Source organism: Medicago truncatula, chromosome 1, assembly GCF_003473485.1.
Source record: "Medicago truncatula cultivar Jemalong A17 chromosome 1, MtrunA17r5.0-ANR, whole genome shotgun sequence".
Taxonomy (NCBI): domain Eukaryota; kingdom Viridiplantae; phylum Streptophyta; class Magnoliopsida; order Fabales; family Fabaceae; genus Medicago; species Medicago truncatula.
In genome coordinates this window covers 51148053-51201632 of record NC_053042.1, presented here as the reverse complement: position 1 = coordinate 51201632, position 53580 = coordinate 51148053, and the positions used below count along the sequence as shown (strand labels likewise).

Here is a 53580-nt window from a genome sequence, read left to right as displayed (position 1 = left end):
ACCACCCTTTGAACATGCTGTTGAAGACACTGTTTCCATGCATGGAGAATACCATTCTTGTGCTTGCGCTATTGCCGAAAATACAATCTTGAGTATCAAAGCTGTTTTATAGCCAAATACAAAAGGTTGGTGACTGATAAAGAAAGTGGAGGAGCAGAGGGAAATTCTTTTACTTTCTCAAGATTTTACTTTGATGCAGAAAGCGAAACAAATGGATACAAAGACGAATTTCAAATTAGTTGAAGTTGGCGATATCATCTTCATTGTAGATTAGCTGTTTTCGATTTGTATCAAAAACTCAGTTCTTTGTTAATTTTTCTTTTTAGGGAAAAAGAATTTTTTACTTATTTTCTATGATTTGTTGATTTGTTTTTTTAATAAAGATTGTGAATTGTGTGTTATTTGTGTTTTTTTATTATTGTTCTCTTGATTTGGTTATTTATTTCCTCATGAAATCAACCTAAACAACACCGTTTTGCAACTCAAACACAAGATTCATGAAGTCTACACTCATATACCATTAAACGAAATGTCAGTGCAGTCTTCATCTTTCAAAGGTGATCATGTTTTTAATAATCAATCACTACAAGAACTTGGAGTTTCAAACAACTCAATTGTTTATGTTTTTACTATAAAGAACTTCCTAGAGCCAAAGAAAGCACCGGTGGCAACATTGCCGCCAGTGCCCGATCTTTGACAAACACGTCGATGTCGGTGAGACCTAATTTCTATTTTGGAAAATGAGTCGACACTTCTCATAAAAGACGTGTCCGGTGTCGATGTGTTAGTGTCAACGTGTGTTTGGTGTCGGGGTTTGTCTTCATTGCTTCACAGGTCGTTGTTCAGTGTCGAAGTGTTAGTGTTGTCGGGTGTCTGGGTCTATGTCATTGCTTCAATGATGGTTTCAGTGGCATGAGATTGACATGCTCGTGTGTGTAATGTTCTTGAATATAAGATCAATTAGTCACTGATAAACAAACTGTTAGTTTAATTAGTTACTTAGTTAGGTCTGGTTAGTTTATTTTGTTAGTTGGTTAAAATTGTATTTGGTTATGCTTTTGATTTGGCAATGAAATGAATAATTGGAGAGTGGCCTAGTTGTAGAAGATGTGCATGAACAAATGAAGCACATACATGAAACTTTGCTCTCCATGAAAGTTTGTGTCACATTAGTGGATTGTTTTCTAATTATTAGTTTGAATACATTACATTTGTTACATGGGAGGAACCTGGATACAACCATTATTTAGGTCTAAATAAGTTGTAATATTGTTCACTTCTAACTTTTAACTTATAACTCACTTTTGTTCCAAAATAAGTTACAGCTCGCTTCTTGATTTATAGATATTGTTGACAGTCCACAGGGGATAATGATATGGTCTAAACAGTAGCAATAAGAGGGGGGAAAAGCTCAGTTCACGAGCTAGTATTTGGGATTGAGTTAGGCTTAAGCTTAAATACTAAGAAATACATTTGTACTTGATTCTCTCTATGTATATTGTTTTGTAAAACATTATGCGGAAAGGTTGTATAATGTTTCTGCATTATGTGAAACTCTCAAGTCCAGGTTCACCCGCATGATGTGCTTGTCAAAGTCTTATGTTAACATACCCAAATAATGGTCTGTGTCCAGGTTCCTCACACATAACAAATGTAATAAAAAGCATTATGTGAAAAAGAAGGTTGACGCAAAAGTTGTCAACAAATATCACCAAAGTTTTCAAATCATACCAAACTATCGTAGTTAGTTGGTTAATTAGTTAATTCAGTCTGTATACTTGGTTGGAAATGTGGGATTTCTATTTTTCACTTGCAATATTGGCTTCGATTTAATATGGTCTGAGAGAAAAATATATTGATTCTGTGTAATGTGAATATTTCATTAGATTATTTTTGGTGTCCTCTCTCTCTCTATAATTGTTTCTGCACATATCAATTTTTAATTTTGATGGAGTATCATGGTTAGATAACCTATTGTTTTTATAAGAAATATTATTAATATGGTCTGAGATAAACTGTTAACATACCCGAATAAAATGAAATCCAGTGTGATTGGGGTATTGGATAAGCATTTCTTTTTTCTTTTTTTGTCGATATGCAACAAATTTTATTAAAGGGGAGTATAAGATATATATATATATATATATATATATATATACACACACACACACATATACTCAACCCAATAGGAGCAAATAGAGTACTAAGTTGTATCAATTAAAAACAGTCCATGGGACTTACACGCCAATCAAGTAAGGGATCCCCTCCTTGTTCCCCCTACAACCTAATAACCAATTCCATGACGTAATTCTAATCGGAGACACCATGCAGTTTACATCGATTAATTTTCCGTTAAAGAGAATGTAGTTCTGACGCAGCCGTATACACTAGACTGTAGCCGCCCGCGGTAGAAACTCGAACCTCCTGCTACTTTTTCGTCTCTTTAGTGCTCCGTGTTGTAAGAAGTGTGAAACTGTTTCATGATATTGAACAAAGGAAACTCCAATCCAACAATATATTTGGTCCCAAACTCTAACGCTAAATGGGCATCGAAGGAATAGGTGTTGCGTGTTTTCTGGTTCTGCGAAGCAGCACACACAAAACCTTTGATGTGGTGAGGTTAAGATGCCCCTTTTGAACAAATTATCTCTTGTCGCCAATCTATCTTGCATCAATCCCCAACTAAAATTAGCACCTTGCTTGGTAATGAACTTTCTCATAACTTTGAGCATATTTGCGTCCATATTTTCTGCTGAAAAACTAACCTTAGACAGCAATGAGTAATATGATTTTACCGTAAAACTGCACGGTGGATCCAGAGCCGAAACCCATGAATCTGCTATATTTTCTGCCATCAATACTTCTGTTAATACATACAGCAATGCTTGAACAGCTTCACCTTCGTTATTGTTCAGTTCACGCCTCCAGCACAGCCTCCAACTCCATCGTGAATCAGTCCAATATCTGCAAGACAAAACAATCCAGAAAAAACGTCTTTTAACATTGAAGAGCCAAACCATTTATCCTGCCAGAACATGGTGTTATCACCTGATCCCATTCTCTTAAAAACAGACTGCAATTGATCCCATGCTACATTTGTGCCACCTCCAATGTTGACAATATTGCGCCACCACAAAGAGCGTTTATTATGCGCTATGTTTCCCTCAACATAACAGAACCACTTTTCTAGTCTACCATATCTATACACCGGTATTCTATACCATAATCCATCAATTGAATTCAATGCCCTCCACCTCCATTTCATGATTAATAAATTATTGATAAATTAAAGAGCTCAAAAAATTTCCCACCAAGCCCTACATTCTTTTTTTCTTTGCAAACTTTGCTCCATTGCTCCAATAGTGATATAACCTTCTTTGGAGCTTTATAAAATGAGAAAAGGCAAAGCGGCAATGACGAAAGAATTGAATTGATAAGTGTCAATCTGACCTACGGATAAAAACTGCCCTTTCCAAGTGGACAACCGTGACAGAAATGATTTCACAACTGGTTCCCAAGTTGAAGTTCGTCTAGGATTTGCTCCAACTGGAATCCCTAGAAATATAATTGGAATGGTTCCAGTCGAGCAACATAAGAATGTGGAAGCTGAAGCGGGAGTCTCTTCCTCCAAGTGTTGAAAAAGGCCAATCAAGAGAACATTAATAAGCATTTTTCTTTTCACCTTTTGGCCATATCAATTATCTCGTTCACCTTCACCACACTATCTAGGATATGTCTTCCTTGTAAGAAAGCATTTTGACTCTTCGATATGACCTTTCATAGAACCTGTTTCAATTGACTAGTCAGCAACTTAGATACTATTTTTTTTATTGTAACAAGTGATTATTAAAACAAATTGATGTGAATTTACATTTTGGAAACAATAAAAGTATAAAACTGTGTGTGTAACCTTGAATTAAAAGATACTCCTATGTGCCAATGCAAGGATTGACAATGTTCTGCCTCTTGGAAGACCTTTGCATGGCACAGCTTGTATTGGAAATGCAATACATAGAACCGAATAACTAATTCAGCATTGCTATTGCTCGCGAGGGTCCTGAGGGGATCACAACACATTTATAGCATAGCTAGATAATTTTGTTGCTGCCACAAAACAAGGGAGGGCATTGTTACAATTAAGAAAATATATTTAGTGCAAAATAGCCTTTCGTGAAAATTTTGCTACATTATCTCTAGTGATAACTAGCAATATTCTAATTCATTACCCCTTAATCAATGAGATATGGAAACAGAATGTAAAGTACATAGTACCACAATAAGATTTGTAACTACCTTCCACAATTAAGATCGGACGGTTAATATTTCAACCTTGAAATTTAATATAAAACAAAAAATTAAGAACTGTCTTAAAATTTGAACTGTCAGATCGGACGGTTCTGAGGTGCTGAATGCACCTCACTGCACACACACCTCTGTATCTAATCTGAATTCCAAGGATCGGTGACAGTGTTCTATCTCTTGAAAGACCTTTCCTTTGCATGGCACGTGTTATATTGCAATTGTTTATATATAAGATTTGTAACTACCTCTATATGAAGTCAAGTGATTGTTAAATTCAGTTACAATATCTTTCATTTGTTACACTTGCTTATTGAAATGGACGTGACTTTCATGAGGGAGAGTGGAGAATCTTTCACAATGGAAATTGGTCACTCTGAAACGTTCTTGGAAGTGAAAAAGAAAATAGAAAAGCACCATAACATTCCCGTTTCAAAGCAAGTGTTCTTCTTCAATGATCAACTTCTCCAAGATGATCAAATAATCTGGCTAAGTGGCTTAACTAACGCTTCAGCCATTCACCTCCATCTCACCTCCGATCCACCAATCAGAATCCTAGTCCAACTCTACGAATCCGACTCAAATTTTCCTCTTGAAATCAACCGAAGCAACACTGTTCTGCAACTCAAACACAAGATTCATGAAGTCTACACTCATATACCAGTAAACGAAATGTCGGTGCAGTTTTCATCTTTCAAAGGTGATCATGTTTTTAATAATCAATCACTGCAAGAACTTGGAGTTTCAAACAATTCAATTGTTCTTGTGTTTACTATAAAGAACTTCCTAGAGCCAAAGAAAGCACCCGTGGCAACATTGCCGCCAGTGCCCGAATTTTCAACGCCGTCAAGGAAATTGAGTTTGAATGTGGTTCCAATGGCTATCAGGGGGAAAGATGATTTTATCGTTGATGATATAGAATCTTGTGCTGAAGTCAGTGAATTAAGGAAGTTTCTTGAATGTTACAACAGCAGTGTTCTTCCAGAAGATCGTCGTTATTTTTTCATTCACAATCAGAGTGTTATGCATGAAGATAAGTCGTTTCAGTGGCACGGGGTACAGGATGGCGACACCATTGAACTCTTTGATGGACACGTCAGTGGCACCTAATTTCTATTTTGGAAAATGAGTCGACACTTCTCATAAAAGGCGTGTCCGGTGTCGATGTGTTAGTGTCAAGGTGTGTTTGGTGTCGGGGTTTGTCTTCATTGCTTCATAGGTCGTTGTTCAATGTCGAAGTGTTAGTGTCAATGTTGGGTGTCCGGGTCTATGGCATTGAAGTGGCACGAGATTGACATGTTCGTGTGTGTATTGTTCTTGAAAATATAAGTCACTGATAAACAAACTGTTAGTTTAATTAGTTACTTAGTTAGTTTATGTTGTTAGTTAGTTAGTTAGTTAAAATTGTACTTAGTTATGCTTTTGATTTGGCAATGAAATGAATAATTGGAGAGTGGCCTAGTTGTAGAAGAAGATGTGCATAAACAAATAAAGCATGTACATGAAATTTTGCTCTCCGTTAATTTTTTTAATTTAGAAAGCACCTCTTACCGATTTAATGTATGCAATAGTTGTTGTTAAGTTGAATTTGCATCTTTTATAATTGCTCCGTGTGCTGCTTTTGAGATTAACACTAGTTAATTTACTTATGAAATTCAGTTAAATTGAAATGATACTTCAAGTCATACAGTGCCATTAGCCGCTGCATTTTGATGGATGAAATGAAAGTCTAATGGCTATCGTTATGGTCTAACTGATGGCTGACGAATTGTTCTTTTAAGCTTTTGTAGGATTCTCCAACAATGCTGCAACACTATCTCTCACTACCTCCAATACATATTGGAAACATAAAATAAACTGAGCTATGTAATACCAATTGTTAAAATACTGAAAGCAACTAACCAGTGTAGGATTTTATCTTAATTTTTGTGACTAACGTTGTATCAATGAGACATCATACACATGCCCACAAATTAAGATCACATCATGCTAACTAATTAGGCTTACTAACTTGTGTGATCAATATTGTATCTAATATTCCATCTCACGAATGTGATTGCTACACTTGGAGAACACACAAAAGAAAAAAAAAACGAAAATAAATAGTTTTTTTTTTTGAAGGAACCGAAAATAAATAGGTTACAACTTACAAAGTTACTCCATGAGCACTTTTTGGTAGAAAAAAAAAAAAAAGATTTTTATTTTAATTTACGTAATATTAATAATCATTTTACAATTGTCTATGACGAGATTTAAACTATATAACATGAGTTTACAAAGCTAAGCTTTAATCAATGAGTACTCTCTATGAGAATTTGAATGAGATGATATAGGTTTGAAATTTAAACAGGGAAAAATTGCTGAGGAATTTAGAAGGGAGATGTTTGGTTTCTTATTTAAATTTATATTATTTTATAAATTTGATCTTAATATAATAATGGTGTAAAATACAATTTTATACTTTCTATTCATTCAAATATACTTCTCTCTATTCGTCAAACCAAACAAAAACGATCTTAGATCCCCTAAAAAAAGATGGGGGTGATATTTTTTGGAGGGGTATAGTATAATTTACAAAAACGATGGGGGCGATTTTTTTTTTTTTGGAGGGGTATAATTTACCTTTATTAAAAAACACACTTTGTATAATACCATTGCAGCCGGCCTTATAAAGATGGAATAAAGTTCTTCTATATACTAACTCATCAAATAATGAATTACGATCGTATATAATAATGTTTTTTTTTTTGTCTCTCTTTTCCTCGCCATCAAATAGACATTAAAATATTCAAATAAAATATCATTTTAATTAATTTGATCTTCAATATAATAATAGTGTAAAATATGCATTCATTTTTTTTTTTGAGAGATAAAATATACATTCATTAAAATGTATTATCTTCAAACAATATAGTGTGACATAAATTATAAATATTTAAGTCTTTAAAACATTTTATTTAGGTTCTGATCCATGAGGATGCATGTGAAAAAATATACATTTGTTGGATGAGATTGATTTCGTAAATGGATCCGATTTATCTTGATACATTAATATTTGTAGTTATGTGTTTATCGAAATTTATTTGACTTTCTAGTGTGTTCTTTTTCAAGTATATCCGTCGAAATTTTTTATATAAGTTAAAAAAAGAGGAATCAGATCCTCTCCTTCAGAATTCTCTCCATCTCTCTCCTTCATCTATTCCTAGCCATTGGATCAATAAAATGGTGGAAATATTAAAAAACAAATAACATAAATAAATAAAGGCTTAATACATGTTTTGGTCTCTTAACTTATTTTTGAATTTCATTTTGGTCCCTTAACTTTAAACTGTCTCAATTTGGTCTCATAACTTTACCTCTGTTTACCTAAGTGGTCCCTTCTGTTAAAAAAACTAACCGAATGGACCACTTAGGTAAACGGAGGTAAAGTTATGAGACCAAATTGAGACGGTTTAAAGTTAAGGGATCAAAATAAAATTCAAAAATAAGTTGAGGGACCAAAGCATGTATTAAGCCTAATAAAAATAATTTTAATATCTATACCTATAATTTTAATCTAAATCAAAATAATTTCAATTCAAAACAAAATTTAACATTAATAATAATAATAATAATAATAATAATAATAATAATAATAATAATAATAATAATAATAATAATAACAATAATAATTAAATTAACATATACAAAAGAAATATATTCTGAAATCTATATAACAAGAATCTAAATTAAATTATTGAGTAGAATAATTATTGATCAGACTTTCTTACTTATTAATCAAACTTCAAATTACCACTACTTCTTTCTCCCAAAATCGGATGGTATATTATATATATTATAACACTTTTTTTCTAATGAGTCAAATGTAAAAAAAAATAAAATTGGAAGGTATATTAACTTATTTTTGAATTTCATTTTGGTCCCTTAACTTTAAACCGTCTCAATTTGGTCCTATAGCTTTACCTCCGTTTACCTAAGTGGTCCCTTCTGTTAGTGTTTTTAACAGAAGGGACCACTTAGGTAAACGGAGGTAAAGTTATGGGACCAAATTGAGACAGTTTAAAATTAAGGGATCAAAATGAAATTCAAAAATAAGTTAAGGGACCAAAGCATATATTAAGCCATAAATAAATAACCTAAAACTTCTACGCTCTGAAACAATTTGGGCGGGATTTTGATACTCCAACACACGATTCTTCAACTTCCCTTCTTTAGGTCTCCGGTCTCCACTCTCAACCTAAGAAAATGGTGGTCACAATATCTCAATTTCTATGATTGCTCACCTCTGTGCTCTCCTCATCGCTGCAAAAATTCTCACGTAAGTTTCTAAATAGCTTGAACTTTGAATGAATTTTATTGTGTATTTTATAATTTGTCTCTTATTACTACGATCAAATATATTGATTTTATGAACATGGTATGATTAAATGGCTTTAGGAATAATTGATTTTCAATCTGTGATGTCATGGTTCCTTACTAAAAACCAACGTGTTCCTCTGTTTTCAGTTTATTGTATATTTTTTCTAGCAAATGGAATGACTTTATTTGTTTGTTTGTTTGTTTGTTTTGTCTTAAGAGGATTTATTTGTTTCATATAAACAACCACCGTAAGTCAGAAAGAGGATGGGGTAAGGAAAAACACATGTCTGTTCAGCATCATCAACATCCCGTACTCGAAGGTCGTGTGTCGCCGTTGTGGGCGGAGGATGGTGGAGGAGTTCCGTTTAATCTTTTCCAACCTGTACTCCGTCACCGTCGGCGCATTACCGCATCGCCGGTGTCAGTACTGTCAACAGTTGTTACTGTTGTGGTTGAGTTCGGATTTGGGGATTTTGAGTTGTTTCAATCTTTCTTTCAGAAGTAGGGATTTGGAACTGCAGACAAATGTAATTTGAAGTTATTTTGTATTTTAAATTTCCACCATTTGATTGATCCAATGGCTAGGAATGGATGAAGCAGAGAGATGGAGAGAATTCTGAAGGAGAGGATCCGATTCCAAAAAAAGAACGTTATATAATTTCGTAGCAGCCGGGATAAAAATCACAAGACGAGGGCTAAATAAAAAATGAGGGATCGAATGAAGTAACGTCATGATAGCGATAATGAAAAGTAGACCACGTACATTTCACTCCGTCAAATTTTAAATCCAACTAACCCTTCCAAATTGCAATATTCTAGTACCGCCTCGAACATATTGGATACGTCCAAAACTTGCCGTATCACAGTAAACAAGCTCAACCCAACAACTTGCACCGAATCATACGTCATAATGACACGCGTAACAATTTTACTAGTTAAACTATCGACCCATTTTCCTATATAACGACCTCATCTCACCCTTATCAATTCACAATTCTCATTCTCAATTCTCTTCGAACAAATCTCAATTCTTCTCTCCTCTGTGACCTAACTTCTCTTCAAGGTAATTTCCATTCCTCTCTGAATTTTCTCCAATCGATATTGTGTTCGTTCTTAAGATTGTAGATCTGTTTGAATTCGATGTTGTAGGTTTTGCATAGCTTGTTTAAACTCATGATTCCTGAACACAATCGTTGTATGAACGAATCTAATAGTTTCTTTTGAAATATTCTGATATATTTGTTAAACGTTGTTTTTAATATGTTGTATTTGATTCAATTCAATCAAACTTTTGGCTTTACATGAACTTGTTCATCTCAAAATTCATCAGATCCATAGGCAAAACGTTGATTTAATTTAATTTCTGGTCTTAGATTCCGGTTTATCTGTTCATATTGTACCGATCTGTTGAATTAGGTTCTGATTCAAGTTTGATGTATCGATCTAATTCATGTTATGATTTATGATTTACAGATGCAAATCTTCGTTAAAACCCTCACTGGAAAGATCCAGGACTTTATTGATGTTATGTAAAGTAAAGGGTTAAATTTTCGGTCGGAAAACACTGAATCACATTCCGGTAATTATCCTGGATCTTGCGACCGCAGTGAATCACATTCCGGTAACAGCTACAAGAGGGTTTAATGTTCCTAACAAGAAAGAGGTTTAAGCCAACAATTCCCCAAGCTGAGCGCCACCACCCACCAGCATTCAGCCCACCACCGACGACGACGGCGTCCACCAACTACAGTCGGCAGCTTAGCACCACCACACCAGTCACCAACATCTCTATTTTAGGTCATCTCACTTTTTCCTTCTTTTTTATAAACTCCCAATTTTGGCTCTATTTTGATTACTATATTAAAATTGAAATTATTTTAGATTTTAGGTTTTCGCTATAATATCATTAGGGTTTGGAATTTTGTTCTAATCTGGATGATTATTGTATAATTTTTAGCTTCTGATTTTGAAACTCTAATTGGAGTAAAATTGAAATTGATCTCTATTTTGCAAAGGTGATTGAAATTGTATAATCTTGCTTAAGCTTCTCAAATCAATTTTTATTGTGTAATTGAATCAGGATGGTTATTTAGATAATTCGATCTTCGTGTCTGTACTCCAAAATTGATTTTACCTTTCAAATGTCTTATTTCTTGTTTTTTCAACAAATGGAAAATAGAGCATTTTCTTAGTAATTTTGGTTGCTACGAATATTTTTAGTGTAACTTCTTATTGAATTTAATATTTAATTATTTGAGAAAAAATTGTGCCCCAATGAATCAATGATATTGTTAGTCCAGGTCCGCCCTTGATTGTTAAGTATGTTCATAAACTACAAATTTATATTCGATTATTACAAATATCTATTAGGAAAGCTTGAAATGAAAAATTTGGAGGTTATCAACATTGGATTTAGTAAAATTACTTTGCATTCAAGCAGTTCGGAAATTGCCCCAGTTGATTTTTGAATATTTGGGAGGATTCTTATCGTTTGTCAATTCTGATTTTCTTTCTTTTAACTTATAAACTACCTACATCATCTTGAGCAAGCACAGTCAAGACATCAGTGTCCTTGTCATGTCCAAGACCAAGAGCCAGATGAGTGTAGGGACAAGGTGGATAATGGTTGAGTCTTATGTTGCTGGTGTTATGTATAAAGAAGTCACGGACCCTATTTGATACTAAACTAATAAGTTCCATAAATTTATATGCAATTTATATGCTAGTTTCTCCACTTCTGCATATTCTTGGCATGCTTCCCTGTTAGTATTAGAAAAAGTGGGGATGGCATGGTTGTAAAATTCATTTTAACCCAAGGGTATTTTGGTAATTTCCACAAATTGATGGGGTGGCCATGGCCATCCCCTGTCCTCACGTGGCTCCGCCACTGGGTGGGTGGTGGCGCTCAGCTTGGGGAATTGTTGGCTTAAACCCTCTTTTTTGTTAGGAACATTAAACCTTCTTGTAGCTGTTACCGGAATGTGATTCACTACGGTCGCAAGATCCAGGACAATTAGTTGTTACCGGAATGTGATTCACTGCTTTCCAACCGAAAAGCAGTGCAAATCTTTGTCAGAAGATTAAACCCTCTTGTAGCTTAAATTTCCTGACTTTACATTTGCCAATTGCCACCACATGTTATGATGTATGATTTTACCCGTTGATGGTTTTTGTGAATAATGAATTTAGTTCTTCGTAATTCATGTTTTATATTGCATTTATGTTATGATGTCTTTTGATTGCGTTAGTATCTTTTGTGATTGTGTTGGTCTGAGGAATTTAAGCACGATGGTCGTAATAATGTTTTACTTATAATAGGTTAGGATTGACATCTTCTAGATTTTCTTATCCTTGACAAATTAGCAAATAATCATAACAGTGCAGTTTTCCATAGTACTCTTTAACACTAATAACTACTCCCTCCGTCTTAAATGTAAGCAATTTTTCACTTTTTAGATTCATTCAATAAATTATGTATGTGATCTATAATAATATGGACCATATACATAATTTATTAAATGAATCTAAAAAGTGAAAAATTGCTTACATTTGAGATCGGATGGAGTAAAAATTAATGAAAATCTGCAAACTGGACTTTGTTTTTGTCCTTGACAATGATTTAAGCTATAATATAGACAACCACTAGTTGGATAATACCACTAGCATAAGAATTTTCCTCATTGTCAATATTAGAGTTCGGATTAAGACACTAAGGCTTTGTTTGGATGCATAAAGGAAAGAATGTTTAAGGAATGAAAGTGAGTGGAAAGAGAGTAGAAAGTAAGATGATTTTTTGGTTGTTTGGTATTAGCGATGGTAAAAAGAAAGTGTAAGGAAAGAAAGATGAGAATATTTGTAAAAAGACAAAAATAGCCACAAAAAAAAATTATAATAAAAGTGGGACCAAAATGATGGAGTTGGAAATAAAAATTATAGGTGTTTACGTCTTTTCATTGTAAAACACCCTTTCATCCCACTTTCTTCCCAAAATAGAGTGGATTGTTTTTGCACGTCGGGCCCACCGAAAAGTAACTTTCTTTCCCTTCTCACATTTTAATCCAAACTATGAAAAGAAGCCATATCAGTTATCTTTCTCTCCTCATACAATCTTCCCTTAATGTTTCTTTGATACCAAACAGACCCTAAATTTTCCTTCTTTCAATCGGATAAACACTCCAATACTCTTGATTCGATTCCGACAACTTCAACGAACATATGTATATGGTTCTATACACATGTGCATAAAAATCATCATCATAAATAAAGAAAACAACCTCTAAATCATAACATTAAACTAAGACTTGTCAAAAAAAAAACATTAAACTAAGTTCAATAAGCATAAATTCATAAATAACTCAAGTAAATTCAAAATGAATTCAATCTTTAAGAATCTTCTGACCAAATAACCTTAAGCTGGACCTTGAGATTAAACAACCATGATATTACTAACCGGTATATTATATTAGTACAGAGTAAATTCTGACATCTTTATCACTTAGCCCTTATTTCCAATCCTTAAAAGTTAAAACGAACACAACCATCTCATCTTGAAAGTATAGCTCTACCACCTCTATGTATATATAAGATTAAGTCGTTTGCAAAGGTATGAGGAGGATAAGCTCGTTATATTGTGAGAGAATAATGAGGAGGATAAGTCGTTTGCAAGTATAGAAGGTTGCACTTACAAGTACTACTATTTTAGCATTCCAAGAGAGAATAACGAATATGATGTTTGAGAATAATGCATAGCACGTACAAGACTTTGCATAGCAGCCGACATGGAAGTTTGAGAATGAGAGGCCAATTTGCAAAGGTATGAGGACGATAAGCACGTTATGCTGCGAGAAAATCCCTTAGAAAATTTAGAAGGTTGCACTTGCAAATACTTCTTTTTTTTTTTGGGTCAAGCCTTACAAATACTCTATTTTACATTCTAAGAGAGAATAATGATGAGTATCAAGTTTAGAATAAGGCATAACCTACAAGATTTTGCATAGCAGCCGAAATGAAAGTTTGACAATGAGAGGCCAATTTGAAAGAGGATTAAGGCTACCAAATATGAGCATCAGCTCTTCTTGCACGCTCACGAAAAACTCAACCTTGAGATTTGCTGTTGACACATTTGGTTTGGCTGAGACACAAGAGTAATTTATCTAAATGCCTCTCGGCAGTTAATTGCCGAAGTTTTAGAAAATCGGCTGCAGTTAACTATCGAGGATTTCCTCGGCAGTAAACTGCCGAAGCGTCCTGAAGCCAAGACAGAGGCAGTAGCTTCATTTCCTGAACCTGTAATGTGTTTCAAACAAAACACAACATATGTACCTGTTTTTTTTATGCATAATGAATCTTGGCACAAATGCACAACTTAATTAGGCCAACATTTTTATATACCATTAAACAAAGTAAAATATCCCATGAAATTAAAAGTAATGTCATCAAAATACAAATATACAAATCAATATCATAAAAATACCAAAACTAAAAAACAAGTCCTAAAAAACAAACTACTACTTATTGGTCCTGGTCCTGCTGATGCTGTTGGTGCCTCCTCCTCGGCCTCTGGCCTCGCCTCATGGTCAAGATAGGCGTGATCTGCTCTCTAATATGGCTCATGGCCTGAAACCACTGTTGAGGGGTCATGCTCATGACCTCCTCCTGGCCTAACTGCGCATCAGCGTAGGCAACAGCGCCACTAACCATGTCATAGGTGTCAGGCGAGCTTCTCGCCTCATACCGCTCCCACTGTTGTGCAATGATCTGCTCTTCATTTACTGTCCTCGAAAGATCTCCTGGAAGAGGTGGCAAGATCTGAGGGTGAGACACCCTAGTGTACCATAGCACATAGCCATCTGCCATCCGCCATGTCTGCTCTCCTGCCTGCTCACCCCAATCGGCCGCCTTAAGCGTGTGAGCGCGGAAGTCGACGAATGCCTGCACAATCTGAGGCGGTGATCGCTCTACAACATCCGTCGGATGTCTGGGGACAGTCTGGACGTATTTGTACTGCCTCAAAACCCTCTCGGGCAAGTGACGGTACACCCACGAACACCGCACATAATCCAGCCTGATTACCAGAAAACCTCCTCAAAATCCTGGATCTCCCTGTGCTCTTCGTACGGCCTCCATCATACGTAATCAAACTTTATACGATCAAGCAGTGACCGATACGTGACCCCCTCTCCGTGACCCTTCTGAAGCTTCCACCTCGCCGCAACCGGATAGTTTTCCATGTAGTCAGTGTTGGGATCAACACTGTAAAACCCAGGAAAATGCGCCAGAAACCATGCCTGCACAAACCAAACAAATCACATTTATAAATTATTACGCACCAAAAAATATAACAAAAAAATAAAAGTTAAGGTTCACATTTATAAGTTTCTTACCGTCAGCAGTGTCACGCTTCCCCCAAGAGCTCTGTCTCCAGGCCTACACGCCTCAGCTAACTCGCCGTATAGGTATGCGAGTGTCATCCCTCCCTATGAATAATTACGCATCCCCGCGTAGCCCTCCTCCATGGTCGTCAGATAGACCAACTTGATGCGTTTGTTGCTTTTATCACCAAACAACAAGCATCCTACAAGATATAAGAGATAAGACTTCACACAAAATGTCCTAACCCTCTGCAACTCCTCCATATCCTCTGCATCCTCCGTATCCACCAATACGTTAGCCCTACCAAGGTACCTTGTATATAGCTCCCTCAGCTTCGGGTAACTAATGTACCCATCGTACTCCATACCACAAATTTTCTCCGCCTCCTGCTGCGACACACCCAAGTGTCTCATCAGTAGTGTCGCTCCCTCATGTTTCGGCATCTTCTTCCCATGGCTCAACATCCGCCCCTCAATCTGAAGATGCGTCAGACATGCGACATCATCCAAGGTCACAGTCATCTCCCCCAAGGGCATGTGAAAAGTGCTGGTCTCGGGATGCCACCTCTCTCATAGAGTCATCAGCAGGGCATGAGGCACGGTGGCGTAGCCCAGGCAAACCAAATCATGTAACCCGCTCTCCCTAAGCGGATCCGAAAACCAATCCTGATTCCCGATTGGGCGTCCGAGACTCAAGATTTTAGCCCCATGATTAATCGGTTTTACCACACGCAGCTTACGAACCTGAAATAATAGAAAAATATACATAGTTTAAACAATTTATACATTAAACAATGTAAACATTTAACTAAACAAAATTAAACTTAACAAATGCAAAAATAAAACATAACAAATGTAAACCTTAAAACTTAAATAAAACACATAACAAAATAAATTTAAATCATAATTAAACATAAAGAAAACAATAAAAGTTGAAATAAAGAAAATATAAAGAAAAGAATTAAAAAAAACACATATAAAAATGGATATAATAATTAAACAAACACACATATAAAGAAAATAATTAAACATAAAGAAAATAATAAAAGTTGAAATAAAGAAAATAATTAAACATAAAGAAAAGAATTAAAAAAAAAACACATGTAAAAGTGGATATAATAATTAAACAAACACACATATAAAGAAAATAATTAAACATAAAGAAAAAGCATTTAAAAAAATTACACTTACGTTATCTGAATTATACCAAAGTGGCAACGCCACATGATTGGCAAAAGAGTGCAGCAAAGATAGGTATGCCGGTCCTCCAGGAAAGGGAGGGTCCACAGGTAACACCTCTGGGGCAGCAGCTGCTGCAATGTCATCATCATCTGCTATATGATGCTGTTGATGTGGTATATGATCCTGGTCATACCCACCATCTGTAACATCGTGGTGTACCTGATCCTGATAATTCAGGTACTCCACCTGCTGGCTCGGGTCAACCACCTGCGACTCTTCATGCTGTTGAGCCTGAGAAGCCTCCTGCGAACTCCCTGAACCATCCACCCTCCGACCTCTACCCCTCTTTGAGATGTGGCCGCTTTGTCTCTCCCTCCGGTGGCTCTGAGTCATCGCACGCCTACCACCAATCATCTTAGATCGATCAATGGAATCCTGATCGGCCATATCTACACAAAAAATAATAAAATTAACATCATTTCCATAACCTAATCAAACATATTAAACCTAAATTAAACATAAACATAATCAAACTCATTAAAAGTACAACAATGAATATCATTTCCATAACATAAAATCATTCAATATAATCATCATTACAATAAAATTTATGTCCATCATTTCCATAATAACTTAAACATCATTCAATAATTAACATACACTTAATCATTTGTCTCCATCATAATTCTTGTAACCTAAACTAACTAAAAAATCAATATACACTTAACCAAACTATAATTAACATCATTTCTATAACCTCTAACTAAATAATCAATAAAATTGTCATTGAGGCATTTTACCAAACACTTTGTGTGCAAAGTATAAAACATATTCAAATTGTGTTCATTTGCCACCATTCAAAGCCACATTATGATTTAAACAACATAGGCAACAACTACATTCATTTATCAATTCCTAAATTACACATGCAATCATCAAATTGTCAATTTTAAAATCAACTCTAACCACATGCAAACTACTCTAATTTTTTTTAAAAAATAAACCTAAACAAACTAACATTATCATTAAAATGATTGATACAACTTACTTGTGATAATGTGCAGTTGATTTGTTTGCAATTCGTAAAAATGATTTTGGTGAAGATTGGAGAGAAATTGTGAATTTTGGAGAAGTTTTGGAAATGGTAATGTTTCTGCGTATGATTAAATTCAGATTTCTTCGGTAGTTAACTACCGGGGTTTTCCTTGGCAGTTATTCTTCGACAGTAACTGCCGAGGGGGGCAAAATCGTATTTTACTCGTGTTTCTCAGCCTTATCAACCTTATCAAATGTAGGAACAGCAATGCTCCTCAACCTTTGGTATCACAGTAGAGGGTTTGATGTAGATATCTTTAGTTAATTCAGGCTCATTTCAACAGCACCTAGTTTCCATTTGGGATGCTTGAACAAGATTATGCATCCCTTCCACGTGAGTCAAACTCTCCCCCACGATCCTGGATATTTAATATTTTTGCCAACCTTAATCGTGGGTTTAGGAATTGCAGGAAGTAGAACAGGAAAAAAAAATTCGTCATAACAAGCAATTCGTCATAAAATGTGTAGATAAATAATCACTTTCGTTGATACTTGATAGGATAGGAAGTCCACACTTCTTCGTTGGATTCATAAACCAAAATTGAAAATCCCCTACACGCATCTATCAAAGTAAGTCAATTTTGACCAAACTTACCTCATGCATTCTGGCCAAAATTAAGTTGATTTAGCAAGATAATCAACTTCAAAGCATCATATAAACCCAAGAGAACATGAATTTCACGTGAAAAGGTACAATGTTTTTAGATCACAAATGAACATTCAACAAGTACATTACATATGGCAAAGAAAATAGAATCCCCCTCACTCTCACTGTATTTTTTACAGCTTCAGTTACATTGTTAGCAACACCACCAATTAGACTATACTGAGTAAAAAGGAAATGCTACAATGCACCTAAAAGATGCAAAATGAAGCACAAATCCACTACACATTGCTTTGTTTATAAAACTTGGTGTCCAGAACTTGCTTGCCACACATCGCACAAACTCCTGCAAATGCAAAACACATCAGGAATGGAGCTATGTCCTTTCACGATACAATATAGCAGCAAACGGAAAACATTTGAACATGAAATATCACCTTTCGAGTAAGCACAGGTGTGACAGTACTTGCCATCCTGGTGCACTTGCTGCTTGCAAATGATGCATTTAGTAGTTCCATAAGGGGTCCATCTGCAAGGAATTAATTTAAAATAAGAACATTTTTCACATGATAAAAAAATGCAGATGAAAGATGCAAGGCCTGCAAGAGATAAAAAGTTACAATTTACAAAAGGACAAAACTTGCAGGTCAAGGTACAGTATATAATTGGACACAAAACTTGCCAATAAGATTGAGAGTCGTATACATGTGCAAGAGTAAATGCATAAAATTTAGAAAAAGCAATGGCACAGTCCTTCAAGAGTACTTGCTCATGTAGTGAACAGAATTTGATATACTATACCTTCAAGAGTGCATTCCGAACCCAAAACCTTGGCAGTTTGGGCCGATATTTATTAAGCCATGTAATAAGCAAGAACTATACTTTTAGTCATTATTACATGATATATAATATAAGTGTACAGCTAGTAAACAATGCTTATAATATTGAGTACTACCTCTGTCTCTATATACAAGACCCTTTTGATAAAAGCACAAGAATTAAGAAAATTGTTTTTGCATTAAATTTGTCAACAATGTAAATTCTCTTCTCAAAATTATCCTTCAATTATTAAGAGAGAGAGATATGGTTGATGTTTTAAATCTCTTCATTTAATTAGGGGTATTTTTGTGAAAAAAAATGTTAATGCACCTTGTTTTGAAGAGGGTCTTATAAAAAGGGACAACAAAATTTGGCAAAAGGGTCTTATAAATAGGGACGAAGGTAGTATCATTTGAGTCTAAGACTATGCGCGCACGTGTTAGGAAAAGATATGAAATATAAAAAGATAAAATGTATCCTAGCAATTCTGAAGTTTGAGCCACGTAGATGTCAAAAATATTTTCCAAGAGCCACATTAATCAAAATACAGATTTTACATGGCATTATTATTAATGACAAAACAAACATAACATTTGGGGGGGGGGGAAAGAAATTTAAATTGTAGAGGGTAACATGAAGAGGGAAGTGACCATGGCAAAGTTATGAGAGAAATACCAATCCCCACCAAGAAAAAAAAAACATTAAATAAAATGCAAAAAAAACATTAAATAAAATGCATGGAATATCTAATAGATATGGCAACTTCTATTGTGCACAAGTTAGGTATATGGTGCACCATGCACAACATTTTTTAACCATTTGATTATAAAGACCAACGAGATATATCATAGACCCACCACGCTAGATTTTTCCTTACCTACCCACTCCCATCAGGTCCCCTTTTCACTCATACCGTTCATCTTCACAAACACACAACTCCATTGATTGTATAGTTCTTTACCTTCCCACAAAAAGTCAACATGAGTTCCTTCTGTTTTATCAATCATTAATTAACCCCAAAAACTGAAAAAGTAACATAATTCTGAAAGTAGAATAAGAACATGAAACAAAAACCAAAACTACAAAAGAAACTGGGTGTCTTATTTTCTGTTTTACTGTAAACATGGTTGGGTACATCTAATCTTGTACCCACTCTTGTTTTGGTTCATAATAAAAGTTAGTCTGTTTTTTAAAAAAAGAAAGAATAGAAAGTCATTGTTTCAATGGCCACTAGCAACCACTTTAGCAAGCTTTATATCTCTCAAGACTGTGAAAAAGAGTTTAGATGCAATGGCACAAGCTTTTAGCTGGTTGCAGAGATCTGAGGTGAAAAATCTAGTGTATACAGGTTTTATCGATGATAAATCTAGTGAGATTGCAGTATCCCGTGGTAAAGATTAAAAAAAATAAAAAAAATACTATCGCACTGTGCACCACATACATAGTTTATGCACAACAGAAGCCATATCAGCATACCGAAAATTAACTTACGGATCAAGTCCCAGTGATAACTACTGATTCAATTGTTGTTCAAAATAGCTAACTAGTTGACCGTAGTTAACGACTACTTGAAAACATCAGGTTTCTTTCACACCATCTACCATCCATTTTTTTCTCTTTCACAGCATCTACCATACAACCAACTATATCAAACCTACTTATGAAAAAGCGTTGCTCGGAAAAATAAATCAAAGAAGATTATGTTTAAAGCACCAAACCAAAACACGAGACCAAACATACATAGCACATCCTTTAAACATTAAAGCCTATTGGTTCATGGGAGAATCTCACCCTATCAAGTTGAACTTTGCCATTTTCTAAGATTGCTCCCCCCTCAGCCAAGTATCGTTTCTACATAGTATATATTTGGTTTCCCTTTTGGAGGAGGCAAGATTGATTCAAGACTCTTAGAATTGATTTTGACATGTTTTGATGTTTAAGTGGCTTTAGGATTTAAAAAAGGGGAACAAAAAGAGTAGCACAAATATGATTTTGCACCATGCAACGTGACTTTCAGGCACTGTTTGGATAAACAACTTATTTGCAGCTTATAGCACAAGTGCTTATCATGATAAGCGCTTGTGTATAAGCTATTTTAATTTTTAACAACAAAAGATAAAATAAAGTTAAATTATTTTCGTATAAGCTGCCTGTTTTCGTAAGCTATCTCAATCAACTTATGAAAATAAGCTAAAAACAACTTATGAACAATATCATAAGCTATTTTCATAAGTTCTCCCAAACAATCACAAAAAACTTAGCCACTACATAAGCTCGAATAAGTCAATCCAAACAGGCTCATAGTCCAAAACACCCCACCTCAAAATTTGAAGTTATACTAAGCAGGTAAAAGAAAATTGCATCCCAAAGTTTCCAATATTAAAACTAAAAATGATTACTTTAGCATATTATCAGCTAATAAAATTAAAATATAAGAGTACTAAGACCAAATTACTATGCTTTTCATACCCTAATTAAAAAAAAAAAAAGTAAAAAAAAAAAAAAAGCTTAATTGCACTTTTCCCCCTATAGTTTGTCAATTGTGCGGTTTTGCACCCCATGGTTGGGTACATCTAATCTTGTACCCACGTGGCACACGGCACACATTAATTGATTAAAAATCAGCACTAAATGTCATGGAGACCATAAAATCAAAAAGGGAGAAAACTATAGAGGGCAAAATCGCTTGTTTAAAACTATGGGATGCAAAATTGCACAATTGGCAAACTATAGGGGGAAAGTGCAATTAAGCCAAAAAAAAATAAAAAATTGAAGGGTTTAGGTTGAAGGGAACCTGTTCTTCTTGGAAAGGAGCTTGTTCTCGTTGATTTTGCGGCCACCGCCTTCAGTAGTATTGCTTGCACCTTCTTTCCATTTGTCTGGTACTATCACCTTCGATAATTTTTTCTGACCTAAAACCACGAATTCAAATCACCAAAAAGATCAATTGAATTTTCGAAAGCTAGAAATATGGATGGATTATTGAAGAAAAAGGATGAGAAACTCACACTTTTCGCAGACCATTGCAGTCGATAATGATTCTGATTAGTGATTTGATTGTGAAATTTTCAAGTTGAATATCAAGATTTGGATCAAAACCCTATACCCCTTTCCAGCTAATTCGTGTCGTTTTGACCTTTTGTTTACGGGTAACCTCTCTTCTCTTAAACGACAGACTTCGAGTATATATGAGATCTATTTTTATTTTTTCTTTTTCTAGAGATATTTTTTTTGTTACAAATCATTTATTTTTCTTATTGATAAAACATATGAAATCTAATTTATTTATGGTTTACAATTTTAAATACACCTTCATTTTTAATTACACTTTTATTTTTTCAAACACTTTTGATTCCTCTAATTTTACGCATTTAAATAATTGGTCCTCTCTTTTAAAATAACTCAATGTTTGTCCTTTCATCATATTTTTGTATTTTTTTTTTTTGAAGAACCTTTCCTCTAATTCTATTTTTAAATGATGAAATTGAAGTTTTAAATTGATTATCTTCAAAAAAAAAAAATTGATTATCTTGTAATTTTATGATGGTTGATCACTCTACATCGTAAAATCGTATGTCATGTCATTAAGATATGAAAAATAACTTCTTTTAAATATAAAAATCTTATAAAAAAATCAAAACAAAGTGATTTTTTTTAAGGACAAAACAAAGTGATTTTATAATGGAAACAGATTTCGTAAATAAATGAAAATAGCGTGACTAAAACCATAATCAAGCTTAAATCAAATTGATTCACCATTTGGTAGAATGGAAAAATCATATGACACATGCAATTTTGAAGATTAAAATATAATATGCTTAAGTATATTTTTATACTTGTTTTAAAAAATAATCATTTTTTAAAAGTTATTTGTAAGTTACATTTGAAGAATTGTAAATAATTTATATAACGATCAATAAAAATTAATCATGTGAGAAAATTTGTAAGTTGCGTAAAAATTAGTTGTGTGTCACTTATAAATTTGCTTTTATGATTAATTTTCATTTGATGTTGGTAACTTGTCCATAAATTTTCAAAGACAACTTAAACTTCACATATGATATTTAAAGTAATATATTTAAAGGTTTTGCTAATTAGTGTCTCAAAGACATTAGACGTATTGGTTAAGGAATTTATAAATAGAAATTTTATCTTAAAAATATAAGTTGTTATTTTGATGAAGTAATAAATAATTACACCCTTGTTTAGCTTAGATTTCTATCATCACAAAGTGAAGAAATTTGGCTTTTCAATCCAAGTTTGATGGAAGAATAAATTTGTTGTTACATCTAATAAATTTTGTCCCATAATCAAAATTTTCTGTTTGTTTCGCCAAAATCTAAAGCACACATGCACCTCATATTTTTGTTCATTAATGATGTGTGTGTTTTGTCTGAATATGCACCGCCCTACCAATTACATTTGCATATACTTTTTTTTAAGAAACATTTACACATACTTTGTGCCAAAAAAAATATTACATATAATATTTCTTTTTTTTACGCAATACATATACTTTCTATGAACACCTATTTTGTTGGATTACCTGTTACCATCTCTAGTAAAAAAAGCTCATTTAGGGGTAAAATTTGTTACCGTTCAACATGTTCATGTATAGAGATTTACGCACTCTTCTCAAACCATGTAAACTTCATTTTGTTTTATGGGATGGGATATGCTTTTACATAATTAATAAAAAGAATAGCAAATCAATAAAAATAAAAAAATAAAAACTCTGCTAACTAAATAAATTTGATACAAAAATAGATATTTAAAGGAAAAATGATATTTCATATATTTTCCCTTGATACATTACTCCCATGGACTCAATGAGCACTCCTCAGGCAAAGTTGGAAAGCGTTCAGAATCATTACAATAGTCATAGATGACAAGGTTTCGTTGAACCCAAGCATAATCCATTTTCTGATCACCTGAAAGATGCCAAGCATCATATTGATCCCACCAATTTTTTGTTGTGGTTGAAACACATTTAGGAAATGGATCTTCCCATTGACAAGCATCAACACTAAAGTCTTTGTAGGATGACACAAATGGTGCTAATTTCCAATTTGTTTTTTCAAGTCCACCTCTTGTAGCCCAATCATCTGCATTCCATACACTTGAAAACAAGTACATTGGTTTCTCATTTGGGAAGAAATTGTTTGGTTTGTCATTGTTCTTGAACACCCTTATTGGAACTCTATCCACAAAAAACCTGTTTAACAAAAACAAAAAAAAACAAAAAAATCATAAATATCTTGAATTGAGGTATTTTAAATAATCTGAACCCTTGAAATTTAAGGTCTTTTTAAAAGAAACACTATTTCCTTTTTACTGTCCATATGACATACTATCATATTCATATGAGCAGCTAGCAATGATAATTAAACTAGGTCCACCATATTGTACATTTTACTGAACTAGATTCGTTTCTTTAAACCTCACAATCTTGTCCTACACTACTATTTTCCACCAAAAACAAAAAGTCCTAAACTACTTTTTGACAATTGAGAAAAGCATAATAAAGAAGTGACCAACTTAGCTCAATTACCATATTTGATGTCATTTTTTGACTTGGGTTATAAGATTAAGAACACCAATAAGAGTAATATATGATTGAACTTACACTATTTGGTGATTATTCCAGAGAATAGAATAGGTGTGATAGTCCTCAGTGGGATCAAACCAAAGCATATGTCTCATCTCACGATTACCGGTCCCATTCTTGTACACATTTGTTTGAATCAAGTATGGTTGTCCTGTTCTGTTTCCCAAAAACTCAAAATCAAGCTCATCTCTTTCTGGCCCTGCACCATTTTCTGTACACATCTGCAACAATCCCCTATTCTTGTTAACACTCCATCAATTGGATTCATAAAAACACAAAAAGGAATTCAACAAAGAATGCACATTTAGTACTAAATTCAATATTAATGTAATTGTTTACTTACATAATAAGCTGTCACAACACCAGCAGAATCACCTCCAACTAGTTTCAACTTCATACTGAACCATCCAAATCTATATCTTTGTTTTGTTTGAAACCCACATCCTGTCAAACATTCAATACTTAAAAAAATGGCCTCAAATCTCAACATTAATTAATGCTAACAATTAAAACATTCCAGAATAATGTTTAACTTACTCAAACATGATTTAACCATAAATTATACTTTCAACTTTAGAATAATTGATCCTAGTCCCAAAATCAATTCTATCTAAAAGCTAATATATACATACACACACAAGCAACTTTGATCCAAACTATCCAAAAGTAAGTTTATGTAAATCATATTTTAATGAATGTATAAAAACATAAATCATTGTACATTCAACTTGATTTCAATCAAAAACAATTTTTATGACAGCAGAACCGAACAAACTCTTAGAGTATTTTGTACTATTTTAAATATACTTAAGATTACATAAAATAATCAAATGAAAACATAACATAATAATACAGTGTATGTGCAACAAAATGCTCATGCATTTGATTTGATACCTGTGTCATTGTCTAAGGAGAGATACCAGATCTGTCCATCTGTAGAGGTAGTAAAATGGTTTTCAGACCACATTATGCTGAAGTTGTCTTCAAATGATCCCTTAGACATAGCTGCTTCTGCTGAATGATGATAAACAGCTACTATGGCTGCAAGGAAAAGAAGAATGGAAAATGAAGAAAAGGACCCTCCATCCATTTTGGGTAGGAGGAGAATTTTGGTTCAAGAGAATGGAGAGATTCTCTGCTTCTGGATCTCTGAACCCGAGGTTTGGAAGTTCAATAAATAATGTTAACTTTGAAAATGATTTCTGCACATACAGTTGTAACATCATATGCTATTGTTCCACTTTGTTTAGTTGTTTAATAAATTTGCATGTGACGAATGTACAAATTTGTCCATTCACTTATAACAGCATCACCCCAAAGTCTTACATGTATACATACAATAATGAAAATTGCTAGAGACACTCACTCTAGATCTCAAATAGATTTTACTAGTATTTATCTACAAATAGATATTTTTTTCTTTTGTTGAAATTGATGTAGATTTTATTAAACTTACGTGGAAGTATTGCTATTTGCATTTACTAATATAGACAATATATTATCTAACAACTTGCCGACAAATTAACTTGTTGGGTCATGAGGTTGATTCATATCGGATAAAGAGCAATTATATAAGTGAGTTGGACGTAATATCTTAACTCAAAATTTTAAGATATTGAGTTTATAATGAATTATCTTACTTGTATATTGTTAAACGGACATTTTTACATCCAATGTAAGATTTATGACTCACATTTGACACAACGATCTCTCCCTCAAGTGTGAGTTCATCCATTCTCATGGATATACGCTTTTTCATCCACTTTCACCATAGTTTAGGAATCGTCAATAGGATACGACATCTGACCACCATTGTTGACTTCCGCTACAAGGAGTCGGTCAAAAAATCAACTTTGATATATTTCTTAGATCATGAGATAACCTAAAAGATTGTCCGCAAAAGACCAAGAGCAACCACATTTTAATCTAAAATATTAAAATATTAGATTTACGAGTTTTTTTACTCATGTATTGTTCAACGCTCATTTTTCTATCTAACGTAGGACTTCTAACTCACATTTACCGCAACATGATAGAAATTTTAAAAAAAAAATTACATAGTGTAATTTTTAGTAAGAATAAATAAATGAGGGTCGTGAAATTGATCATAGCAAGTATAGGAGGTGACGCATATACAAGACAAGGGTATATTGGTGAATGAAGAACGACAATAATGCAAATGGTAATGTAAAAAACAAATGTGGGAGTGGGACCTTAGCCAGGCTGCATTTTGCAAATTGCAATGGTTGACAAGACTAGAATCTAGAAAATGCACAAGAATTTTTATTAAGAAAAATAATTGCACAAGAATGAAAATAGAGACGGTGTAGCGTTAAGGTTCAGTGATTAATGCATGTAAGAACGTGATCCATCGGTCTGAGCTGGTCTACCAATAATGCAAACTCATGAACCTCTCGCTTTCATGCTCGACAGATGCAAAACTAGGATAATTAATATCATTTTTTATGTGAAGTGAGAAGGTGACTTGGTGGTTTTTAGAAGGAACAGATTGGAGGGTAAAAAAGTCAAGAGTTCAGCTACCTCACTAGCAAAATAACAAAAAAAAAAAACTAACATTTACTATTTAAACCAATTATCTATTATTATTATCAAATAATTAAATGTTGTCTATAAGTCCTAGTACAATCGGCAAAAATACCAAAATTGTTAGGTTGAATGTCTCTGATATGGGTTCAAATGTCGTGATCGGAATTCGAACATCGACCACTCCATCGTGATAGGTCTCCCGTTATTGAGCAATTGATAAGGAGATATATAGGCATATGGAACAACATACCTTATTTGAGAGCACATCATATTTTAGGATGTCTCCTCCATCCAAATTCGGTCCAACCCTATTTAAAAAAAAGTAGTGCTTGATGACATTTATAAAATTGAAAAGGCTTGGACAGTAGAGGGATCCACACCTCGCAGACGATATTTCTTTTACTACTTAACGAATAAAGAAGTCAAAGAAAATGCAAGTTAAATTAAAAGAAGCAGTTGAGACACACAATACTCGGTTAACGGGTCTTCTTTCAACAAGTTCTCCATGAAGTTCCTTTATTGGAACTTTCAAGGGAAAATCAACCTATGAACCTTTGGGGTAAGTGAATTCAAACTTTATTACTTATGATAAAGATCAAGGTGATTAGAATTGCCATAGTTTAAAAAAGTTTCGATATTATTTTTCTAAATTGGGGATGGAGAATTTTTTTTTTAAGGGGAAATGAAAAACATTTTAATTAATTAAAGTTGCACTAATTACTAATTTACAATTGTCTTTGAGAGAATTTAAACTTTGTATTTTGTGGTTACAAGTTTAACCTCTTATAATCTTACCACATTTATTAGGAGTTGATACAAAACTAGTCAACTAGTGAGCTTTGCCTGTTGTGCAAGCAATGTCTTTTAGGATTTTTCAGTTTTTCAATTATATGGAAGTTAGAGTGGTTATGATTCACAGTGTGTATGTGAACAATTGTGTATATATAAGGCAATACAAATTAATAAACAAAGTAGTGAAAATGTGATTTCCATTCATAAACAATCATCTCTAATCTTCTTCTTCAACCCAAATACAGAAGTGATTAAGTGTAAACAAGAAAACTATAGTGAGTTTCATCTTGTTTCAACAAAAGTCAACAACTTCAAGTGTTAGTATCAATATGTTAATCACAACATAATTTTAAGCCATTGTCAAATAATGTTATATATAGTTTTTGACGTTAAAGGAAACACGCATTCAAAGCATAATTCCAAGAGGATTATAAGCATTATTGTCTATCCACTTCAAATTAAAGAAAATTTCTAACATTAAAATCTGATCATCAGCTTGAAAAACCATCGAAGCATTGAGTAGTTGCAAAAGACAGTTCCAGCATCATCATGTGGACCTATCAAACACCTTGTTATTCATTATAAGGCATCTCTAGTATGTCTTTTTAACTTTGAAAACTTTGAAGCTAACTAACACAGAGTAAATCTCTTAATACTAAACAAAAATTTGAAAGTTTCTTCACATGTGTTACATCATTCAGTAAGTGAAAAAAATTCTTGGATGAGCAATAATTTTTTCCTTGAATGATAGTAGCATCTAATCTCCATTTTATTCCAGCACTAAAAAGCCTTGCAAATTTATAGTCATGCCTACTCCGGGCCGGGAGATGATGTTAGTGCAATTTCTTCAATAATAAATAAGGGTTATTTTTATATTAGAAAAAACTTTAAAGTGAATTATTCAAAAAGAACTCCATATATTATCCACAATCTCAAATGTCCCCTCATGTAATGTAATATAATGGTAATTGTATGTGAAATGTCAAATTATAAAAAAAAACATGGATAAAAAAAACTAGCAGTTGATATATTATTCGTTATAAAATTCATACACAGCACAAGCTCTAACTTAACTAACAAAATTGTTAGGTCAGTCATCATGATCGGGACTTGAAATTCGACCTCCACTTGTGAGTTTAAATTTTAATGATTATTTGCCATTTTATTTATCTACAAAAAAATGCATACACAAATTGATTTATTTAAAGTAAATTGAAGTCAAACTAACCAACCAAAATTGACACTAAAAAAACCGAATGTGAGACTTTGAGAAGGGCACGTTTCAAGGCCTCAAACCAACATCATTTTAAAAAAGTCATTCAATAACCTACTTTTAGAATTGTTTTAGTAATACTAACAATGGATTGGTCTAAGTGGTAAGGTACTTGTGTTTTTTAAGTATGTAGTTATAGGTTCAATTCATATCTCATGTGTATGGAAAATATTCCGTTGGTAGAGATGTGTCACACATGTTTTCTGAAGGAGATTAATAATTGTTAAATGGCGGTGAAAATTTCGTACCAATATCGTTATAAAAAATAAATAAATTATTTCAGAAATAATTGGTCCACTAAAAATAAATGTTCTCATGTCTTTTGATTAAACCTTTACATTGGGACAATTTTAATCTGAAGGGAAAGCATGGAATGAATGACGATGACTTTATGGCGTTGTTTAGTTTTCTGTATTACACTTATCAATATTGTTATCTTATAAATAACTCATTGTCGAAATCATATTAACAACAAGACAGTTTGGCCGAGTGGTCTAAGGCGCCAGATTTAGGCTCTGGTCCGAAAGGGCGTGGGTTCAAATCCCACAGCTGTCAAATTTTTGCTTTTGATTATTTCTTTTGTAGCCTCATTCCTTTTCTTTCGTTTAGTATAATATTCTTTTTTTTGTTTTTAAGGAATATTCTCTTTGATTGTTGTTTATTTATATAAACAATAACTACCTGTTTCACCAATATAGTTTTAATTTTGTATTATCGAAATGAATATTACTCCATCTATCCTCTAAATATAAGTCTTTATACAAGTTACTGAGTATATTATTATTATCTTTTATTAAACACGTCAATAATTAATACTAATATTTGCCTTTAAATGTGAAAATTTAAATTAAATACAAATACAAATCAATGACAATTTAATAAGATTCACAAATAAACTAGACACATTAAATATACTTACAACTTTTCTTAATACGTGTGAAATTAATCAAAGAGGTTTAAATTTTCTTAATAGGTGTGAAATTAATCAATGAGACTTATAATAAAAGACAAAAGGAGTATATTCATCTCAATCACAACCGTATTGAACAATTCGTCTTTGGTGGAAGTTATTAACCATTTGAACTCAATTGTTTTGGTTTAGATCAATATATTTATCTCTTGTTTTATTCTAATTTTTTTTTTTAGTTCGATTAATATTAGTTTAGATATGAACATGGACGGACTCATAAATTTTCGACAGTGTAGGCCACATATAAACCAGTAATTTGGCCATTCATCTCATGCAATTTCACATTCCATTTTTACAATATACTAACAAAGAATGGTCTTTTCGTTATTGCATTTCGCAAAAGTAATACCAGAGATAACTCTATGAATAAATATTCTAGCGAAACACCGTATATTTTTTTGTCTCAATGAGCTTTATAAAAAGATCGTCAACCCCCCTGATTCTAAAAATTAACGGTTAGAGCATACATCTAAAAAATAGTTTTCAGGCTCTAAAAAATAGACTTGTTTTCCTCTTCTTATAAAAAAAAGATGGGGTTATTTCTTGCTTTCTATTTCCACTCGCATGTTCTTTGGCTATGTATGAGTTATGATAGTATTGGCTATGTTTTTGTTTTTTCTTAAAGCTCACTTCCTGGAGCTATTTGCCAACATATTCTTTAATCCAATTGTCTTACGTCATATTAGTAATTGGATAATACAATTGTTTTATATTGAAGGCTTTGTAATGTACTAACTACTAGGTAGTATTTTAAAACGAATTCTCTTCATTATCCAAACAGTATCGCTCATTTTTAAAATAAATGTCTAAAATGCTCTTGCACATGTTAACATGCGTAACGTGACTTAAGTTGCGCTAGTTATAAGAGGAATACAACTTAAGTCACACAGCGTGGCTTAAGTTGCTCTACGTGACTTAAGTCACGCTACGTGCTGTTATTATAGCCCAGTCAGAACCTCATTCTGCATCATTTTCAAACACAACACACACACACACAAATCTCAATTTTCTCTCAAATTACCCAACTCCAAAATTCCTTCAAATCAAATAATACTCCAACAATAAGAACAAGTAAGCTTTCACTTAAATTATGTTGGTATGATAGATTTTTTCACTTAATCTATAATTTTTTAGGTTTATTGTTTTGTTAAAATTTTAATTTTTTTTTTGCAAGAAATGATAGAATATTACATGCAAATGACTTATAGTGCTTAATTGTTATGATGTTTAGATACTATGTTAGATTTTTTACACTTAGATTAGATTTTTTTAGATTTAGCGTTTGTTTAAATTTTTTATTTTTTTTTTGCAAGATATGACCCAATGTTACATGCAAATGAGTAATATTGCTTAATTATTTAGATGTTTGCATGTTTATGTTGTAGGGTTTATGTATAATTTACCAAGTGTTTGATAAAAATGTTGGAATGAGTTTTTCATTGATTGTGTTTAATTTCTTATTGTGTAGATTTGAAACAATGGTCGGGTGGATCGACGTTCATGCAAAATTCAACGGCGGAGAACCTCAGAGGTTGAAGGTTCGGTGCCTTGATGTAACGTTAAGAGGTCTCAAGGATCAACTGAATGAATTCAATCAAGGAGTCAACCCCAGAGATGCAAGGAGGGTGGAATACGTTCGGTATAAACGTCCAACGCTCGACGAGGGGAGAATATCATTCACTTGGGTGGAGTTAAAGAACGACGAAAACGTGACGAGCATGTTTTGGGAGCACAACATGTTCTAGTAGATCGATATGCGGGTAACGTTGCTGAGATCAACTGAAGATGTCATCAACAGCTTGATTTCGCCAGAAGATCGTCATTAGTTATGGTAAGGTGCATTCCAACTACAACAATTGTCTTACCTCTGAAATGGGGTAATTCAAACTTGCCAAACGGCCATGACTCAAGCATTTCGCCCAGCGTTCATGTTTTTCCTTTGAAAAGATTAAATTCTTGTTATGCTGGTTTAGATGAGGGTATTAAGTGTCAAGGAATGAACCTCATTTCATTGGCACTTGAATACCATCATCTAAAGCAAGCTTAACAAAAATTTATTCTTTTCAAAGGAAAAACATGAATGCGGGGCGAAATGCTTGAGTCCTGTTGTTTGGCAAGTTTGAATTTACCCCATTCAAAGGTAAGACAATTGTTGTAGTTGGAATGCACATTTCAACTACAACAATTGTCTTACTCTGGATGGGGCAATTCAAACTTGTTAATCGGCATGACTCCAATATTCGATAAGCCTCTTGAATGCTGGTATTCAAGTGTCAAGGAATGCACCTCATTCTTTTGACACTTGAATACCGTCATTCAAGATGCTGATGGAATATTGGAGTCCTGCTTCTTAACAAGTTTAAATTTGCCCCATTCACGGGTAAGACAATTGTTGTAGTTGAAAGGTGCATGTAATGTAACGAAACCTTAATTAGACTTTTTATTCAAATTCACGCCGTCGCAATTTTTATTCGAATTCACGCTGTCCCAATTTTTATTCGAATTCACGCTAAATTTATTCTAATTTAATTATTGACTTTACTCGAATTTTTAATTCAGTACGCACGCAATCAATCATAAAATAAATGCAACAATTAACAAAAATAAAAAAACAAAAATAATAGATATAAAATATCATTTTATTAATATAGTTCTTATTGCATTTACAATGGGGTAAAACTAAATCTGCGAAAAAATAAAAATCACCAGAAAACCTATCTCCAGGGCGTAAAACTAAAAGAAAACCGACCTCCCTGTGGTAAAACTAAAAGAAAACCACCAGAAAACCTAGCTTTCTGGGGTAAAACTAAATCTGCACATTTAGTTTTAGGAAATCTGATTCTTTTTTCATGAAAGCTGCTCATTACTTATCTTTTCCCCAACATTCCCACTATTTATCATTCTTTCTCTTTTTACACCAAAATAAAGAAGGGAAAAAAGAAGGAAAGGAGGAAGATTCATGGGGGGAGAGAGTGAGGAGGAGAGAGTCAGGAGGAGAGTGAGAATGTGAGTTGGAGTGAGAAAATGGAGAAGTTTAGAGGTGTATTTATAGGGGGAGATTGTAACATAGGTTATATCTAACAAAAACGTGTAAAAACAATTAAAATGCATTGAACAAAGTCAAAAGAACGTGAGTTCTTGAGGCCAGGATTAACACTAGCGAGTTAACTCACACCCAGGTTAACACTAGTGTGAGTTAACTCACGCCAGTTTGGCCGGTGATCAACAACACGTTTTATGAACTTTAGTCGATTATTCAACACTTTTATTGAGTTTTACACGTTTTTTTTACTATTTTTTGACTGATCATTTAGTGCATATGAAACATATGCACTAAATAATTTTCAATTAGGTCTTTATTCTTATTTTTTGGTTACATTTAGTCCTTTATTCTAAATTATTTTATTTACTTTATTCTATATTATTTTGTTTACATTAATCTAAATTATTTTGTTTACATTAATCTAAATTATTTTATTTACTATATTCAAATTAATTTATTTACTTTATTCTAATTTATTTATGCACTTAAAATAAATATTGATTCGATATTATTCATTAAATAAATACAAATATAAATAAAAGTAAATGAACTAAATTAATATTTATTCATTAAATACAAAATTGGAATATAAAAACAAATATAAAATAAAAAGGAATGAACTAAATTGAGGCATATAACAATTTCTCATTCTATTAATAATTCATACAATACAATAATTCTTACAATAATTTATTCAAATTCACTACTTATTTTCTCCTTCTTTGGGGTAAAAAGTAAACAATCATCACGGGGTAAAATAGTGAGCAGCCTTCATGGGAAAAATACATCATCAACCCTTGGGCAAAATTTAAATTTGATTTTTTATACCCCAAGAAGAATCTTTTTACCCACGGTAAAAAGTTTATGGAGTAAAAAAAAAAAAATTAATTATCCCAAGGGTCGATCACTTCCCCATGTCGGCTTCTCACTATTTTATCCCGACGAAGATTGAGCACTTTTGCCCCCAAAGAGAATATTGAAAAAGAAAGAAAGAAGAGAAATAGAGGGAGAGAGTGAGGAGGGGGAGAAAGTGATATGGTGTGAGGAATTAGGGAAGTATGGAGGGGTATTTATAGGTGGGAATGGTAGTATAGGTTGTAAACACCATTAATGTGGTCAAAAAAAGTGTAAAATAGTGTTAAAAACGTGTGGATTGAATGTTGAAAAACTGACCACATACCAAAAAACGGTTGTTCTTCAGTTCTGCACCGGCCAACTGGTGCGAGTTAACTCACGCTCAGAATACACTAGCGCAAGTTAAGTCACGCTACGTGACTTAACTTAGGTAAAAAAAATACACTAGCGCATGTTAAGTCGCGTAGTGTGACTTACATAGGTAAAAAAAAATACACGAGCGCATGTTAACATGCGTGTAACACCCTAGTCGATATATCTATTTATTTTAATTTATTTAGAGTCTATTATATGATTTTAATTAATATTGGTGATTTATGTGGTGTGATATATTTTATTATATGGTTGGTTTTAATATTAATTTGATTAGGTGAGAAACAATTATTATTTTGGTGTTTGGGGAGTTAATAGAATTTATTAAAATTAATGGGGAGTTAAGTGAAATAATGGGAAGTTGAGAAGGAAGTTAAGAAAGTAAGAAAAGAGTCAGAAAGCAGTTTACGTGAAAACTGTCAGTTTTGGGAGAAAGGGAGAGAAGAGCAAGCAGAGCCAAGATTTGATTTTGCTGTGCATTTCTTATGCAATTTTAAGGTAAGGGTGAGGTTTGCTTCAGTAGTATAGATGTTAATTTCTGATTTTGAGTTCAACAGATTTTTGGTGAGTATTGGGGATTACGAATTTTGTGATGAAAGGATAATTTTGGGGTAGAGATTTTTGTTCTGATGTTAGAAATAGGTTCTGAGTGCATACAACAAGTTCATGCACATCTGTAAACTAATTTGGGGAGTGAATTGAAGAAAAATGGGATTTTGGAGGAAAAACCTGTTTTCTGCCCGTACAGAAGTTCATCGCTCGCCTCGCGAGTAGCTTGTGCTCGCCACGCGAGTGAGCAACTTCATGGGTCGCCCCGCGAGCAGACCAAATCGCCGTGGCGAGTAACCCAGATTAAAACATGATTTTCAAATTGTTGTTATAAGATGTATATTGGTTAGTTTAATGTACCTAAATGATTTTAGAGAGGACTGGAACAAGTTTTAGATTAAAAAGATGAATAGGGAGCTTAGAATTGAAGTTTGAGTGAGAAAAATGTCAAAACTCTCGAGAGCACTTTATTTTCACTCGCCTCGAGTTCGCCTTGAACTCGCCATGGCGAGCAACCTATTTTGTGAGTTCGCCATAGCGAGCAGATGTGCTCGCGAGGCGAGTTGCCCAGTTTTTGTATGATGCTTGTATTATATGAATGGTGATGATTGATGTTGATGTTTGAGCATAATTGTGATTAATTGTGCATCTTCCTGGATTACTTGGATTACTGTTTGATGATGTTGTTGATGGCTGTAATGTATGTTATATTTATTAAATCATACATGTTGTATAAATTCGGAGTCATATGAAAATGTATGCATGGTCAAGTTGTATGTAGATATACACTAGTGGGTCTATAGCATATGCATAAACAGCGGGAGGACTCATGTCCTGGAGCACTAGTTGTTCACAGCGGTGAGGGCTTATGTCCTGATGAATGCTTTAACCATTCAAAAGCGGTGAGAGCTTCGGTCCTGTTTGGTACCACATGCATAATTGCATTATTGAGGGGTCTTAGTGGTGTCGTCATGTCATGCATGAGTCTTGTTGTTGGTTGCATTTGCCTTATTGAAGATGATGTTGTTGCTTTGTGAAATATATATTTATAATTACAAGATGATGTATTGATGTTTATAGGGTGTTAGATTCATTTGATGATTTTAATATCTATATTTTATTGTTGTGAATCTCACCCCTTCTGCTTGAAAATGTTGCCCTTCCTATGGGTAACTTGCAGGTGATCCTGAGTAGTTGGTGGTGGCTCAAGTGTCGTGTCTAGGGCTCTGATACATTCGGGATGGGTTTTCTTATTTGCATTTCATTCCTTATGTATCTTATTTTGGAACTTGATGTTATGGCCCTATGTTGGTTGATTTATGTTGTTCAGGCTTTATGCCAAGATATTATTTTGGAGGTTTAAACACTTGTTGATGTTTGCTGATAATATTCCGCTGCTGATTAAATGTTGATTTCTATGGATGTTTAATAAATAGATTTTTATATTCTATTTAAGAAATTTTGATATAGTAGTGTGACATGCCCGTTTGGGTTGAACTCTGATGTTGTGTATTTAATTATTATTAATTACTTTTGGGTAACGGGGTGTTACAATGCGCAAGGGTATTTTGGACATTTACTTCGGGAATAAGTGATATTGTTTGGGTAATGAGCATAATTCTTTTAAAACCACTGCTACAACAGTCACAAACACTACCACACCCCAAACATGTAGTATTTTAAAATAAAAAATTCTAAACTAAGTGAGGGCCACGGCCCACATAGTGGAACACTGGGTCCGTCCCTGGATATGAACATCACAACAAAATAAAAAATCAAACAAAGCCGAACAAATCGACGAACAATACAGCGCCACACTCAGACGGCAAAATTACGAAGAAAAAAACCTAAATTTATAAAATCACTAATTTAGATTTAAACAGAGATGAAAAGATGCAAATGAATGACTTTGAATAAAAAATTGACTGAAATCCGGAAACTCAACAAAAAAATGAAAAAGAGAACGTATAGAGAAAAAACTAGGGTCACTTGTTCAGGTAAGAAAGTTGATTTTTGTAGTTTTTTTTTGTAGAATGACAAAAAAAAAAAAAGATCCTAAAAACAAGGCTTAACTTCGGACATCAAATCTCAACAGTGACTTTAACTCCAATAGGAGAGTCTGTCAAAAAATCACACCTAAGCTTAAAGAGCGTCCGAGCTTGGCCAAAAAATTTGCGCAATAGTTGCTCACTTGAAGTACATATTGGAAAACAATGTTAGGAATATGCTCCTTTAATCAAAGAATCTTCACAACAAAGAAACGTATACCATGAGAGTGATCCGAATCTTGAAGAAGACGAAAACTTATAAAATATCTGCTTCACAAATAACTCTTTGGTTAGACTTGTTGATTACCAACATCCGACTCTATGTTGCATGCAATCAAGTTACAAGCAATTATGCCATCAACATTCGATAAAGATTAGGATCTTTAAATCGGATTCATCTGATATTCTGATCTCAATCGGACAAATGAAAATGTGTTAAGTGCAGGACTACATGCATTTTAAGCATACAATCTAGAATCCTAAATTCCATATATGACATTAATAAGAAACAGAAAGAGTATAAAATGTAATAAATAATTGATTGATGTCACTATTTGTGATGTGTATGTGGCGCACATATGGATTACTACATTGGTTGAGAAAAAGGTAAATAAAAAATATCCCAGATATCAAATGACAAATGTCTACGAACCGTTGAAATTCTATCTTCATTTCTCAAAAAGCATACACTTCACATTCATAGATTTTTTAGTCACACAATATTTCACATATCTCACACCTCATCATCTCCTTTATAAAACCCATTCCACCCCACTCTCACAAAATATATCAACTCTCACTAAACCTCTTCTCTTCCCAAAATACCCCTAATGGCATCCATGGCCACTGCATCTCTCGCCACTTCCCTATCTTCAACTCCCAAATCCTCATTCTTCAATGGAAGACCAATTGCTACCCGCACCTCCACCATCATCAAATCCACCCCCCAAAAAATCACCATGTCACTAACCACACCCCCTTACGATATAAACACCTTCAAATTCGCACCCATCAAAGAATCCATCGTCTCTCGTGAAATGACCCGTCGTTACATGACAGACATGATCACCTACGCCGACACCGACGTCGTCATAGTCGGTGCCGGTTCCGCCGGTCTTTCCTGCGCTTACGAATTATCCAAAAACCCAAACATCAGTATTGCCATCATCGAACAATCCGTCAGCCCTGGTGGTGGTGCATGGCTCGGTGGCCAGCTCTTCTCCGCCATGGTTGTACGCAAACCAGCCCACCTCTTCCTCGACGAAATCGGTGTTGAATATGACGAACAAGAAGACTACGTTGTCATCAAACACGCTGCTCTATTCACTTCAACCATCATGAGCAAGCTTCTTGCAAAACCTAATGTAAAACTTTTCAATGCTGTTGCTGCTGAGGATTTGATTGTGAAGGAAAACAGAGTTGCTGGTGTTGTTACAAACTGGGCTTTGGTTTCGATGAACCATGATACACAATCTTGCATGGATCCTAATGTTATGGAAGCTAAGGTTGTTGTGAGTTCTTGTGGACATGATGGTCCTTTTGGTGCTACTGGTGTTAAGAGGTTGAAGAGTATTGGCATGATTGATCATGTTCCTGGAATGAAAGCACTTGATATGAATACTGCTGAAGATGCTATTGTTCGTCTTACAAGGGAAGTTGTTCCTGGTATGATTGTTACTGGTATGGAAGTTGCTGAAATTGATGGTGCCCCAAGAATGGTAAGCTTTTTTATTTCAATTATTTAGCCACAAGCTTAATTTTTTTATTTTTTTTTTGCGTTTGTGATATTGAGTTAGGCCTCTTAGGATTGAATTATTTGAACTTGTATAGTGACATATAAGTATTTGTGAATAATAACTTTTGAAAATAGTTTATAGTTTATACTATATCGTTTGATTTATCTTTTGTTAGAGAAATAGTTGATACTTAGACCTATTTGGATCGACTTATTTGAGCTTATGCGGTGTAATAAGTTTCATGGAACTATTTGGGATGACTTATGAAAACAATTTATAGGTTATAAGAAAACAATTTTATTTTATCTTTTGCGATAGAAATAGCTTAGCTTACAGAGCCAAACACTTGCGTATATAATAATTGTTTATGCGATCGGCAGTTAATTAAACTGTTTATCTAAAGAGGTCTTATGAGGTGTACATTTTTGGTTTATAGCCTTGTTTGTGCAATTATGATTTAGAAAGTGATTTAAAGTAATCTGGAAATCGATATTGGGGGGTGGGGGTTAGATATTTTTTTCAACTGCATATTGGTTGGTTTTGATGCTATTTGGAGATGATAAGGAACATTTGATTGAGATGTGCTAACGATTTTGTTGGTTTGTAGGGTCCAACATTTGGGGCAATGATGATATCAGGACAGAAAGCTGCACATTTGGCATTGAAGGCATTGGGGAGGAACAATGCAATTGATGGAACATGTGAATCTGCAAGTGAACCAGAGCTTATTTTGGCTTCTGCTGAATCACAGGACACTGTTGATGCTTAAGTTTACAATTAAGTGGATTTAGTTTTTAGTTGTTTGGATCTACAGTTTAATTTTAGATCCTGCATGTGGTTTGGATTCAATAATGAATAAAGAAAATGTGAATGAGGTGACTGTATTTTCATCTATGTTTAGTCAAACAAATTGGAAGGACAATTAGTAGATGAAATTGAATGTATGAATTATTTAGGACAAGAGAAGAAGAGAGATGATGGAGTTAATCAATCAACATAGTAATGTCCGAAAAAGAAAAAGGCATTGATAACAACTACGCAGTCCAAAAAAAGAGCAATGTTTTGGAAATAAACTAGTATGAAATTATTGGTATAAAGTACTCTATCCGTCGTATAATAATAATAACTGAGTTATTTGTAAAAAAATATTGTCTTAAAACAATTTATTTATCTTACTTTTCAATGCAATATTAATTATTTTTTTTAATTATAACTATAATTAATATTACTTTCATACTTTGCATTTATGATAATGGTAAATACATTAATACTTGACAAAAGTATTTAAAACCATTTTTCTCTCTCGTTTATTGATATATTTTTCTTAATAAATATGAAATGAACAAAAGGTTACGGAGTCCTAGTTTTGTCACTTAACCCGTTAAATAAATATCTCCATATTTTTGGACAAATATTGCCTGCTTACTAAAAAACATGTCATGTAGAAGACAAACCATATAGTATTTTACAATTGCACGGTGAGGTACACTACACTTACTAATAAACTAGGCTATCGTCTTCGATGAGCAAGCGTGATAATGAAAGATTGATCATATTGCTAAGAGTGAGAATCTAGTAGATGAATAATTTGAAAGTACTCCGCATCATGTTTTTGAAGGTAATGAAGATTGATTCTATTGCTAAGAACAGGAATATATTAGAAGTGTATGAGGTGACTATAACTGTATTTTCATCTGTGTTGAGACAAACAATTTGGAAGAACCCTTAATAGATGAAAATGAATTTATAAGGTGCGTTTGTTTAAGAGTTTTTTAGAAAAAAATCTATTTTTTTTTTGTAAAAAAAATCACCCTTCTCATTTTTAAGTGTTTGCTTAGGATTTTTAGAAAAATCATTTTATCAAAAAAATATATTTTGACTCTAAAATAAAAAATTATTAGGATTAGTTTTCCTCAAAATCCATTTTTTAAAAAACAAATGAACTAGTTAAAAATCATTTTTTTTAACAAAATCACATTTTTTGGGTAGTTGACAAACGCAAATAGCTTTGGACTTTTTTTAAAAATCTCTAAAATAAAATCTCTAGATTTTTCTAAGAGAAAATTTATTTTTTTTAAAGCTAAAATAATTGCACCCATAAAATTATTTAGGAGAAGAGAGACGGTGACCTATCAACATAACATATATCCAAGTAAAATCATGCCATAGATAACAACAAAGCAGTCCATAATGGAGCAAATATTCTGGAAATAAAGTAATAAACTATGACATTAATGATATAGTACTTGTTTGTCACTTACCTCCTTGAATAATTATCTCCATATTTTTGGACATTTCTTGCATGCTTAATAAAATACGTCATATAGAAGAGAAGTCATCCTCGTGAGCTTAACTCAGTTGGTAGGGATATTGCATATTATATGTAGGGATCGGGGTTCAAACCCTAGTGAGCTTTAGCCACTAGACTACTTAAAAAAAAAAAAAAAAGCCTCATATTTTACAATTATTGGTGGGGTACAATTAATTAATAATAAACTAGGAGATCTTATTGAGTAAGCTGGCCTTCAGCTAATGGAGGAAAATAAAAAATTTTGTGCCCTACTTTATGCCAAAAAACACAAAAATATCCCGCTTTTTCGAAAAATTGCAGAAATGTCCTACTTTTTTAGGGGTCTCTGGTACCACTCCATTTGGAGTTGCGGGGTACCCTAAAAAGTGATGAAAATTTTGTCTTTATTATACCCCTCCACTTGGAGTTGCGGGGTATTTTTCCTATTTTTTTTTTCCGATTTGTTTAAATACCCCTCTATCTTGACTTGCGGGGTATTTTATGGTTTTTTTTTTTTAATTTTTAAATACCTCTCTACTTGAAGTAGAGTGGTATAATAAGGACAAAAAAAAATTGAATCATCATTTACTTAATTGCATGCATAAAAAATAATAATAATAACTTAATTTAAAAAAACTAATTAAAATTATACAATAAATAAAACACCATAAAATCTACAATTATTATGAAACATGTATTATTTCATCTACTATAAATACTTCATTTCATTTTTCAATTTATCACACCATTTCAACTTATATTAACAATATTAATTTAGGCATTAATAAAAAAGTTATTATAATAATAATCATAATATTTATAAAAGTATGGTTACAAATAAATCTCTGAGAAATGCATATGAGCCCCATTATCAGTCTGCTTACCAACAAAATTCAATGCCAAACTATGGTTACAATGACCCAAACCAAGCTAGCACATCCAACATCAACTACTTCTCCTATAATGACCCAAACCAAGCTGGACCGTCCAACACCAATTATCCCCCTAAAACAACCCACAATACCCAATGTACACCAACCAAAACTACAACCACCCACCAACACCAACAAACCTACTATCTCACTTCTCTCCGGCTTCGTTGGACTCCAATGAACAATTTCTGGATATGGGATGGCCAACAAGGGAACACGATGTGTCGTTGTCGTTGGGTTATGATAGTCAAATACAATCAACTACAGATAACAATGACGAAGACCAACATGACCCTCAAGTAAATCGCGGAAGACATCGTCAAAGACGAAGGTGCGGAACAGCAGGGTATTTATAATAATTGTAGATTTTATGGTGTTTTTTAAATTAAGTTATTATTATTATTATTTTTTATGCATGCAATTAACGTAAATGATACTTCAATTTTTTTTTGTCCTTATTATACCATTCTACTTCAAGTAGAGGGGTATTTAATTTTTTTTTTTTAAAAAAACCACAAAATACCCCGCAAGTCAAGATAGAGGGGTATTTAAAAAAATCGAAAAAAAAATATGAAAAATACCCCGCAACTCCAAGTGGAGGGGTACAATAAAGATAAAATTTTCATCACTTTTTAGGGTACCCCGCAACTCCAAGTGGAGTGGTACCAGAGACCCCTGAAAAAGTAGGGCATTTCAGCAATTTTTCGAAAAAGTGGGGTATTTTTGTGTTTTTTGGCATAAAGTAGGGCGAAAAAAAAATAAAATTCGCTAATGGAGATTGATCCTATTGCTAATGATCTTAATGAGACCCTCATCATTCCTATCTTTAACATTGATGAACCTCAAGAGCCTCGATGATTTCATACTCATCAGTCTATGTAATGTTCACCTTGACCTTGTTTATAAGGTCTTGGTTGGTTCAATGTATTATTAGACTACATTTGGAAACCCTCATTGACCATCTTCAAAGGAACTTAATTCCCAATAGAGGTACTGCATATAATATAATTGTGCTTCCCTCAATTAAATATAAGTTGTGCTTTCCTCACGACACTAATTTAGGGATTTTTTGGAAGCTGAATGCCACACATCCCAAAGGATTATGTGTTCACAACAATTTGAGCATGTCATTCCTCCATCGAGTATAGTGTTCTTCAGGGATCCGCCAAAACCACTAGATTTACTCTTACAATGGTGAAAGAACGCACTTGAGCTGTTTGTGAAAATTTCCATGATATTAACACGTTGGCAAATCACACGTGTGTTTCAGTTTTTGTGTTGATTTAACATTTCTAAAGCTCAATGCCCACTCTATCGTTTTTAGTGTAGTTGGTTTAGTTGGGTTACCTTTTAATTTCACGTCCTTCTTAGAAATGGGGAGAGGCGGCGGAGTCGGGCGTGCATGGGTTGCAATGCCTCCCCGTCAGTGGCGGATCTTGAGTTTTTTTGTTGGGGGTGTCAAATATTTGTGGAATATATATAAAAAACAATCAAAAAGTTATACGATATTGTAAATTGGTGTCGTGGTACAATTGCTTGATTGTATCATGTGGGATGCTAGTTCAAGCTAGGATCCAATTATGCCAGCCACTGCTCCCCGTAATTGAAAAATATATTTTTAATAGGTATATATACACATTTTTAACTAAATATTATGTTGTATATATCAACGTTTGCATTAAAATCATGTCTTTAGAGTCTAACAAAGCGGGTAAGTGCCTCGTATTCATATTCCAACATTAGGTGATGTGTGGCATTCAACTTGACTATAGATTTAGTTATAATTATTTTGTCACAATAAATGTTTATTTCTTAAGAATATGTCTTCAAACAAATCATAATAAACTTAATTGAATTAACAAAACCAGTAAAATGATTAAGAATGAAATTCAAATAGAGAGAAATGCGTAAATGTGATTATTTATATTTTTATTGTAATCTATCTATGTGGTCCTGTCCCACAACAATAGATATATTAAATCCCTTTTGGAGTGCTCTTAAACTTCTATCCTTACAACAAAAGACGGCGAACAAAATGATTAGGAATGAACTTGAAATAGAGAATGCATGGTGTCAAATTTTGCATTAAGATAGAGTTTGCATTAAGATAGAGTATATGCTTAATTAATCCTTAACTACCTTTAAGTTGAAAAAATTTAAGGATTACTTTGATATACCATAATTTTATGGACCATTTGGGGTTAATTGGATTTCTAAAATCCACATATGAACTTTCGATGGAACAAAACAAAAAATCAATCACCTCACTCATTCAATCAAAACAAATACTAATTAGTTGGTTATACTTATATAATAATCCTAATTGAAATATTTAAAGCACATGTTCATTACCTTGGACATGTTGAGACATTAGTCCATGCATAGTCATTGGAGCCTTTGAATATTTGTCGGCATAATGAATGAATATTGTAAAAAAAAGGGTATGGCCAACTATAATCATGTATGTGCAAAAATGGTCCAAAAGGAACAATTAGTAGAAAAAAAATTAATAAGTCAAAAAATTGTTCTTGCAACAGTTTCAATTGATTAAGCAATCACAAAGAATTCAACAAACATTAGTGTTTTAATTTTAACCTCAAAATAGTGAGTGGAACAAACATAATATAGTGGGAGTCTACGTGAAATTTACTGAAATTGTCTTGAAAAAGTGTGATATAGCGTATTTGTAGTTTTTCAATGAAAACAAGGACATAAAAGGCTATTTTATACAATTCTAATAGCGCTAGCCAAATCTCACTTTGTCCATTTTCATCACTGCAAATCTATAATTTTAAGATAACTAAATCATTAAAAAAATTCAACAAACAATGTAAATGATTGAATTTTGAAACCTACAGTATAATAAACAAAAAAGTTAACAAAAAAGATAATGAATTTATAACACTTTCACAGGAGGATACAAATCAAGAACTAGAGTAAGACATGCAAAAAGATCTAGAGAAAAAAAAGTAAGGTGAAAATAGTTTACATTACCTTTATTTTGCTTGACGGTGGTTGGGGGAGGCAGTTGGCGGCGACGGTTGGGAAAGAGAGAGGTAGAGAGAGCGCTTCTGTATATTAAGGTTACAAAATAATGAAAAAATGAAGGTGAAGTGTGAAGATATCTTGACGAAATATATCTTGACGGCAAGTGTGAAGATAAATATTTGAGATTGGCATGGTGTAAGTTTTTGTGTTAGAGCACTTTGATTGTTGGTGATGTGTTAGTTTTTGATGCATCCGAGCCACAATATTTTCTTTATGTTCGGGTTGCTCTATCTAAGATAGTTTACTGGTTTAGTGATTTTTTTTTAGTTTCTTAATATTTGGTGCAGTTCTTATTAAAAAAAGTTGTTGGGTTTAGTTTAATCCTTTGCTGGTAGAAGTACTACCTCATTATAGAACTGTATTATGGTGTTAGTAATCTTTGTCTATTACACAATTTTCGTCTTTCCGTTTTAACCATGTACTATTTGTATTCATCGATACCAACATCAAAAATGACATGAACACCAATGCGTTGATAAGTATAATCATCGAGTTGAGGTTGATAGAGGGATAGGCGTTATATAAACATTGAGGTATAATTGTTGATGCACATATGTTATAATTGTAAATCAAAACGGGATACATACTAGTAATTTATACATAGTGTTAAAGGGTCTATGTGAAAATGAATTTGTGTGAAATGCAAATGAACTTTCAAATGGTTTTGCTCCTAATGTCATATCCTATGGCACCATTATTAGTACAATTTCTTTTACATGGAAGCTTATGAAATAAATGATTTTTTTTTTTTTTTTTTTTTTTTACGTTAAACTCAATTTAATGGTATATACTTTATGAAATATCATGATGACAAGTCAATTAAAATATTAATAATAATGAATATTAATGAAATAACAACAGATGCATATGAATATTTCACTTTTACTAAGGGTTTATGTTAGAATATAATGGAATAATAATAACTCTTGAGGTGCAATCAATCTTTTTTGTATTTTGTTTATAGATGTGCTTATAAATTTTTTAGAAACAATTAAAACATCAAATGAGATATTAAGTGGACAATATCACGTTAATACATATAGGATCTTGTTAACCACTGTCCCGAAGACACAAATTAAGGAACTAAAAGTAGAAAGAAAAATTAAGTTTTGCATTGAAAAAACACTGTTTTAACTTTCAAAAAGTAGATTACAGTGTATCTTTAAAATAAAAAAAAATATTTTCCTTTATAATTCGTTAACTAATGTCCCTGGGACACTGATTAACATTTCTCATATATGTATTTTGGAGAAATGATTATTGTAAATAGAAAATACACATTAAAAAATATAAAAGATTTAAAATAAAAGTAACATGAAAGTGATACCCTTACATAAAAAACAAAAAATACTCCAAGACATTGATTAATGACGATAAAAGAGAAATTTTTAAATAAAAAATAATATATTTTAAGTTTTTAATACATTGGTTAATATTTTTCAATATAAATTGACAAAATAATGTAAAACGAGAATTATGACGTGTTTTTGAAGGACTGGAGTGGAATTTACTAAAAGTCTTCTCCAAATTCCACACTCCCTCATTCATTTCTGTGTCTTCCTTCTTCTCTTCCTCATCCCAATCACAAAACCCTTCACGAATCATGGCTTCGCATCGCAACATTTCACCAATTTCACTCGGCATTCTCATCATCGTGATTTTCTCTCTCTGCTTCGCAAATTCATCAAACGAAGAACGAACAAGCGAGCTTCTTTCCCTTTCATCAAGATCCGATTCAGGAATAATCCATCTCAACGACCAATCCATCTCTCGTTACTTAACTTCCATCAAAACCCCACGACCCTATTCTCTTCTCATCTTCTTCGACGCTACTCAACTTCATGACAAATCTGAACTCAAACTCACCGAACTTCACAAAGAATTCTCCATCGTCGCTTCTTCATTCATTACCAACAACGCTAACTCTTCATCTCTTTCAAAACTCTTCTTTTGTGAAATCGAATTCAAAGAATCGCAGCTCAGTTTCTCTCAATTCGGTGTTAACGCTCTTCCTCATATTCGTCTCGTGGGTCCTAATCATGGGTTGAAGGATTCTGAACATATGGATCAAGGGGATTTCTCTAGACTTGCTGAATCTATGGCGGAATTCGTGGAAGTGAAAACGAAACTCTCTGTGGGACCAATTCATCGTCCTCCGATTTTGTCTAGAAACAAAATTATTCTCATTGTTGTTGTGGTTTTGATCTGGTTGTCGTTTTTTGTTAAGAAGCTTTTGACTGGGAAAACATTGTTGCATGATCCTAGGGTTTGGTTGGCTGGTTCTGTTTTTGTTTACTTTTTTAGTGTTTCTGGTGCAATGCATAACATTATAAGGAAAATGCCTATGTTTCTTCAGGATCGTAACGATCCTTCGAAGCTTGTGTTTTTCTATCAGGGATCTGGAATGCAGCTTGGTGCTGAGGGTTTTACTGTTGGATTCTTGTATACACTTGTGGGTTTGCTTTTGGCGTTTATGACTCATGGTCTTGTTAAGATCAAGAGTGTTACCGTGCAGAGGGTGGTTATGATTTTCGCGCTGTTGGTTTGTTTTCTGGCTGTCAAGCAGGTTGTGTTTTTGGATAATTGGAAGACTGGTTATGGGATTCATGGGTTTTGGCCTTCTAGCTGGAACTGAGTTCTGAGGCATAGCACGGTCTATTTGATTTCCTTTCCTCTGAAACTTGAGAATTTTTGGGTATGTAAAACTATGCATTCCTCCTTAAATTTAACAACTTTGCCAGAGATTATATGTAGCTTATGTTATGTTATGCTAGAACTTTGCCAGAGATTATATGTAGCTTGTCGTTGCCCTTTTGTGTTAATGACACAAATTTGAGCTAGAATTTGAGTATTGGAAAAGTTTTATAATCTGGGGAGTGCATTTTGTTTGGATGTTTTATGATTAGTAGTAACTGGAACATTTTGCGTTTCACTTGTCTGAATTGTCCTGTTAAGTTGATTGTTATGTCTGTCTTAGATGTGCCCTTAAAACTGAACGTTCCGACACTTGTCTTTTTGTGCAAGTGTGTGAGATATAGATACAACCATTAATCTCTAGGATTCAGATTGTTTGAAGTGCAGGGTGTAGCTATGAATGAGAAAATCAGGGGAGTTGGTTTTGATAAATCCATAGATCTCTATCAACTTGCTTATCCTGATAAAAAATTGATCCACTTAGCACACCGGAGTTTACTACTTGCACTTTAGAATATCCTAATTTTGCTTTCTCTAATATAGATTTGACAAAATTAGAAGTTTAGGTAATAGTATGGTCATACCTTGGCTTACGACATCAGTCTCTTGCAGTATCACGGTGCATTATTATTTGTTAAATAAATATTTGATATGCTCTTTCACTGATGATCAAATCGAAGTCCCTGTGCTTTATCATGAAATTGATATATTTTCTTTTAGTTAATCCACTTCTCCTAAGTCAGCAGTCAAAAAGTGGTTATTTTCGGAAACACTTTGTTGAATATCAGATAGTCAAAGTACATGTCCACTTTTATGGCTTGGAATATCAGATTGTGATAACTTCCATGGTCATGCATAGCGTTGGTATGGGATACATTGTGTTGAAGAAAAGCCTTTGACTTTATTTTAAACCAAAAACTGAATATGCCTAGACTTATATTATTGTGCAAGTGCGTGAGAGATAAAACCATTAATCTCAAGGGAGTTGGTTTTGACAAGTCCATCCATAGATCTCTATTAAGTTGACAGAACCAGGTATTTAGGAAATAGTTTGGACCTACCTTGGATTACAACATTTATAATGCACAGTGATTCGCTGTGCATTATAAGTTGTTAATATTTCATATGCTCTTTCACCGATGATCAAATCAAAGTCCTTATGCTTTATTTTGTCACAAATATATTTTCTTTTAGTTAATCTACTTCTCCGAAATCACAAGTCAAAACATTTTTATTTTGAAGAAAATCTGTTATAATTTTGGTTCAACAGTCAAAGTACCTGTCCACTTATATGGCCTAGTATAGTGGATCATATTAATTTCCATGGTCATGCATGCCTGCATCCACTTGACTAATTTTTAGTCCAAAAATTGCTTTACTGTACTTTGCTCATTGCTTGTTATTTTGTGAAATTTCTTTTAAATCTGGTTGTGCTGGTTGTTGGATAGAATTTATAATCATTCCCCTGCTAGACTGTTTTTTAAAGTTAATGTTTGGTTCTCACTTCTCAGACTTGGGCCAATGGGTTTGATTATCCAAGTTCTCCTTTTTCACAATTTTAGTCTGTCTGTCTGGTTGAGTAGGTAGAAAATGGGAAGGTGAAAAATAACAAATTATATCACCCGGGGTAAAATAGTTTCTAGTATATTACTTTTCCTGCTGTCTCATGGTGTAAAATCATTTTGATTATGCATTCGAAGACTCTCAATTTTTTCAGCCCACTCAACCTGGTAACTTTTAATAACAAAGGCATCTGCACATACGAGTTGGCAGTGAGTGAAAAAAAGTGGGTAGCATCATTTTGGTGGTTAGTTCTAGTGGGAATGGGGTATTCGCAAGCTCAATTTTGATCTCTTGCTCAAGAATCAGCCTATGTTTGGTTGGGCAGTGGCATAAATAATCGCGTCCTAAGGCTTGCGAAACATGAAAAATTTGAAGCTCCAAAATTTGGAGCTGTAGCGAAACACACGGTGGGTGGGATATCCCACTGTTAATACAATTAGACACTTAAAAGCCATAGGAACAAGTAATTTCTGATGCATAATCTATATGTGGGTTTGGAAATATACTCGGTCTTGAATCTTTTGAAACAAACCTATTGAATCTTGGTGTTAAATGGTCAACGTGTTGTTAGTGTTGGGTATCGACTTTCAACATGTTTTGGGAACTTTAGCTGGGTCTGAAAATGGAAATCTGAAAGATACAAATTCAAGCTTTGGCTTTACTGGATTTGTTGATTCTTTTTTTCTGGTAATGTATGAATATGCATGTCACTTCTAATTGCTTGGCGTACTTGATTTCATGTTAGATTTGACAAGTCTGTATAAGATTCCCTTGGCAGAACATGGCAGTTGTTTCTAGACTTTAGTTGGTAAACTTAACTATCATCTTGATCAAAACATGTTTCTGACAATAGCATATCCTTCACAAGAAGACACGACTATTTTTCCACGGAGCGTGTAACGCAATTCATTGTTTATTTAATTTATTCTCAATTGCCTATTGTTAAATGGTTTGTTTAAGCACACTTAGATCGTCTTCTGCTTCCACCCTAATATCTATAACTTCTATTTTCATTTCATTGCTTTCTCTTCTCTTGCCTTTTTCTCACGAGTTGAATATTTGGTGCAATTCACTTGTGCCTTTAAGAAGTGATATTTCCTTTGGTAGAACAATATCATTGCAAATAGGCAAGTAGCATGTAAAATGCTCGAGTTTAGTGGTGCATATAGTTTCCCTTCGTAAGGTTTTGACTGAGAGCAGCTCCAATAGTTCACTCTCACAAGAACCGGCAACACTTGTGGATAGCTCCCCCTCCCTCAAAATAAAGATTCGAGAATATCCGATTTTTTCAACATATAATCCAACTGTAGACTTCAAAAAGAGTTAATTTTTTGGTAGTCTCATGTAAACAACAAAATCCGTCAAGTAAACGAGAAAGTGACGTACATCGTGCATGTCTGAGAAAAGGGAATTCTTGCTTTCTTGTCTCTTGAGTAAAAGCACATTATAAGATTTTGGTAAACACAAGATAGAGCTAGACGAGCATGATTCACGATAAGCAATAGCAACTTAGCAAGTACACTTTCAAAAGGATCACGCAACATATTTTTCTTACAAAACATCTTACTAAACTAGAGATCCTAGAGTCCCCGTGAGCTTAGCTCAGTTGGCAGGGACATTGCATAATTTATGCAGGGGCTGAGGTTCGAACCCCGGACACCCCACTTCTCCACATTTAATTGTGTGAGCTCTAACCACTAGGCTACAAGACCAAACAAAAAAAACTAGAGATCCTAGACAGCCAGACTTGCTTATATTCTGTAATCTGTCTCTTTAAACAGTAACAAACTTCCCCGATCCATATCAAACAACCACAAGAAATATATTTTCATCCTTCTTGCATCTATCTAATTTCTTTGACAACCACCATGAGAAGATGTCCATCCTGCACCACACGCATAGCAAAACTCAAATTTGCACCTGCAAACAAACACCACCCTTATTCAGTTATTCACTAATTCTAGTCTAAAAACAATTTCTTAATTATCTTTTTGGTGTTTTAACCTCCTTATTTTTGAAGTTCAAGTTGGTTCTTAACTTTAAAAAGGGTCTTCTCCAACAAAACAAAAAAACTTTAAAAAGGGTCAATTTGGTTCTTTAACTTTAAAAAACTCATGATGGTCTTTCCTTTTAATCAAAACGTTAAACAGTTAAACACACTTACCATAATTTAAAGCTAGACTTTTTTAACTAATAAAGTTGAACGATACTGATCTTTGGATTACTTGTTCATGCAATGGAACCAATCCAAATAGCTCTTGCCAAATGAATGTCAAGACCCTATCTTCCAATGCCACAACAAAAAGGAATTCTATAACACCACACTGGAGACACAAACCACTACGATAATAGTATATGTGCAAGGGGGGTGATGTCCTAAATTTGGACAAGGAGAATGATTTTACAAACCTTATAATTTGATTCAAGAAGACTTTCGCAATGTATTACAAGAAGACTTTCGCAATGTATTACAAGAAGACTTTCGCTAGTTTAATTCACCATGCACACAGACAGCAAGTTTACATGTAATAGACGAAAAAGACTAATATGAATTAAGAGCACGGGATTGATAACTCAACTAATTTGAGATAAGGGTTAAGAAATTGGAGGTTCGGTTCGGAGTTTAAGTTCTAACAAAGATAAATACTATTAACCTAACAATTAACATGGGGTATTGCTAACAAGTGTCATTGTGGCACTTGTTAATGAAAGCAAAAATAAGAGTTTTGCTTTAGAAACTACAATTTTTTAACTTTCAAACACTTGAATTCATAAATTTTCATTTTTAACACAATATTTCTATTTTTTTCTCTTAACCAACTTTATCGACACTCTTTAACATTTTCCATTAATATTCATTCAATTAAAAAAAAATCAAAAGAGTTAAACTAAAGGACTAAAGTGACACCAAAAATGATAACAATACCAAAAACAAACACAATGTAAAAAAAAAAAAATCAATTTTTTGTTCGATCTGTTTCCTAAAATAGAAAAGAGTTGAATTTGTGAATAGAACAAACTGACCTGCACGTGATATATGCAAACATCCATCATTTTTTTCAACATAGAATCTACATCTTGGACACCTTTTCCACTTTTTCTTATTAGCCAGCTCCCTCACAAGGAGATCTTCCCTTCCTCTTTCATCCACATTCATTGTTTGAAACTCCTCACAACCAACCCTAGGATGCCACGTGACATGACACCTTGCACAAAACAGTCTATGACAAAAGGGTCACTCAGATTCCCTAATATCTTGTCCATCTTCATTTTCATCCAGCATCATAGCAGAGCAATCCTTAAAGGGACAATAGAACTTAGGAACAGCAAGAAAAAAAGCCTCACACAATGCATCATTCCACCTATCAATCAACTCTTTTGGAAGCAATGACCTGCAAGATTCAAGCTCTAACACACCCTTGCAGTTCAAACCAGGACAAGACACATTTGTTATGTTGTCTTGGATTTTTGTAGCCACTTGTTTGACAACACATTCAGAACAAAATGAATGATAACATCTCAGGTTTCTGAACATTTCATCAGTCGTTTTTGTTTCCGCACAAATCTCACAAACAGTGATTGAAGAGGGTTCATCTGTTTCTTGGGTAAAGACCTTTGCCTGTTCAGTCTTAACGACAGCGGCAACATCAACTACCTCTGATGAAGATGCTACGCAGAGCAATGGAGGTGACGTGGATGAGGATGCATTTTGGGAAATGACGAGTGACTTCATAAGGGTTTCGTTGAACAGTAACTCATCATCGACAGTTTTTGATGAAGACGCTACGCACGGAAAAAATGGTGGTGGTGAAGAGGAGAAAGAGGACGAGTGGTTTTGGTGAGAAGTGATGGCAGAGGCCATTAAGGTTTCTTGGAACTGTAATGCTTCAGCGTACTTGTCATCGGAGACAAAAACAGGGTCAGTTTCTTGATCAAAGACAATAGAGAAGTAAAGGTCGTCTACAGTGTCAAGGCCAATGAATGAGGAGGATGCTTGTTGCGCCATTGGTGTAAGTTTGTGTGTTTATGGCTCACTCCATTTTTCTTGTTTTGGTTTTGGGGAAATGGGGGAAGGAACGAACGAGTTTATAAAAGTGGAGTGAGGGTGAAAGCTTAGTGGAAAGAAGCTGTCGTTTTGATGGGAAAGGGCGCAGAGAATTAGTTCATTCCTCAATGGCTTAGTTACTTATGCCATTTCTGTTTCCATTTCAACTAAAAATAGTACATGGGGGCAGAAAATGTGTTTGCTTGAATATTTTTATAAAGTGCCCTTGATAAAAAATATAAACATGCATTGAAAAATGGTAAAAAAAAAAAATGATGAGTTTAACTTTTTAAAAATTAAAATATTGTTCAATCTAATCAAATTTATTACTTTTGGTTTTCTTAGCATAACCCTATTCTATAACGTAAATTGTGTAAAAAATAAATGAATAATTTTAATTGATTTTAGCATATCTTTATCAACTTTTTGTTGATAAACATTGCACTCCCTCGATCCTAAATTATAAGTCGTTAATGTCATTTTACA

The 53580-nt window shown here is 33.6% G+C and overlaps 5 protein-coding genes, 1 long non-coding RNA gene and 2 other non-coding genes across 8 annotated transcripts; 5 read left to right on the top strand and 3 right to left on the bottom strand.

Annotated features, from left to right (window-relative positions):
- The first annotated feature begins 4617 nt into the window (after positions 1-4617).
- Positions 4618-5409, top strand: LOC25485247 (ubiquitin domain-containing protein 7SL RNA2). Its single transcript, XM_013614431.1, has one exon. The coding sequence runs from the start codon at positions 4618-4620 to the stop codon at positions 5407-5409; it is 792 nt and encodes a 263-aa protein (XP_013469885.1).
- Positions 5410-9654: 4245 nt separating this feature from the next.
- LOC120577929 (uncharacterized) lies at positions 9655-11879 on the top strand. The gene is made up of 2 exons (XR_005643887.1): positions 9655-9721; positions 10132-11879. It is a non-coding gene; the product is annotated as an uncharacterized lncRNA (long non-coding RNA).
- A 6081-nt stretch (positions 11880-17960) lies between these two features.
- Positions 17961-21902, bottom strand: LOC112416527 (cysteine-rich PDZ-binding protein). Its single transcript, XM_024770617.1, has 4 exons — positions 21738-21902; positions 21524-21641; positions 18348-18439; positions 17961-18256 (listed from the first exon to the last, which is right to left on the bottom strand). The coding sequence occupies exons 1-4, from the start codon at positions 21751-21753 to the stop codon at positions 18192-18194; spliced, it is 291 nt and encodes a 96-aa protein (XP_024626385.1). The 5' UTR covers positions 21754-21902; the 3' UTR covers positions 17961-18191.
- A 1538-nt stretch (positions 21903-23440) lies between these two features.
- On the bottom strand, positions 23441-25658 carry LOC25485245 (probable xyloglucan endotransglucosylase/hydrolase protein 8). The gene is made up of 4 exons (XM_013614429.3): positions 25232-25658; positions 24681-24781; positions 24356-24558; positions 23441-23944 (listed from the first exon to the last, which is right to left on the bottom strand). Exons 1-4 carry the CDS (start codon positions 25425-25427, stop codon positions 23542-23544), a joined length of 903 nt encoding a protein of 300 aa, XP_013469883.1. The 5' UTR covers positions 25428-25658; the 3' UTR covers positions 23441-23541.
- A 3766-nt stretch (positions 25659-29424) lies between these two features.
- TRNAL-UAG (transfer RNA leucine (anticodon UAG)) lies at positions 29425-29504 on the top strand. The gene has a single exon. It is a non-coding gene; the product is annotated as a tRNA-Leu (tRNA).
- Positions 29505-37572: 8068 nt separating this feature from the next.
- LOC25485243 (thiamine thiazole synthase, chloroplastic) lies at positions 37573-39470 on the top strand. The gene is made up of 2 exons (XM_013614428.3): positions 37573-38504; positions 39130-39470. The coding sequence occupies exons 1-2, from the start codon at positions 37617-37619 to the stop codon at positions 39289-39291; spliced, it is 1050 nt and encodes a 349-aa protein (XP_013469882.1). The 5' UTR covers positions 37573-37616; the 3' UTR covers positions 39292-39470.
- Positions 39471-46290: 6820 nt separating this feature from the next.
- On the top strand, positions 46291-47734 carry LOC25485242 (probable dolichyl-diphosphooligosaccharide--protein glycosyltransferase subunit 3B). Its single transcript, XM_013614427.3, has one exon. It carries the CDS (start codon positions 46396-46398, stop codon positions 47425-47427), a length of 1032 nt encoding a protein of 343 aa, XP_013469881.1. The 5' UTR covers positions 46291-46395; the 3' UTR covers positions 47428-47734.
- A 2099-nt stretch (positions 47735-49833) lies between these two features.
- Positions 49834-53214, bottom strand: LOC25485241 (E3 ubiquitin-protein ligase RNF144B). Its single transcript, XR_005643886.1, has 2 exons — positions 52074-53214; positions 49834-50969 (listed from the first exon to the last, which is right to left on the bottom strand). It is a non-coding gene; the product is annotated as an E3 ubiquitin-protein ligase RNF144B (transcript).
- Positions 53215-53580: the final 366 nt, after the last annotated feature.

Bases quoted from the DNA above. Each gene is read 5' to 3' on its own strand.
- LOC25485247 (XM_013614431.1), top strand. From the start codon at position 4,618: ATGGACGTGACTTTCATGAGGGAGAGTGGAGAATCTTTCACAATGGAA.
- LOC112416527 (XM_024770617.1), bottom strand. The intron at 18,440-21,523 runs GTTCCCTTCAAC...AATTCCTTGCAG, and splicing joins CTCCTTTCCAAGAAGAACAG to ATGGACCCCTTATGGAACTA. The intron at 18,257-18,347 runs GTGATATTTCAT...TTGCATTTGCAG, and splicing joins CACCTGTGCTTACTCGAAAG to GAGTTTGTGCGATGTGTGGC.
- LOC25485245 (XM_013614429.3), bottom strand. From the start codon at position 25,427: ATGGATGGAGGGTCCTTTTCTTCATTTTCCATTCTTCTTTTCCTTGCA. The intron at 24,559-24,680 runs GTAAGTAAACAA...GGATTGTTGCAG, and splicing joins GTGTTGTGACAGCTTATTAT to ATGTGTACAGAAAATGGTGC. The intron at 23,945-24,355 runs GTAAGTTCAATC...TTTGTTAAACAG, and splicing joins TGGAATAATCACCAAATAGT to GTTTTTTGTGGATAGAGTTC.
- LOC25485243 (XM_013614428.3), top strand. From the start codon at position 37,617: ATGGCATCCATGGCCACTGCATCTCTCGCCACTTCCCTATCTTCAACT. The intron at 38,505-39,129 runs GTAAGCTTTTTT...GTTGGTTTGTAG, and splicing joins TTGATGGTGCCCCAAGAATG to GGTCCAACATTTGGGGCAAT.
- LOC25485242 (XM_013614427.3), top strand. From the start codon at position 46,396: ATGGCTTCGCATCGCAACATTTCACCAATTTCACTCGGCATTCTCATC.